Source organism: Gossypium arboreum, chromosome 9, assembly GCF_025698485.1.
Source record: "Gossypium arboreum isolate Shixiya-1 chromosome 9, ASM2569848v2, whole genome shotgun sequence".
Classification (NCBI taxonomy): Eukaryota; Viridiplantae; Streptophyta; class Magnoliopsida; order Malvales; family Malvaceae; genus Gossypium; species Gossypium arboreum.
In genome coordinates this window covers 80,617,719-80,682,822 of record NC_069078.1, presented here as the reverse complement: position 1 = coordinate 80,682,822, position 65,104 = coordinate 80,617,719, and the positions used below count along the sequence as shown (strand labels likewise).

The 65,104-nt window shown below is 33.4% G+C and overlaps 8 protein-coding genes, 2 long non-coding RNA genes and 2 other non-coding genes across 13 annotated transcripts; 8 read left to right on the top strand and 4 right to left on the bottom strand.

Moving 5' to 3' along the window:
- Nucleotides 1–8,586: 8,586 nt before the first annotated feature.
- Nucleotides 8,587–9,565, top strand: LOC128280878 (uncharacterized). The gene is made up of 2 exons (XR_008271074.1): nucleotides 8,587–8,708; nucleotides 9,399–9,565. It is a non-coding gene; the product is annotated as an uncharacterized LOC128280878 (long non-coding RNA).
- Nucleotides 9,566–17,094: 7,529 nt separating this feature from the next.
- On the top strand, nucleotides 17,095–20,298 carry LOC108456908 (O-fucosyltransferase 19-like). The gene is made up of 8 exons (XM_017755645.2): nucleotides 17,095–17,904; nucleotides 18,120–18,192; nucleotides 18,267–18,337; nucleotides 18,455–18,543; nucleotides 18,623–18,755; nucleotides 18,851–19,083; nucleotides 19,166–19,642; nucleotides 19,721–20,298. Exons 1-8 carry the CDS (start codon nucleotides 17,383–17,385, stop codon nucleotides 19,980–19,982), a joined length of 1,860 nt encoding a protein of 619 aa, XP_017611134.1. The 5' UTR covers nucleotides 17,095–17,382; the 3' UTR covers nucleotides 19,983–20,298.
- A 629-nt stretch (nucleotides 20,299–20,927) lies between these two features.
- On the bottom strand, nucleotides 20,928–23,004 carry LOC108456909 (fructokinase-like 1, chloroplastic). The gene is made up of 2 exons (XM_017755646.2): nucleotides 22,141–23,004; nucleotides 20,928–21,889 (listed from the first exon to the last, which is right to left on the bottom strand). Exons 1-2 carry the CDS (start codon nucleotides 22,888–22,890, stop codon nucleotides 21,197–21,199), a joined length of 1,443 nt encoding a protein of 480 aa, XP_017611135.2. The 5' UTR covers nucleotides 22,891–23,004; the 3' UTR covers nucleotides 20,928–21,196.
- A 127-nt stretch (nucleotides 23,005–23,131) lies between these two features.
- On the top strand, nucleotides 23,132–26,127 carry LOC128280877 (uncharacterized). Its single transcript, XR_008271073.1, has 2 exons — nucleotides 23,132–23,186; nucleotides 25,333–26,127. It is a non-coding gene; the product is annotated as an uncharacterized LOC128280877 (long non-coding RNA).
- On the top strand, nucleotides 25,110–25,197 carry LOC128281335 (small nucleolar RNA snoR26). Its single transcript, XR_008271547.1, has one exon. It is a non-coding gene; the product is annotated as a small nucleolar RNA snoR26 (small nucleolar RNA).
- LOC128281336 (small nucleolar RNA snoR27) lies at nucleotides 25,396–25,489 on the top strand. Its single transcript, XR_008271548.1, has one exon. It is a non-coding gene; the product is annotated as a small nucleolar RNA snoR27 (small nucleolar RNA).
- A 733-nt stretch (nucleotides 26,128–26,860) lies between the features above and the next one.
- On the top strand, nucleotides 26,861–28,594 carry LOC108457378 (tubulin beta-2 chain). Its single transcript, XM_017756402.2, has 3 exons — nucleotides 26,861–27,358; nucleotides 27,440–27,709; nucleotides 27,797–28,594. The coding sequence occupies exons 1-3, from the start codon at nucleotides 26,965–26,967 to the stop codon at nucleotides 28,468–28,470; spliced, it is 1,338 nt and encodes a 445-aa protein (XP_017611891.1). The 5' UTR covers nucleotides 26,861–26,964; the 3' UTR covers nucleotides 28,471–28,594.
- An 834-nt stretch (nucleotides 28,595–29,428) lies between these two features.
- Nucleotides 29,429–31,031, bottom strand: LOC108454429 (L-type lectin-domain containing receptor kinase VIII.2-like). The gene has a single exon (XM_017752889.2). It carries the CDS (start codon nucleotides 30,753–30,755, stop codon nucleotides 29,682–29,684), a length of 1,074 nt encoding a protein of 357 aa, XP_017608378.1. The 5' UTR covers nucleotides 30,756–31,031; the 3' UTR covers nucleotides 29,429–29,681.
- Nucleotides 31,032–38,682: 7,651 nt separating this feature from the next.
- LOC108454675 (transcription factor MYB1) lies at nucleotides 38,683–41,163 on the top strand. The gene is made up of 2 exons (XM_017753208.2): nucleotides 38,683–39,143; nucleotides 39,956–41,163. Exons 1-2 carry the CDS (start codon nucleotides 38,816–38,818, stop codon nucleotides 40,822–40,824), a joined length of 1,197 nt encoding a protein of 398 aa, XP_017608697.1. The 5' UTR covers nucleotides 38,683–38,815; the 3' UTR covers nucleotides 40,825–41,163.
- Nucleotides 41,164–48,570: 7,407 nt separating this feature from the next.
- Nucleotides 48,571–51,602, top strand: LOC108455880 (uncharacterized). Of its 2 annotated transcripts, none has more exons than XM_053019311.1 (2): nucleotides 48,571–49,698; nucleotides 50,633–50,996. In XM_053019311.1, the coding sequence occupies exons 1-2, from the start codon at nucleotides 49,262–49,264 to the stop codon at nucleotides 50,748–50,750; spliced, it is 555 nt and encodes a 184-aa protein (XP_052875271.1). In that variant the 5' UTR covers nucleotides 48,571–49,261; the 3' UTR covers nucleotides 50,751–50,996. The 2 variants fall into 2 exon arrangements, with proteins under 2 accessions (XP_052875271.1, XP_017609939.1); XM_017754450.2 differs by lacking the exon at nucleotides 50,633–50,996 and adding an exon at nucleotides 51,002–51,602 and having other exon boundaries at nucleotides 48,577–49,698.
- A 103-nt stretch (nucleotides 51,603–51,705) lies between these two features.
- Nucleotides 51,706–55,425, bottom strand: LOC108454915 (serine/threonine-protein kinase BSK6). The gene is made up of 10 exons (XM_017753543.2): nucleotides 54,638–55,425; nucleotides 54,326–54,546; nucleotides 54,091–54,226; nucleotides 53,888–54,021; nucleotides 53,692–53,797; nucleotides 53,514–53,599; nucleotides 53,009–53,197; nucleotides 52,679–52,843; nucleotides 52,386–52,499; nucleotides 51,706–52,110 (listed from the first exon to the last, which is right to left on the bottom strand). The coding sequence occupies exons 1-10, from the start codon at nucleotides 54,717–54,719 to the stop codon at nucleotides 51,868–51,870; spliced, it is 1,476 nt and encodes a 491-aa protein (XP_017609032.1). The 5' UTR covers nucleotides 54,720–55,425; the 3' UTR covers nucleotides 51,706–51,867.
- Nucleotides 55,426–59,744: 4,319 nt separating this feature from the next.
- LOC108454202 (phosphatidylinositol:ceramide inositolphosphotransferase 1) lies at nucleotides 59,745–63,325 on the bottom strand. Its single transcript, XM_017752581.2, has 12 exons — nucleotides 62,737–63,325; nucleotides 62,563–62,652; nucleotides 62,004–62,090; nucleotides 61,826–61,894; nucleotides 61,542–61,622; nucleotides 61,247–61,318; nucleotides 61,092–61,152; nucleotides 60,891–60,993; nucleotides 60,558–60,653; nucleotides 60,423–60,469; nucleotides 60,210–60,337; nucleotides 59,745–60,115 (listed from the first exon to the last, which is right to left on the bottom strand). The coding sequence occupies exons 1-12, from the start codon at nucleotides 62,767–62,769 to the stop codon at nucleotides 60,038–60,040; spliced, it is 945 nt and encodes a 314-aa protein (XP_017608070.1). The 5' UTR covers nucleotides 62,770–63,325; the 3' UTR covers nucleotides 59,745–60,037.
- Between the last annotated feature and the right edge of the window lie 1,779 nt (nucleotides 63,326–65,104).

Genomic DNA, 65,104 nt, shown 5'->3' with positions numbered 1-65,104 from the left:
AATAAACTTTAATTTCATATTTTATTCATCCTCTAATTCGATTTATACAATTTTTGGTGATTTTTCAAAGTTAAACTACTGCTGCTGCCCAAAACAGTTTTAGTGCAAAATGTTGATTTTCATTTTACCCCAAATTTCACAATTCATACAATTCAGTCCTTGCTCAATTAACCCCTCAATGTAACGGCCTAATTTTCAGTGGTGTCAGAAATGGTGATTTGAGATCACTAAATTCGACAAATAAGATTGAACAAGATAGTAATTTAATATTTATGAGTCAAGTAAGAATTTAGAAGAATTTGTGAAATGGTGAAATTAGTGAATTAAAAGAATTTATTAGGTCAAACGGGTCAAAAATGAGGTATCGAGACCTCAAAGTTGAAAATCAAGCTATAAATATTTTTATAAATATTTATGGAGTGTCATTGAGTTAGTATTAAAGTTTCGTTAGAAAATTTTAACGCTTGGATGGCTAATTAATTGAAAAGGATTAAATTGAAAATAGCACAAAATTTGTTAAATTGTGAGTAAATAGCTTAAGTATTTAAAAGATGGATTTAAAGAGCAATTAGACCCAAAGGTTAATGGCTGGACGGTTTGGGTATGAAATAAGCAAGAAAACAATGTGAACAAGGGCAAAATTGGAAATAGATAAAAGTTAATAGTTAAATAATGATGTAATTGAAAAATCTAGACATTTTCTTCATAATTTCTCAGCCAAAACGCCATAGAAGGTCTGGAGAAAGCTGGTTTTCATATTTTTACATCATGTGAGTCTAATTCTTGCTTTTTCTTGATAATTTTATGTTTTTATGACTTTTACAATTAGGTCCACTTGTAGAATTCATTAGTTTTTGATTTTATGGGTGAAATTGGAAGTTACCCTGGATGGATAAGGGAATTTTATGATGAATTATTATGAAATTTAAGTTCTAATTTCATATTAAGGTGGTTTTATTAAGTGATTTTGATAGGAAATGATATTTAGGACCTAATTGTGAAAAAGTTGTGAATTGAAGGTTTCTGTTGAAATTAAGAATATAAAAGGTTTTGAAATAGTTTATAATGATAAAATAAAGTGTTAATTGAGAAAAATTAGTTCAATTTATGGGTGAATTGAGTAGGGACTAAATTGTGAAAACTGTAAATTTTGGGGTAAAAGTGCAATTTCGAAATTTGAACAGCATAAATTGTGAAGTGAAATAGAAATCAAATAAATGCTAATGAGTAGAAATATTTTATATTATAGATCAAGAATCCAAAGAAGAACGAGGAAAAGAAAAAGTTGCGGAATAGTCTCAAAATTTCAATATCTTCTACAAATTAGCCGGGTAAGTTCATATGGTTGAAATTAGATGTTTATTTGTGAATGATTGAAGTATATAATGTGTTATTATATACGAATTTGTTGTGGGATTGTGTAGATTTTGTTAATGAAAGAATAAATGTGGAAATGCAAATTAGGAAAAACGCAGGATTGAGTACGCTCAGATCGTGACGTGTGATGAATTGATTGGATAAGACCATGGTTGTTCCATGGCAAAGTGTGAAATGTAGGTATGGTATCATCCATACTGAGTTGTGAAATGTAGGTATGGTATTATCCATCTTGAGTGTGAAATGTAGGTATGGTATTATCAAATCCATACCGAGTTAAGAAATGTAGGTATGGCATTTCCCATACCGAGTTAAAAAATGTAGGTATGGTATTTCAATGAGGAAAACCATACTGAGTTGTGAATCGTGGCATTGAGCAACGACGTACTCAATTTCGTAAGTCGTTTCCTAATTTGATTATAAGAAATAAAGAGAAGTGATGCAAATGAAAGAGATTGAGTAGTTATTCTTGTTGAGCTCAACTATGTGAATTATTATAACAATGGTTGTGAATCGCAGGAAACTTTAGTAAATGTTTTGGTATTGTTTGGAAATATTATGTTTGGTAAGCATTACTTTTAACCTATGAACTTACTAAGCTTCAATAAGCTTACTTGTGTGTGTTTAATATTTTATGTAGATTGACTTGAAGTGAAGTGGGTAGATCGGATCAACACAACAAAGCACACTATCCAGATCAATTCGGTAGCTTTTGTTTTATGTTTGAAGATTTATATGGCATGTATAGAGTTTGAATGAATTGAAGTAAAGATGTTATAAACTAGTTAACAATATTTGTACTAAAATAGTTTTCGTAAGTAGCAGTAGTTTGAATTTGAAAAATCACTAAAAATAGTAGAAATGGAATTAAATAATGAATAAATTATGGAATCGAATCTCGATGAGTCTATTTTCATATGGAAGAAGCAAAACAGGCATATGAGCTATATTTTATGAGATGTTTAAATTTTTGTGAAACAGGGCCAGAGCAATTTCTGGATCCCTGTTCTGACTTTGGAAATTCACCATAAATTTTACAAAGATAATTAGAAGTCATACTTTATATGTACAGATTCCTTATTGAGTCTAGTTTTATTAGAGACAAACGGCATAGTCATTGAAGCTCTGTACAGAGAGATATCTGATTCGTAATACACAAAGGTCAGAGTAGTCAAACCCTGAAACAGGGAGATTTAAATAATAAACTGTACTAATTGGCTTGACCAAAATTCTAGAAAAAATTGGTAAGTAGATATATGAGTATAAATTCAGAGAAAATTTACGGATTTGGATTTCGAGTTTTATAACTCGAGATATGAATTATTTAGCAACTATGACACAGTTGGACAGCTTGTCTGGAAAGTGTGATATAAATTGTTTGAATTTGTTTAAGTGCTCAAATAAGTTTAGTAATGCCTCGTGCTCGACTCCCATGACGGTCTCGGTAAAGGGGCGTTACATTTATTGGTATCGAGCCTGGTTTAGTCGATTCTCGGAACGAATTTGATGTGTAAAGTGTTTAAAATACATGCCATATAAATCGTGATAGTGTGATGTGAATGATCCGATCTAATTACTAATTTTGTTATAGATTGTAAAGATGTCGATAGACCCGATGGTGCTAGTCGGAAGAGGAAGTTAATAGTAGAATTCAGACTTCGAAAGGGAACAAGTGGTAATGTCCCGATTTCTTTGATGAGAGAGGAAGAACTTAAAAATATGATTTACTGGATTAATGAATCGGTGGTATCATGAAACAATACAAGGAAGAAGTCAGCACAACAACCTCCTCCTCCCCTCTGTACCACCGATTTACACCCCGGTTGTCCTCCTTTAATAGATGAATCTAGCAAAAGAACACCAATTGAAAAACTCGAAAGTTTGGAGTGAAGAATTTCGAGGAGATCGGACGATGATCCGGTTAAAGCGAGTATTGGTTAAAGAGTTTGAGAGAGTTTTTAAACAGATGATGTGTTCTCCTGAGGACTATTTGGGATGTGCGATTTCGCTATTGAAAGAAGAAGCGATAATTGGTGGGAAACCATTGAGGCAATGGTACTGCAGATAAACTTACAGGAATTCTTCCAAAACGAATTTAAGAAGAAGTATGTGGGAAAGAGATATTTAGATAAGAAGAAGAGAGAATTTCTTGATCTTCGACAAGGAATAAAACAAAGGCTGAATATGAAAGAGAATTTGTGTATCTCAAGAGATATGCTCGAGATGTTGTACCGATAGAGGAAGAAATGTGCATTAGATTTGAAGAAGGGCTTAATGATGAAATCGAATGATGATTGGAGGTACAGAGATTCGGAATTTGTGATTTGTCGATCGAGCTCAAAAGATGGAAGAAGTGTATAATGAAAGATGCAAAGAGAAAGAAGAGGTAAAGAGGTATACAAAAGAAGTTTCTCTAGACCAACTTCGACTTTTTCGCCAAAAGTTCGAAATGATTCGTCGTCGACTGTTATAATCCCGAACGATCGAATAACGAAGAAACGACTCAACAAGATGTCGGAGTAACTAAGAAACCAGCAGCTAGTGTTAGTAGTGTGCAAAATATTCCGAGACTTAGATGTAAAAATTGTGGTAGATTTCATATTGGTGAGTGTTGGGGAAGAGCCGAGCTTGCTATAAATGTGGTGGAACCGATCATTTTATTCGGACTGTCCTCAATTATTAAAAGAAGATAGAGAACAAGGGAGAAGCAAGCAAATACTCCTCGAAAGGTAAACATTCGTGTCAAAGTAGTGCTACTGGACTGTTCATTCGAACGAGATATCTGCAGACGATCGAGACAAGAGTACCTGACGTACATATGCTATCCGCAAGGGAAGAAGCTTCGCTCCGGATGTGATAGCTGGTAATTTCTATCTTTTGATGATTCTGTATGCTTTAATTGATCCCGGATCTACACATTCATATATTTGCACCGCATTAGTGTCGAAAAGAAAATGACCGCTGAGTCCATCGACCTTGAATTGCAAGTCACTAATCCACTAGGGCAAAGTGTATTGGTTAATTTAATATGTCGGAATTGTCCTTTGAAAATACAAGGTCGTGAATTCTCTGGCGATTTAATGTTGTTACCTTTCCAGAATTTGATGTTATTCTTGGAATGGATTGGTTGATTGAACACGATGCCATAGTGAATTGTAGAGAAAACGGATTGATTTAAAATGTCGATGTGGGAAATAGTTTCATTGAGTTTGGGGATAAAAGAATGATGTCGATTATTTCACCTTTTTTTCGAAAATTGATTCGAAAGGTAATAAAGCATTTCTAGCTTATATTCTTGATACTCGGGTTCGAATTGAAGATGGAACAATTGTCGATTGTTAATGAGTTTCTTGATGTGTTTCGAGGAATTACCGGTTTACCCCAGATCGTGAGGTTGAATTCACAATTGATGTAATTCGCATGCAGCCCAATATCAATAACACCGTATAGAATGGCACCAAATGAGTTAAAAGAGTTGAAGACAGTTGCAAGAGTTATTGGATAAAGGGTTTATCGGATCGAGTACATCACCTTGGGGCGCACTTGTCTTATTTGTGAAAAAGAAAGATGGTTCGCTGCGATTGTGTATTGATTACGTGCGTTGAATAAGGTAACAATTAAAATAAATATCCATTACCTCGTATCGATGATTTGTTTGATCAACTGAAAGGTCTGCAGTTGTTCTCAAAAATAGACCTTAGATCCGGGTATTATCATTTGAAGGTTAAAGAGTGTGATGTGCCAAAGATTTTTCGAACTCGGTATGGTCACTACGAATTTTTGGTAATGCCTTTTGGTTTAACGAATGCCCCCGCTGCATTTATGGATTTAATGAATCAATTTTTCAGTCTTATTTGGATAGATTTGTGGTGGTATTTATTGATGACATATTGGTCTATTCAAAGAGAATCCAACATGCACAAAGACTTGAGAATTGTACTACGACTTTGAGAGAAAAACAGTTATATGCTAAATTTAGTAAATGTGAGTTTTGGCTTCATGAGGTTGGATTTCGGGTCATATTATATCAGTGAAGGAATTCGTGTGGATCCAAGTAAAGTTTTAAGTGGTGAATTGGAAAACACCAAGAATGTAATCGAAGTGCTAAGTTTTTCGGGATTAGCAGGATACTATTGCCGTTTTGTAAAGAATTTTTCCATGATTGCTTCACCAATGACTCGTTTATTACGTAAGAATGTTGAGTTTATGTGGTCTCGATGAATGTCGTGAGCTTTGATCGATTAAAGAAAATGTTAATGAAGCTCGGTCTTAACTCAACCGAATCGTATACCGTATGTTGTGTACAATGATGCATCTTTAAGTGGTTTGGGTTGTGTGTTAATGCAATCGGAAAGGTAGTGGCTTATGCTTCACGGCAATTAAAACCACATGAAAAGAATTACCCTACACATGATCTTGAGTTAATGCAATTGTTTTTGCCTTAAAAATTTGGAGACACTATTTATATGGTGAGAAGTGTTATATGTATACGGATCACAAAAGTTTGAAATACTTAATGACTCGAAGGAACCGAACTTAAGACGAGACGGTGGTTAGAGTTCTTTGAAAGACTATGATTTGGTTATTGACTATCATCCGTGGAAAGCTAATGTAGTTCTTGATGCAATCGAGTCGAAAGTCATCCTTGTTTGCACTTCTGCAATGAATGCTCATTTGGCTCTTAATGAAGAAGGTGTTGTATTAGTAGAATTGAAGGTAAAACCAATGTTTCTTCAACAAATTCGAAGCTGCAGAATGAAGATCCAAAATTGGTCTTTGAAACGACAAATGGTTCGGGATAATTTAGATTCAGAGTTCAAGATTGATGATGAAGGTATATTGCGCTATCATAATAGGATTTGTGTTCCCAATAATTTGATTTAAAGAATGATATTCTTTCGAAGCACATAATAGTATGTATTCTATTCATCCGGTAGTACAAAATGTATGGTGATCCGAAAAAGACATATTGGTGGCTCGGTATGAAAAGAGAAATTTCGAATTTATTGCAAAATGTTTGATTTGCCGACAAGTTAAAGCGAGCATCAAGTGCCAACGGGTTTATTACAACCCATTATGATTCCCGAATGGAAGTGGGAGCATATTTCAATGGATTTTGTGTCGGGATTGCTGTGACTCAGAAAGAAAGATTCGATATGGGTGATTGTTGATAGATTGACAAAGTCAGCACACTTTATTCCAGTCAGAATAGATTTTTCACTTAATAAGTTAGCAGAATTGTATGTGTCAGAGATTGTGAGACTACATGGAGTTCCAATATCTATCATTTCAGACCGGGATCCGAGGTTTACTTCAAGATTTTGGAATAAATTGCAAGAAGCCTTAGGCACCAGATTGAATTTTAGTACAGCATTTCATCCTCAAACAGATGGACAGTCAGAGCGAGTGATTCAAATTTTAGAAGATATGTTAAGATGTTGTATACTCGAGTTTGGTGACAGTTGGGAAAGGTATTTACCGTTGGCTGAGTTTGCTTACAACAATAGCTATCAGTCTAGTATAAAAATGACACCATTTGAGGCTCTTTATGGTAGAAAATGCAAGACTCCATTGTGTTGGTCTGAATTGAGTGAATCAAAAATAGTTGGGGTTGATTTGATTCGAGAAACCGAAGAGAAAGTCCGGATTATTCGAGATAGTCTAAAAGCTGCTTCAGATCGTCAGAAGTCATATGCGGATTTAAAACGAAGAGACATAGAATATGCCAGTGGGTGATCGAGTATTTTAAAAGTTTCACCATGGAAAAGGGTGTTACGATTTGGTAAAAAGGGAAAATTAAGTCCGAGATTCATAGGGCCATATGAAATTGTGGAAAGGGTTGGTCCTGTGGCTTATCGTTTAGCTTTACCTCCTAACTTGAGAAGATTCATAATGTGTTTCATGTGTCTATGCTAAGGCAAGTATAGGTCGATCCTTCACACGTAATTCCCATACGAAATTGAGCTTCAACCAGATATGACTTATTCAGAAGAACCAGTGAAGATTTTGGCTCGTGAAGTTAAGGAATTGCGGAACAAAAGAGTACCATTGGTTAAAGTATTATGGCATCGACATGGTATGGAGGAGGCAACCTGGGAAACAGAGGAGTCAATAAGATCACAAGATCCTAATCTATTTTCAGTAACAAATTTCGAGGACTAAATTTTTAAAGGGGAGAGTTATAACTACTAATTTTCAAGTGGTGTCGGAAATGGTGATTTGAGATCACTAAATTCGACAAATAAGATTGAACAAGATAGTAATTTAATATTTATGAGTCAAGTAAGAATTTAGAAGAATTTGTGAAATGGTGAAATTAGTGAATTAAAAGAATTTATTAGGTCAAACGGGTCAAAAATGAGGTATCGAGACCTCAAAGTTGAAAATCAAGCTATAAATATTTTTATAAATATTTATGGAGTGTCATTGAGTTAGTATTAAAGTTTCGTTAGAAAATTTTAACGTTTGGATGGCTAATTAATTGAAAAGGATTAAATTGAAAATAGCACAAAATTTGTTAAATTGTGAGTAAATAGCTTAAGTATTTAAAAGATGGATTTAAAGAGCAATTAGACCCAAAAGTTAATGGCTGGACGGTTTGGGTATGAAATAAGCAAGAAAACAATGTGAACAAGGGCAAAATTGGAAATAGATAAAAGTTAATAGTTAAATAATGATGTAATTGAAAAATCTAGACATTTTCTTCATAATTTCTCAGCCAAAACGCCATAGAAGGTCTGGAGAAAGCTGGTTTTCATATTTTTACATCATGTGAGTCTAATTCTTGCTTTTTCTTGATAATTTTATGTTTTTATGACTTTTACAATTAGGTCCACTTGTAGAATTCATTAGTTTTTGATTTTATGGGTGAAATTGGAAGTTACCCTGGATGGATAAGGAATTTTATGATGAATTATTATGAAATTTAAGTTCTAATTTCATATTAAGGTGGTTTTATTAAGTGATTTTGATAGGAAATGATATTTAGGACCTAATTGTGAAAAAGTTGTGAATTGAAGGTTGCTGTTGAAATTAAGAATATAAAAGGTTTTGAAATAGTTTATAATGATAAAATAAAGTGTTAATTGAGAAAAATTAGTTCAATTTATGGGTGAATTGAGTAGGGACTAAATTGTGAAAACTGTAAATTTTGGGGTAAAAGTGCAATTTCGAAATTTGAACAGCATAAATTGTGAAGTGAAATAGAAATCAAATAAATGCTAATGAGTAGAAATATTTTATATTATAGATCAAGAATCCAAAGAAGAACGAGGAAAAGAAAAAGTTGCGGAATAGTCCCAAAATTTCAATATCTTCTACAAATTAGCCGGGTAAGTTCATATGGTTGAAATTAGATGTTTATTTGTGAATGATTGAAGTATATAATGTGTTATTATATACGAATTTGTTGTGGGATTGTGTAGATTTTGTTAATGAAAGAATAAATGTGGAAATGCAAATTAGGAAAACGCAGGATTGAGAAAACGTTCAGATCGTGACGTGTGATGAATTGATTGGATAAGACCATGGTTGTTCCATGGCAAAGTGTGAAATGTAGGTATGGTATCATCCATACTGAGTTGTGAAATGTAGGTATGGTATTATCCATCTTGAAATGTGAAATGTAGGTATGGTATTATCAAATCCATCTTGAGTTAAGAAATGTAGGTATGGCATTTCCCATACCGAGTTAAAAAATGTAGGTATGGTATTTCAATGAGGAAAACCATACTGAGTTGTGAATCGTGGCATTGAGCAACGACGTACTCAATTTCGTAAGTCGCTTCCTAATTTGATTATAAGAAATAAAAGAGAAGTGATGCAAATGAAAGAGATTGAGTAGTTGTTACTGTTGAGCTCAACTATGTGAATTATTATAACAATGGTTGTGAATCGCAGGAAACTTTAGTAAATGTTTTGGTATTGTTTGGAAATATTATGTTTGGTAAGCATTACTTTTAACCTATGAACTTACTAAGCTTCAATAAGCTTACTTGTGCGTGTTTAATATTTTTATGTAGATTGACTTGAAGTGAAGTGGGTAGATCGGATCAACACAACAAAGCACACTATCCAGATCAATTCCGGTAGCTTTTGTTTTATGTTTGAAGATTTATATGGCATGTATAGAGTTTGAATGAATTGAAGTAAAGATGTTATAAACTAGTTAACAATATTTGTACTAAAATAGTTTTCGTAAGTAGCAGTAGTTTGACTTTGAAAAATCACTAAAAATAGTAGAAATGGAATTAAATAATGAATAAATTATGGAATCGAATCTCGATGAGTCTATTTTCATATGGAAGAAGCAAAACAGGCATATGAGCTATATTTTATGAGATGTTTAAATTTTTGTGAAACAGGGCCAGAGCAATTTCTGGATCCCTGTTCTGACTTTGGAAATTCACCATAAATTTTACAAAGATAATTAGAAGTCATACTTTATATGTACAGATTCCTTATTGAGTCTAGTTTTATTAGAGACAAACAGCATAGTCATTGAAGCTCTGTACAGAGAGATATCTGATTCGTAATACACAAAGGTCAGAGTAGTCAAACCCTGAAACAGGGAGATTTAAATAATAAACTGTACTAATTGGCTTGACCAAAATTCTAGAAAAAATTGGTAAGTAGATATATGAGTATAAATTCAGAGAAAATTTACGGATTTGGATTTCGAGTTTTATAACTCGAGATATGAATTATTTAGCAACTATGACACAGTTGGACAGCTTGTCTGGAAAGTGTGATATAAATTGTTTGAATTTGTTTAAGTGCTCAAATAAGTTTAGTAATGCCTCGTGCTCGACTCCGGCGACGGTCTCGGGTAAAGGGGGCGTTACACTCAATTAAGATAATTTTTCAATTAATACTTTTTCTAGACATTATAAGTTATTTCATAACTATTGAAATTCATAATTTTCACATAAAACTCTAACTTCAAACTCTTTTACAATTAGGTCCCAAACATTCACTTTCTATTCAATTCTTTCAATAAAATCAGTCTATAAACAATTTAAAGCTCTAATTCCATGCCAAATCATCATATACTTCCAGCACTCATCCATAACAACTTCAAAAATTAGACATGGAATCAAAAACTAATGAAATAGTAAGTTGGACCCAATTGTAAAAGTCCAAAAACATAAAAATTTCAAGGAGAAAGCAAGAATTAAACTTACATGAAGCTGGAGTATGAAAACCAACTTGGACCCTCCTCCTTGGATATTTTTCAGCTGATGAATATGAAGAGAAATGAAGAGAATTCTAGATATTCCAATTTAGTCCCATTTTTATTTAGCCAATTTTGGCAATTTTCCAATTTTGCCCTTATTTCACCCATTTCTGATTTTTCTCAGCTATTGCCGTCCAAAATATCCCCTTTGGGCTTATTTGCACTTTAGGTCCTTTCTTATTTGACAATTGAGCTATTTAATCCTTTTAGCAACTTTTACACCCATTTCAATTTAGTCCTTTTTATTTAATTAACCACTCAAACGTCAAAATTTTCTGACTAAATTTTATTACTACCTCACCAACACTCCATAAATATTTCTAAAAATATTTATGGCTCGATTTATGAAGTCGAGGTCCCGATACCTCATTCTCGACCCAATTTACCTAATTAATTCTGTTAAATCACCAAATTCACTAATTCAAAAATGTTTTTTTATTCACATTTGACTCATAGGTATTAATTTATTAAATTTTCAACTCACCCATCGGATTTAGTGATCTCAAATCTTTATTACCAATACCACTGAAAATTAGGCTGTTATAGGGGTGATGTTGAGGAAGGCCAGTTCACTCATTCTTGGATCGAGAGCGGGAAAAAGTAGAGGGACCCACGATGAATGCTCAATGTATTAGGATTGTGTTTTTATAGATAAGAGTCCCCCTACAATTTTGACACCTATTGGTATTTATTGGTAAGTGAGAGTTCCTACCTAATTATGTTATTTATTGAGCCCTAAGTGGCTTAATGGAGGGTCCAAGAGTGTCCAACTAGGTCCAAATTGAGGTAGAGATATAACAATAGTCCCTTCCAATCGAGAGATAGGATATAAAATGACATTGCCTCAAGAACATCCGCAAGTTACTCCCACAGGTGGTAGCTGTTGCAAATAAAGTAATGGGGTGGAGGGTGCAATTTGTTGGTCGGATTACCTAAGAATATATGATACCTTGCGAGGCTATTGAAATTCATTTATACCCTTAATAATGTTGTGGCAGATGATGTTTCTATTCGTGGTTGGTTCATATAAATTTTGCTTTATGATTTAACGAGTGATATGTCTATTGCCTCGATAATCTAAAAATGTATAACGTATACTCGAGTGGTGCAATTATCAATTAAAGGATCCAAATTTATACAATGGAGACGTGTAGTATGTATATCGCGAATGCGATTATTGGAAATGTAAAATAAAATAAGTTCAAGCCATTCGTTGGCAATATAAAATATAAGAGATGCAACTCATTCATTGGTAATATGAAATGTATGAAATGCATACTATCTGTTTGATGATATAAAATGTAAGATATGAGTTTTTGACGAGTAATATTGGTTAAATGCTTACAAAAAGAGGTACCATAATGTTGAATGAAAATAATTGTTGACCTGAAGAAATAAAGTATGTGTACTTGTAGTTATAGAATTTATTCGTTAACCTAACTCTGATTTTAATGAAAAAAAATACGTCTCACCTTTACTAAGAGCCCAAAGGGTTCACAAAATGACCAAAATATAGGTCGATCGCACTACCGTAGGCTCTTGTAGCTTGGAATTACTTAGAGAGTAAAAAATGTCCTACTCCTAGATGCATAGGGGGAGGCTTACGAAAGGTATTAAAATGACTCTGCTTCTAGACGCATAGGAGGAGGCTTACAGAAGGTGGTAATAAAGGCATTGCTTCTAGACGCATGGGAAGAGGCTTACGGAAGGTGGTAATTAAGGCCCTACTCCTAGAAGCATGTGGGGAGACTTATAGAAGGTATTTAAATGACCCTACTCCTAGACACATGGGGGAGGCTCACGAAAAGTAATAAAAACCTTGCTCTCAGACACATGGAAGGGGGCTTACGGAAAGTGATAATAAATGACCTACTCCCATATGCATAGGGCGAGACTTACGGAAGGTGGTAATAGTTGCCCTACTTATGGAAAGTCGTAAAGTGACACTGCTCCTGATAACATGTTAATTTGCAAGATATTTTGTGTTTAATTTGATTTATTTCTGAATTAAACCCTGCGAAATTAGTGCTTTCATGTTTTAATCTTGTGAGGGACACAATTGAGACATTAAGAGACAAATACAAGCAGAAAAGGACCAAATTGAAACACAAACAATGAAATAAGGCCGAATAAAAAATGTGGAGAAAGCCAATAACTCATCAGAATTTTTAACTTTGTAAAAGCCAAAAATAGAAAAAAATTCTTATTTTATTTTTATGTTAAATTAGTTAAGGCTAAAAATAGTAAATTCTATGTATATAAATAGAACTTTAATGCACTTAGGAAAGGCACCCCTTAATTCTATATTTCGACTTCGATTTGGAATTGAATAGAATTATTTTCCTTTTTCTTTCAATTTGGCATGAGAATTCTGTTACTTTCATTTCAATTTCTTTGTTCTTTCAAAATTCGTCCAATTGCCTTCCAAGTCCTTTCATTCCCTAATTTCCTCCATTATCATCAAACCACCTTTCATAACCTGAAAAGCATGATTAAATCCATGCTTCACTAAATTCCAACTTAGCTTTTAGGCTGGTGTTCTTTCCGGTCGGGAACTGTGAGATATGTATTCATACTTAAATTCCTTCCAATAGGTATTTATTTTTTTCTTAAGTATCGGGATAGACAAATCATCCCTTAAAGTTAAACTCGATTTCAAGTCAAATTGCATGTTGGGTTGGATTCGTGTTTGCTGACAGTTGGAGAAACGAGTCGGTCGTGCTGTATTTGAATCTCCGAGAACAAATCAAGGAAAAAGTGATCGAGTTTAAATGACCCACGCGGTTGAGGCCATTGATTCGAGTTGGGTTCTTCAAAGCACAAGGCTGCCGGAATCTTAAATCAGGAACACATGTATCTCAGTTAGATAATCGATAAGGGTTGGTTTGCAGGTCGTACCGGGACCAGTTATGAGAGGAAGAATTGGTGGTTAGGACATTCTTAACTGCTATAACCAGCTTATCGTTTGGAGGAGAATATCAATTTTCAAGGATCGATTCTTAAGCTGGGATCTACCGAGTCTAGTGCTAAGGCTTATTATTTTTTATTACAAAATCCGAATTTAATTTCGAATTTAATTTCTAATTTATTTAATTATTTATTTATGCTGTTCCAATTATTTAATTTCTAAACATTTTCAAAACCCCTAGATTTATTTCTTAATTTTTTTGTAGGAGTTGTGGGCACGACCTTTGCCACGACCTTTGATATGACAAACATTCTGTTCACAAGATAATCGCAGGAGTTGATTATAACATCCAATTCCTGTGGACTCGACCCTACTACCACTCTTTACTACTATTTAGAGTTATTTTGTAGGAATTATTTTTAATGGTTTCGACGCCTATCAGCTCTAGACGCACGGGGGAAACTTACAGAAAGTAGTAAAGTGACCTTGCTCCAGACGCATGGGAAGAGGCTTACATAAGGTAATAAGATGGCTCTACTCCTAAACGCATTGGTGGAGACTTATGAAAAAGATCGTGGTGTTGCTTCCGCATGTGGCGAAAGACTTATGATAAATCCTGTTCCTAGACGCATGGGGGAAGACTTACGGCAATAAATCATTGGTCGACCACACTATCGGGACTCTCACAACCCGAAATTATGTAGAGAGTAGGTCATGTTGCGTCCAATCACAACCATCAACCAAGTCTACTCAACTTGGATTTATATGATGGAAATTGTGTCGAATCATAGCTAATAGCCAGAGCCGCTCCACTTGGACTTTTGTGATGAATGTCATGTTGAATCACAAGCATTTGTCAAGTTTGCCTGAAATTACACTATGAAAGTAGGATTTTAGATATAACATGTAGATTATAGATGCGGCATAAATGTAAACAATAGATGCGGCTATCCGCAGGAGTCCCTCGCAGGTTCCCTCCTTAACAATATACATTATATGAACATACATATATGCAAGGAAGTATAACCACTTGTGGGAACCCTTCGCAGGTTCTCTTTCTCAAACTCATATAGATATGAATATATAAGCAAGTATAAATAAGCATATCATGTGTTTACTGTCCATGGGGTGTAACCGCTTGTGAGTATGAAAACAAAGATATTAGGTGGCAACTATCCACGGGTGTTAGAATAGAGATATCAAGTATTTGTATTTCTTGGACTGTTGGCCAGATTTGTACGAGTAACAACAAACTTCCTAATTAAATTATCTCATTTTACACTTTACATTAGATCATTAAAAACAAATTTGCAGATAGCGAAATAAGCAAAAATTAAATCAAATAACATCACTTAGTAAAATGTCAAAACCAACAAGAAGTTACAAAATAACCTATGGTAATTTGAATCGGCGAAGTTGAAAAAGGCGTAGACTGAAGGCTGAAACAGCAGCAAACTTGCAGTAAATTTGGATGATTGTAACATTGTTTTGATTAACGAGGTGGAGCTGCTTTGATTCACTATCAAGCAACAAAAATTTTAAACTAGTGGGACAAGCCTAGATGGGATAAGTTCAAGGATGTTGGGTATGTATCTTATTCAATAAGGTAAGGCAAGAAACAAGAAGATATAATTTATAGCAAAAAAACATGAATTAGTGTAATAAGTCTTCTTTACAATGTTTCTTTTTCGATTGTAAAAGCAAATGTTACCCAAAAAAAAGGTTCTTTAAAATATTAAGAAATAAACTTGAAATATATACTCTGACCAAAATGGAAAACCCCATCAATATATACTATATTTTATCAACAGTTCTTTACACAAAAAATTGCGACATTCTATTTCTCAAATATGTACAATGTTAGGCTTAATGTTCCTTTCAGTCATTGAATCAAACAAGTTTAGTGCTTTATTCATACTTCCATCCCAAGATTCCATGAGCAATTTATAGTTCTTGGAACCTGCCAGTAAATGTTGCTAAACAGCTGCCTTGTACCCCTCATTTTCCACGCCTGGCAATCTCACTGAATGGAGAGCTAAAAGAATCTGGGGAAGGGTCCCTGTTACATGTTTCTGCTTCTAAACAACATGGAGAACTAAGCGTTTCTATCAATTCAACTCTTTAACTCAGATGAAATGCGTTTAGTGACTTAAATGTTAATGATGTGAGAACATGAACTGTCTATGTATGAATGAGTTAGCGACCTAGCTAAACTGTGTCTTCTCTTCTTTGTATTGAACGCAAGTATATGAAGTTGACATGTTGATCGAGAAATTAATAAAAAAAAAAAAGTTCAAATTTGATCTAAATTAAAAATATTAAATTTGAGTTTAATTTGACCTGTCTGTATTAAAAAAAATTTAAATTATTTTTTATATAAAAATAAAATTTAAAAATATAATACATCAAATTAACAACAATAACATAATAGTAGCAACACAATAGTAGCAATATAATAGTGTAATGACAATAAAACATGAAGTTCAGGCTGATTTGGCCGAGCTGAGTCAAGCCTGATATAAAAAATCTTATCTGATGTATTGCCTGTTTAGAAAATGAGTCTTATTTTTTTGTTCAAGCCCATTTTTAGGCTTATATTTTTGCCCCAACTTTTTTATTCTTCGGGTGAGTCTTCAATAACTCATGGTCAGGTCTAATATCTAATAAGTATTTTTTAATTTATATTATATGCAATATTTCTATTAAAATTAAAATTTTTATATAAAATTTTTATTCTTATTACATAAAAATAAAATTAATTATTACACTCGAAATTTAAACTTAAAAAACTCAAATATGAAAAAACTGAAAATTAAAAAATCCAAACAAAAACAATCTAAATCTAAAAACAAACCCATCCAAGCGCCCAGCACCTCTAACTGTTACAGTTATATGGATTTGGTTAAAAAGGGGGAAAGCTTATTTAGGAAATAAAATATGAAAGTAAATAAGATAGTGTTTAGGATACAACTCCCAAATAGCAATATTAAATCTAAATTTTATCAATATTAAATTTAATCTTTTTAATTCTAGGTACTTTGTTTTCATTTACATATTGATGTTAAATTTGTGGCAAATTCCATAGTATTTTTAACAATGAAATTAATATTATTCTAAAAAAGTTTAAAACTTAAATTTATTTATTATTTTATTATATTCGAGTTGTATTATATGAATATAAATTAAATAAAATTTACATTTGCAAGCTATTCAAATTTGATAAGACAAACAAATTTAAAACATAAAAATTTTAAAAGTAAAATGGATAATAGATTCTTATATTCAAATTTGATTCTGTAAAACTAAAATTAATTTGGAGAATAAATATTTATTATTCAAATTCATTACCTAAAAATATATATATATATATATATAAATTCAATAATAAATATGTAAAGTTTAGAATCTCATTTATTTCTAATTTTTAAAACAATAATTCAATTTATATAGATATAAAAGAAATTCACAAGCAAATTTAGAAATCAGAAAATGTTTTATTTATTATTATTTTAATTTTATAAACAGTAAAAATAAATAAATATGATCATAAATCAACACTACCCTATTTACGATTTTCTTTTTCAAAGGACGATAAAATATTTGGCATGATTGCACACTGAAAAAAAAAAAAAACATCCGATTCTCTCAGTGAAGAAATAAAATAAGATGGTATAGATTATAAACAGAAAGGCAGGCAGTGGGAAAATAATATATTTAAAAAGCAAAATCTTTTCACACCTCTGTTTCTGCCATACATTGCGGAACAATCCTTTCTCTCCTTTTCTTTTCCGTCTAGTTGTTTCTTCTTCTTCTTCTTCTTCTTCTTCTTCCTTTGCTTTTTCCATAAACTTCCGGCGACGCCATGTCGTCGGGAGTTGCCAGCGACTGTGCAAACGGGAAACCAGTATTAGGTTGTCCCTCCACTACAAGACGACGGGTCTCAGATCTTCCAATAACACCGGAGTCCGACAGCAATAACTTATCTTCGTCTTCGGACCACCACGCCCTCGCCTATAACGATGAAGAGGCCGACAACCCCAACGGCTTGCAATCCATGATAAGGAATCTGCTGCTTCGCAGGAAGTTATTATCATTATTCTCTTGGGTCTCTGATACGTGTCATTGGGCGTTTGTTATGGCTCACAGTTTAAGATCCGGCAGGAATGCTGGCCGTAACATCCTCTCAGCTCTGCTGTTGGTGGCGGTTGTTTTGTTTTTTCTCAAAGCCTCGCGTCTCAGTAATCACGCCAAATGGGGAAGAGATAACGGCTTGTTGATCTTGCAAACGTTCACAGAGGATCGGACCTTGGCCCAACACATTATTGCCGAGACCAATGTCGAATCCCAAGCTGAACACTCCATGCCTAAAGGCGTTATTGAAAGGGTCCGTATTTCTTTTTGAGTCAATATTGAACAGCTGATTTCCACTTTCTTTGGTTTACTTCATCTTGACCCTTTGTTTACTTGGTGTTATGTTCTGCGATGGCGTTCAATTGTGCATTTACATTAATATTATATGTGATGTCTCTTTGACTTCCTTTCTATGGATATCTATAGCTCGCAGTAAAATTCTTACCCTTTTTTTCTTTTCTTTTGCAGACCCCAGAAATTTGGAGGAAACCAGACAGTGAAAAGTATCATCAATGTGTATCCCGACCTAAGAATCGGATAAGTATGTCATGTTCCTCCCTCAACTTGTAAGGATTTCATATGTATTTTTTATTAATACCCATGAGTTCGCTTCAGGGACGGGATCAAAGACTAATGGCTATATTATCGTTCATGCCAATGGTGGACTAAATCAAATGAGAACGGGAGTAAGTTTAACTCTTGACAACTTTGTTTTTCCTAGATTTAACAATGCCTTTGGTTTTTATTTTTAGCTTTTTAATAATTGCATTAGCTAATAATATTTTGGCTCTATTGATTTACAGATTTGTGATATGGTTGCTGTTGCCAGGATAATGAATGCCACTTTGGTTCTTCCTTCTCTTGATCATGATTCATTTTGGAAAGATCCAAGGTTGTAATTGTTTGATATCAGTTTTTTTTCTTCGTGAGATTCAGAAATGTTAAATTTTTTCATAGTAAATTTTGCACAGTGATTTCAAGGATATTTTTGACTGGAAGCACTTCATCAATGTGCTGAAAGATGACATTGAGATTGTTGAGCATCTACCCCTTAGTTACATAACAATGAAGCCCTTTGTAATGGCTCCTGTTTCCTGGTCACAGGTATGGAAAAAAACTTGAAATTTGTTAAATGCATGATGAATTCTTCATTTGATTTTCTGTTAGTGGAATGGTGTCTTAGATGGCTTCATTTGCAGGCTAGTTACTACAGAAGGGAGGTGCTTCCGTTACTAAAGCGACATAAGGTGATCAAGTTCACTCACACTGATTCGAGGCTCGCTGATAATGGCCTTGCAACCTCCATTCAAAGGCTAAGGTGCCGTGCCAATTATGAGGCTCTCCGCTATACGATAGAGATAGAGGATCTTGGGCAGACTTTAGTTGACAGACTAAGGAAAAATAATGAGCCATACATTGCTTTACATTTAAGGTATTGTCATTACTGCCATCTAGTAGTATTTCTCCTTATGAAGAGTCAAAGCCAAACAGTCAAACTCGAATCTTAATTGCAGGTATGAGAAAGATATGCTTGCTTTCACGGGCTGCATCCATAACCTTACTGCTGAAGAAGGTGATGAACTCACGGTAATGAGATACAATGTCAAACACTGGAAGGAGAAAGAGATAGATAGTGAAGAACGGCGAAGCCAAGGGGGATGTCCAATGACCCCTAGGGAAGCAGCCATGTTTCTCAAGGCAATGGGTTACCCTTCCACCACGCCTGTCTATATTGTTGCCGGAGAAATTTATGGCAGCAACAGCATGGCAACACTACGTGCCGATTATCCAAATATCTTTTCTCATTCTACTTTGGCAACTGAGGAAGAGTTGGAATTGGTCAAGTCATACCAGAATCGCCTAGCTGCATTGGATTATATTGTGGCATTTGAAAGCGATGTCTTTGTTTATACATATGATGGGAATATGGCTAAAGCAACGCAGGGTCACCGAAGGTTTGAAGGATTTCGAAAGACAATCAACCCCAACAGGTCTGTTCATATTAAGATGTTGGATACATGCACAATTTCTTTTTTGAAGCTGACATAACAATAATATATTTCTTTCAGACAAAATTTTGTCAAACTCATCGATCAGCTAGATGCGGGTGTAATATCTTGGGAAGAGTTTTCTTTGGAAGTAAAGAGTTTACATTTCGACAGGCTTGGAGCGCCGTACCTAAGACAGCCGGGGGAGTCACCACGACTGGAGGAGAATTTTTATGCAAATCCTCTTCCTGGATGCATCTGCAAAAGATCCCAGGAAAAGCAAACTAGCAGCCTGAAGCTTGAGCGGACCTTGAGTTCAGTTCAAAGACGGTATTTAAGGTAGTCAATCGTGTCAGTTGAATTATACACTGCATTTTAAATTCTTTGATTCTGGTGGTTTCCCCTGGTAAAGAGACTTGCAGCAATCACCTACTAGGCTGTGAAATCTTGTGGTTTCCGATTTCTCACTTGAATTATACAGTAGCTATTTGAGTTTTTGTTAGAGGACCGAAACCAGCAACTTAGGTAAGCAGAGAAGATGATGTATAATTCTGGGGCAAATCAGGCTAGTTCTACAGGCACACGACCATATATGTCACACTGGAATCATGATATTGATTTATTCGTTATTCTTTCAATAATTGATTGTAGAAACATAACATTTGCCAAATTAGTCTCTTACATAACGGAGACTAGTTCTCGATTTTCCCTAGCTGATATTCCATTTTCATACAAAAATAATGCTACAATGCAATGAAGCAGTCTGTCAGATGAATTCAGAAGTAGCAGTTGCCTTTCCATATTGATTATGCCGCAATATCAGGTTTAAAGAAATGAAAAAGGGAATTGAAATCCGGCAAAAAGCTGATATACAATAATTTTTAGCTCATATTATCCAGTAGTATTATTGGAGTGAGAAAAGGCTGAAGAACCAACGTTCAAATGTTGAAGCATCTTTTTCATTATAGCTGTAATTCATTGCATGTTGAATGGCAGAAAGCTTGAATTGACGTTTTCGTTGGCCTGCATGATTCTGTTTTTATTATAACCAGCAGTTTGTGCTTTTGTCACCTTCATAGATGTTCTAACATTGCAGAAAGTTATAAGATAATCAGAAAACAACAGAGAAGATGAAGCAAATTGCCTAAACATTAACGGCAAAAGGCCAAAAGAAAATGTGGTTGTTCATCAATAGCAAGACACCTAGACAAAAGTTGATTGAATATAATATTACCAAAGTAATTTGGCTTGGGCAGCCTCCACTGTCTGATGCCTAGGGCAGACACTATTTTCAATGGCTTAAACAATTAGGGATCATAAATGGAAAACTTCTGATTACAGAAAATATAATTCAACACAAGAACATATTGAGCATCCATCCCTTACCAATACTACTCCACAAGTAACAAAGGCTTTGCCTATGGACAAGTCACTCAAGATGGAATGAAAATATTTCATGCAGCCTTTTCCTCTTTTCATAAATAGTCATTGGTTACAAAGCCTCATAGTCTAATAGAAAAAGGGTAAAAACCTGATATCATGTTTTCTGGTTCTCAACTACCACATTGAAGGTACATAAACCTGTTCTTTCAGATTTTGTGTAGCACTCTCGGTAGGAAAACCTCTCACAGCACCAATTGTCCATTGTGATATAATTCCTGCTGCAACTGCGAAGCGGAGCTGTCTCTCTAAGACATCTTGATTTTCAAACATCTCAGGGTAAGTGGTCAGTTTCCTCATAATACCAGCTACAACAGCATCACCAGAACCAGTTCGATCACAAGTGAACGGTGTTATTAGCACATCTTCAGTTCCAACAACCACACCATCAAACAAAGGCGTGTAATAATGTATTCTGAGCGTTCCATCAGTCACGAACAGAAATTTAAGTCCATCATGCCACAATGGAGAGATTTCCTCGCGTGTATAATGATAGTAATCTCGCCGTTTCTTGGTTTGATCAAAACTTTCGGCGTAATATTGAGGCCTGTAATTTCTTTTCCTTTCATAATACTCTTCATCCAGTAGAAACTCCAGCTCCTGCCTTGATACCTCAATTATGTCTGCTTTGTTCCAGGCTTTCTTGATCACCTCCCTTGTTTTGTCACGTGATCTCCACAAAGGTAATGGTAAGTTCAAATCGAAAAATATGAGCCCCCCAAACTTCTTGGACCATGCAATTGCTTTAAAAAGTGTAGATCGCATGGAAGGAGAAGTTAAAACCTCTGAATTGAAGTGGAAAATCCTAGCCTGCATTAATGTTGGATATTCAATCAAGAAATTCAATGCAATCATATGTTTCACTTCAATCATCTAAGACCAAACTGGTTTCTACATTAAGAGAATAAAAGATTCAAATATCAAGTGCCCACTATTCAATCAGCAGCCTAATCAATTTCACTTCATCATAAAATGTTCCAAAAACAAAATTTGGAACTTTTCCTATAATATTAATGTGGGATTTCATTGCATAAAGATCAACAAAAAGTTGAAAAAGTTACCTCTTTGAGAACAGCAAGATTCAATTCAGAGCTAAGAAGAGAGTCCTCAGCAGATTCCTTAACAGTCTCCATCCTCAACTTCCCATTCTCATCAAACTTAACCTTCATATAAGTACACCCAGTCTTTACATTCTCATCAAACTTAACAGCTCTAGTTTGCACTCTCTCTTTATTCATCATCAAAACAAGCTCATCGCCAAACTCATCTTCCCCAACTTTCCCCATGAATGCAGCTCTCCCTCCAAGCCTAACGTGGGATATCGCCACGTTGGAAGGTGGCCCACCTGGAGCCCTCCCGAACTCCGGTGGGTCCCATTGAAGCATTTTCCAGGTGGAGTATTTGTCCGGGTGCATCTGCTCTTCGTTCACTCGAACTGTGGGTACAAACTCCTTCTGTGCAGCGCCGAAGCAGCAGATCAAAGGAGGTTCATCGTACGGAAAATCCATGCCATCGTCGAAATCCGATAGCTCCTCTTCTTCTCCCTCACTTTCCGATTCAACTGAGCCATTTTCAGTCTGGGTTTTTCTCTTGCGCCCTGTTCTCTTCGCTGTTGGAGTTTCTGGGGAAGATGAAGTTGGCTTCTTTTTCCTGCCTCGACGAGTTGGTTTTGGAGTTTCAACGGCTCCGTTGGTTTCAACTGAGGCTCTTGGTAAAGATACAACCTTCGCAGAACTTAGAAACTGAATTCTTGGGTTCTGGGAGTTTAAAAATGGTGAGAAAGAGTGAGGAAGTTGAAGAAGTGACGCCATTCTTCCGATTCAAATCTTGTAGGGTTTATCCATTGGGGTTTTTCGTTCCTTGTCCTTCGTCTGATAAACTTTATCGGGTCATGTTTTATGGGCCTTAATTTTCGGGTCATGTAAGAAACAACAGGACATATCCAAGGGCTAGCAGCTCGATGGATACGTAAGCAAGGACGATCCTATCCGTTAGATCAAAGTTTTCCTTTCCCTGAATCTGACATGGCCCAACAAGCTGAAATTGTCTGTCGTTTTGCAACTTTCTTGTTGGTTCGGTCTCCTCGTTTCCATTCTTCTTGTCATAGGTGAGAAAATTCCCATCTTTTAGAAACTTTTTTTTTTTATTCTGTGTTCTCCAATATGATTGCTCTGTTTCAAGCTATTTTCGGGAGATAAGTTGAGATCTTTTATGTCCCACGCCTCCAGGGTTTACTTCACTTGAACCTCGAAATGATAAACTTGATACGAACTAAAATCTTTTCTTCTGATGCTGTTTCTTGCATTTATAATGGTATAATTTCTGTTGCTTGTTCGTTAGTTTAATGGAAGTTAATCAAAGGTTGAATCTTTGCACAAATTATTACATTGGGTCACATTTCAAAGCAGCAATGCTTCTGTAAATATATGTTGATTTGATTCTTTTGATCTTTTCACCTGTTTGCTTTACATTTCATAGATTTTCAAGATTTGAGTATGTGCTTTGCTTAGGCAAATATGATAAGCAGGAGCTAAAACATTTAGTTAGTTCAGCTGATTGCAAGATGATTGAAAAAGTATAAAATGTGTTCCCTGCCGTTTCACATCTTATAATTTCAAAGCACTGCCATAATATTTAGGGAAACTTACCTCCAGTAATACTGGTTAAAGCTAGATAAAGATAGGGATTTACAAAGAAACAAGTGGGAAAAAAGGGCCTAGAGGAACACGTCAAGTGCTTACGCAGTTCGGAAACCTAAGTTGCCTAGAGATGAATCCAATATAAAATGGAAGGGTGTAGTATATATGCATTTTGAGTTCGCTAAAACTGCTTGTAACAAGTAAAGCACAAAAACTAAAGGATTGCGGCAAGTGTTTACGCAGTATGGAAACCTAAGTTGCCCAGAGAAAAATCCACTATAAAACCACAAGACAATCAATGATTTAAGCTCGACCCATCACTCAACTTTTGCGGCCTCACTTGTGTACATTTAGAATGAATTCACTCACTCAACTCACCTTACCAATTGAAGGTAGCTCTAGAAAACCAAAAGCACTCAAAGGTATATGATAAATGCACTTCTGTAGTTCCTAATACTGGAAATGGTTTCTATTTCTCATAAATTTCAATCAAGTGAAGCTTTGATAAATAGGGTTTGTAGCTTCGACGTATCATCAATTACCAGATGATTTATCTAGAAAAATTAACCCAATCCAAAAGCCTATCCAATGTCACACTCGATCCTGATTGATTGAAATGTAGTTGAACTGGGACTCTTCTAAGTTCTAAAGCATGCTGCATCAAGCTTCCTTTACGGAAAAACATATGGATAAATACAAAAGTCAGAAACTTCCAAGTGACTCTCAGGTTGTCGACTACTTGTTGTTCATCATGTTGCAACAAGTAGACACAATAATTGGAGTAACAACTGCAAGCACCTTCTAGTATTTTACAGGGAATGCAAGATATTATTATACCCCTATCCAATCCAATAAGAAGTTTTTAGTTCTCACTATTGTATATGAGGCCCAGTGTTTGTACCGAATTTGAGAACTGAAACCTTATTTTGTGCTGTTCTTTGCAATGCGTTAGCAATACTGAATGAAGGTAGGTTCCTTACTAAACGAGGGTTAATGTGGCAGATCATTGGGTTAATACATGGATGTCATTTTGCCTGTTTGACAGTTTGTGCTAATAGGATGGGGTGCAACACTTGAGGCATTTGACATCCACCGATAAAAGGTAACTATTATTAAAAATTTCCTCAGGAAAGAGTCTACCATGTTAATGTGAAGGTCCTTTTTTTTTATTCACAGTTACTCAACTTTGCCTAACTTTGTCGCGGTTGTAGTCTTCTATCTACACTACTTTATTAACAAAAAGTGAACCAGACAGAAATATGTGTGTATGGCCAAACATGATGCCAGAAATCAGGTAGGCAAATCAAGCTGATGTAATGATAGGGTAATGGTTGCATGTTGTGAATGACTGGTATGTTTTTCTTTGTTTTTTGGCACTTAGATTTTAAAACAGGGCATCAATAAGGAGATACTAAAAAAATTATCCTTGCACTTTGATTGTCGCACAAGAAATAAAATGGGCATGTTCTCTCTGAGATCATTTTTTCTTTTCTCCGAAATCTTTCTTTGGATTAAAGATGCTACTTTCATAGTCTTACCAATCTGATAATACTTTCTTTGAAAGGAAATGATGGTAACACTAATAACTTCAAATTTCTTCTTTTGTTATGGTAGTCGGCTAAAATCGAAACCCTTGCGAGTGTTGATCTATGTTACAACGGTTAGTGAGATGATTGCATTGGATCCATGATGCTACTTTACAAAACTGGCATCATCTATCCGAACTTCCTGTTCAAGGGATTTAAGATGATGTTCCATTCTGAGATCCAGACCTTTTGTAACATGTTCACTGTATATATATATGTCTCTTTCAGGTTAAGTTCAATAGCATTAGAGCTATGTTTATTAGTCCAATTACAGTAAGGCTTAACATGTTCACTCTTAATGGAAAAATTAGTGTTTTTGTCAGTTGACATTCACTTTTTATATGAACAATGCCTGCTTTTTCCTGTAGATTTACAACAAAACTTGATTTGTTTGATTATTCACGGGTGCATTAATCACTTGGACATGATTTGTATTTTGCATTTGATTAAAGATTAGATATAAAAGTGTATATTTAACCAATATCTTGTTTAAATGGAATCTATCTTTTGCATTGTTTATATCTTTGTTTTAGGATCAGTTTGAGGCTTTGCAGGTACTATCGAACTAAGAAATTGTAGCAACCATGTGCAGTTGCATGCAGCATGCTGAGAAGCCCTTTTTCGATCTTACTAACTGCTGGGGAACTGGATGTTGACTTTGGAATGATTATTGGTCTGTTGAGTACTACATTTAGATCCTTCACCATGTGCACTGAAATTTTATAACATTCAAAAACAAATATGACCTGGAACGTGGTGACTGTACCATTGTTTTTCTCTTTTTTTCTCCTCTAAAAGAATAAAGATGAAGCTTTATTAGAAATTGCCTCAGTTGGCTAATGCTGGTTTCCATGTGTTTGTTGCACGTAGATTTAGCTGGCTGTCATGTGAATAGTTAGTTCTACAACATGGGACTATAACTTGTACTAAACTGCATTTAGGAGAATAATTGATGCATTGATCTCATGCACCATCAATTAATAATGTCAAAACAATATAAGAATAGAAGTGTGGTCATATGGTTCAACTCATAAACATGACCATTGATTCAGAAAATTCGAAACGAAGATATTTAACAAACTTGAAATTCGATATTTTATTTTTGCAATTTCTTCCTTGTGTTTTAGGAATAACTCTCGAAATTTATTATTATATTTATTTTTTAAAATGTTTTATATATCATTAATTTTGTAAAAAATTATATTAAATTATTTATCATTATATTAATTTATATTTCATGTATCGTTATGTTAAATTATTTAAATATTATGTAACTTAACTAATTTTTATATTCTACCATCATATTAAAAAATATTTTAATTTTCAACAGCAATTTTAACAAATCACATTTTTTCCCATAATTTACAAAAGTACTTTTGTAAAACTAGCCCTAATCATCCTTAAACATAAAGGCTGACCGTTGAAAAGAGAAGCAAAAGAAAATTAAAATACAAAAGCAAGTATAGATAGATCCCGCTTGGTCATTCAAAATTCAAAAATAACCCCACAAATTTGTTTACCGTTAACACCTTCACTTTTTTCTATAAAAGCTCCGTCCCTCCGCCCCCACCTTCCTCCTTTCTAACCTGCCCCGCTCTCTTTCTTCATTTCTTTCTTTTCAATCTCTGTTTCTAACAGCGTGTTTTATTCAATCCCGAAAATGCGTGAAATCCTTCACATCCAGGGAGGCCAATGCGGTAACCAAATTGGGGCTAAGTTCTGGGAAGTGGTCTGTGCTGAACACGGCATTGACTCCACCGGGAAATACCATGGGGACTCTGATCTTCAACTCGAGAGGATCAATGTTTATTACAACGAAGCTAGTTGTGGGAGGTATGTTCCCAGGGCTGTCCTCATGGATCTTGAACCTGGTACCATGGATAGTGTCAGGTCTGGTCCTTATGGTCAGATTTTCAGACCAGACAACTTTGTCTTCGGTCAATCCGGTGCTGGAAACAACTGGGCTAAAGGCCATTACACCGAAGGTGCTGAACTCATTGATTCCGTTCTTGATGTTGTCCGAAAAGAAGCCGAGAACTGTGACTGCTTGCAGGGTAAGCTTTCTTCTTTTCTTTTCTTCTTGTTTTCTTTCCATGTATGTGTTCTTAGGATTCTATTGGTATGTATGTTTGCAGGGTTTCAGGTTTGCCACTCGCTTGGTGGAGGCACAGGATCAGGAATGGGAACTCTTTTGATTTCAAAGATCAGAGAGGAGTACCCGGACCGGATGATGCTTACTTTCTCTGTTTTCCCATCTCCAAAGGTCTCTGATACAGTGGTTGAACCTTACAATGCTACTTTATCAGTACACCAGCTTGTCGAAAATGCGGATGAGTGTATGGTTCTAGACAATGAAGCTCTCTACGACATCTGCTTCCGTACTCTCAAGCTCACCACTCCTAGCTGTAAGAACATGCTCTTCCTTTCTGGGTTTCATTTAATCTTTAATGTGGATTGAACTAATGATCTGTTTGGTCTTCTTGTTGGTGCAGTTGGAGATCTGAACCATTTGATATCTGCTACAATGTCTGGAGTAACATGTTGTTTGAGGTTTCCTGGTCAGCTGAATTCCGATCTTAGGAAGCTCGCTGTGAATCTCATTCCCTTCCCCAGGCTTCACTTCTTCATGGTCGGTTTTGCGCCTCTTACCTCTCGTGGATCGCAGCAATACCGAGCCTTAACTGTGCCTGAGCTCACCCAACAAATGTGGGATGCCAAGAACATGATGTGCGCTGCCGATCCACGCCATGGAAGGTACCTTACAGCATCGGCTATGTTCAGGGGCAAAATGAGCACCAAGGAAGTCGATGAGCAGATGCTCAATGTCCAGAACAAGAATTCATCCTACTTTGTGGAATGGATCCCAAACAATGTCAAATCAACAGTGTGCGATATCCCTCCGAATGGGTTGAAAATGGCATCAACATTCATTGGAAACTCAACTTCGATACAGGAGATGTTCAGGCGTGTGAGTGAACAGTTCACAGCCATGTTTAGGAGAAAGGCTTTCTTGCATTGGTACACGGGCGAAGGTATGGACGAGATGGAGTTCACAGAAGCAGAAAGCAACATGAATGATCTGGTGTCGGAGTATCAGCAGTACCAGGATGCAACTGCAGACGATGAAGAAGAGTATGAGGAGGAAGAGGAGGAGTATCAAGACTAATTCGGTTCTATATAGATATTAGCTTTTTCAATGTAGAACAATGCTAAAAGAAATACCAATTACCGATTGGATATCTGTATGCAATATGATGTCAAGTGCCAATATTACAGCTCTCTTCTTTCAATATTCCAACTTCAAGTGCGAATGACATATGCATGCATATATAAGCCAATCTAATCTAAACTATGTACTTGGCAAACAATCTCTCAAATTACCTGATCCCTTGGAGCCTTTCATGTTATCAAACAGAAACATAGGTGGTCTGTCATATTAGAACAAAAATGCTATAAATCGTTCACTATTCTGCAAATTTCACCAAGGCTTTATTCAGTAGTGTGTATGTGAAGAGAAGGCAAAAGTTGAACCCTTCATTGCTTATAAAATAGAAAAAATTTGAGGAAAGAAAATGAACTTTTTTATAAAATAGAAATGACTTGTTTTTATGCATTATGGTGAAAATTTATCCTCTCTCTCATTTACTTTCCTCCAAATGAACATCTAAAATTTTGTATTTCTTTTCATTTTTTCACTCATTTCTTCCATCAAGAGCATTTATGCCAACAAAGACATTATTATTAAATGTGAAATCAATGCATCAATCATCTAACAATACGAAATAAAGCACATATTTAAGTCAGCCTACCTAAACCACGAGATAGGCATGTGGCATATACTTCCAGAGACAATAATTCAGCTCACGCTCATAGATTTGTTTACACAACTTGCTCTGGAATTTATGCATTTATAATTAAGGTTACAACAAGCAACTTTGCAATCTATATTTTAAGATAAATCTCAACAAAGAGCTTAATATTTTTTCACAATTGATCACCAGCTACAAGCACCACAAAAGCTGCAACTACAATTACCAAAAAGAAAAAAAAACATCTTTGACAACTTTGTCTACTACTGTTTTGACTTTCTTGTATTCAAAATCCACAAGGTGCACACCACACTCTTTGTCTAATTCATGCATGTTTCCTCAATTCAGATCACAGTTACAGATTTCTTACACAACTTTGCTAAAAAATCATGCATTTACAATTAAGGCTACGACAAGCAACATAAGTAAATCTCAATGCTTTCATCATTAAACACTAATTAACAAACAGTTACATTTTTCACAATTGGTCATCAGCTACAAGCGCACACAAAACCTGCAACTACAATTACAGAAAAAAAAAAGATGATCAATTTACAACATAAAACATCTATTTCGTGTCATCTTTGACAACTTCGTCTACTACTATTTTGACTTTCTTGTATTCAAATTCCACAGGGTGCACACTACACTCTTCAGGCGCTACCGGACGCCTAGCACCAAGTGTGGTCCATAGATGTAGCAGGCAAGAAGCTGTCAGCACTCCACAAGTGCAACCGAAGATGAACATGGCAAGCACTTTCCATAAACAATTGCTACTCTTGTGTGCCGTTGTTGAAGGCTCGGGGTTCTTTGAAATAGCCTCAGGATCAAGTGGTTGAGAATGCATCCAATTTGGAACCTGCCTTAGCTTAAAGCTCCACAAGTGAATAAAGCATGTCTGAGAAGAGTTCCCATTTGAAGAGCTTAAGCCCACAAACACTTCCTCATCCTTCCACAGGGTGGCCAAGTCGATTGAGTGTGAAAGCAATGGTTCATTAGGCCTGGTACTACTAGATTCACTCAACCTAATCTCCAGTCTCTTTGAAGTTGCCTCATAATCAATCCAAGAATGCAACTTTTCCCCATTGTTTAATACCAAATTGACAGATGATAAATTTCTCACTTTAACTGATACAAGACTACCCACATCAATCCCCACATGGTTTTCATTCAAATCACCATACTTGCCATCTTTGGAGGTATCAAATTCTACATCAACAATACCCTTTTTACCTTTCTCCTTCAACCCAAAGGAAATCCCAAACGAACTATTGCCCAATACACTAACATTAAAAATACTAGGAACCATAACAAAAGCCAAACCATCACCCTTCTCATGTGACATTGAGAAAGAAAAGTAGGTTGAAAAAGAAGCAAAGTTCCTAACTTTACCTTCAACAAGCTTGATAGGTTTCTTATACATGACCCTTCCAGCACTCCATTTCACAGAGTTAGTGAGTTGAATCACAGAGCCATGATCAGCAACATGTGCATCCCCATATAAAGCAATCTTAGACTTAAAGTTGGGATCTTCACCGAAAGTTTTGAAGGAAAAGGAGGAACTTTGTTCTGCAGCAACGAATTTTAAATGGAAAAGGATAAGGGCAGTGAAGAAGTACATGGGAATGGTGAATGAGGCCATTGCTGAAATGGGTTAGAGGTTTAGAGCTAACTCTGAAACTTCGTTTTGGTTGGACTGCTAGAAATTGCCGGTTGATGATTCCCTTCACAAATTAGGGTTATGGGTGAAGAAGCAGCAGAGAAAAGAAACTAGAGGTTGGTTTGGAGGTTGTGAAAATTAAATACAAACTTTACTCGTTTCTGCAACTCCTTTTCATTTTCTCCCTCTGTCAGTGGTTGCTGACTGAGGGAATATTATTATAATCAACATTTTTCAGTTTTGCACTTGCTACTTTTTTTTCTAACTTCTCAAATTTTACTTCATTTTTATTTTTATTTTCACAATTTACAATTTTTTCTAAAAACCCAGATTTCATTTTTTGTTAGTTCCAACTTCCAAATCATTTTGGTCGTAAATTAAAAAATTTGGAAACAAATGTGGATAAATTTGGAATTTATTGGAATGAAGAGTTACCAATGCGTTAAAGCGCAACAACAAAAAAGGAGGTTAAAAAGGAAAGATAAATGTTTTGTCACAGCATAGACAATGTCTGTGAAAAGTAAGTGTCACAATTCTCAGGTCTTTATCAATTCTAAGCAAAATCCCTCCACTTTCAATTTCCCTTTTTGTTTTAAATTGATTTTTTTTTGTTTATTTTAGGTAAATTATAAAGATAGTTATTTAATTATCAAAATTTTTATTTTAGTTATTTAAAATAAAATTTTTATAATTTAAACATTTACATTATATAATTTGATCATTTTGATCATTTACGTTAAAATCATAAGCGGAAAGTTAATATGACAGTTAACGCTCAATTTTTACATATTATAATATAAAATACATAAATATTTTTTAAAATATAATAATAAATTTTAAAAATAAATAAACATAAAAAATATTGTTGTATAAAATAAATATTTAAAAATATAATATTAAATTTAAATTTTATATTAATATTAATATTAATATTAAATAAAATAAAAATCCCCCGCCCCACCACCGGACCTCCTCCCACCCCCACCAGTGATTTCCATGGAAAAATCCCGGAATCGACTGTTGTTCAAATTCAAGAACTTACAATCCATTTAGAGAAGACAAATCAGAGACTTCTCCAGAAAAAAAAAGCATTGCACCCCAAATCCAAGTAGTATAGGCCATAACATTTTTTCAGGTCCTCGGAAATCTTGCCATGAAAAGAATTGTTCTCAACATCAATCTTCTCCAATGCCTGCAACTCGCAGATTGAATCAAAAGGAAGATACCCAACAATTTGTTGTTAGGGAAGATTGATTCCGTTGACGAATCCAGTGGAATTGTAAACAACTCCGCTGCCTCTCTGCTCTGCTTCACCACCCGCTATGGTATGGGAAAATCGAAAAAAGCTTAAAACCCAAATTCGACTCCCAACCCATATGTTTAGCGGCTATTGACAAACCAAGACAAGTGTGTTAAAATTTATTATTATATTTTTGAAAATATCTGTGTTTTTTTTTTTAGAATTAGAATATTATTTATAAATTTTGATGATTAATTTTTAAATTATGATTAAATTAATATAATATGTAAAAATTAAGAGTTAAAATTATTATTGTACTATCACATTAACTTATTATTTGTGATTTTAATAGAAATCATCAAAATTACTAAACTATGTAACGTGCTTAAATTATAAATTTTTATTTTAAATATATAAAAATAAAAAATTTATAATTAAATGAATATTAATACAATTTAGCTTTTATTTTAACAAGAGGAAAAGAATGAGATTCTCTGTTGTTGGAAGAGAGGGACCATTTTCTAACGTGCGAAGGGTCAGGCTTCGATAAACCCACCAACCAACATTAAAAAAGAAACAAACTTTTTATCTTTCTTTTTTGGTTTGAAATTTCGGTAATTACACTTAAATTAAACCATTAAATGGAAAATAGGTATTTTATTCATAAAATCTTATTGATGGAATTCATTGTTAATGATTAAGAAGGAAAGTAAGGTTGAATTTTAGTATCCATTTGAAACATAGAATTGGAAAGAAGGTTGAACAATGTGTTTGGAAATTGACCCTTGCTGTCTCTCTCTCTCTCAGCAGCATTTAATAGGAGACTGGGTAAAAGGGTTGGCAGTCACTTGTTGCATTAAAGAGCCATTCATTAATGACTTCACTCAAGCCCTAGGATGATATGATTCGTGAGAAAGAATCTGCGGATTTTTGGTGGGTAAAGGGACCTTTGCATTCATTAATCGTACTTCCTTTTAAAACTACTCGCCTGTACTCTCCTGCCTCATCCATTTCAGCAACTCTTATATATATATATAAGTTTATATTTAATGTGCCGTTAGTAAATTATTTTTTATTAAAAATTTTATGAATAAATTAAACGAATTGCACAATGCAACAAAGTTTAGAAGCATTGTGATAGGGTTGTGCATGGGATTTGAAAACATGGAAGGGGAGGGGACCATTGGCTTTTGAGGTCTTAAATGAATCTTGTGACCACTGCTTCTTTATTCGCTGTTATTTAAAACCCTATCGGTTTTGTTGGTTTTCAATTAACTCTTTACGGATTAAAATTAAATTATAAATTATTAAGAATTTAAAATATAATTTTATCGTTTATGAATTTATAGTTAAAAATTTTATATAATTTCTTTAAAGAGTTAAAATAAAATTTTGTCATAAATTTATAATTGAATAATTTGTAACGAGACTAAATTACATTTTTCATTTTTGAAAATCAAGACACTTGCCTACATCCTTGTATTCTACCATCTTTACATATGTTTATGGGGTGTAATTAGATTAACAAAATATACATTAGTAAATACATTTATTTCCTATAATAAGAGAAATTGTTTGGGTAAAATATATTAGTAGTCTTTTAATTATTAATAAAATTTTTGATCACTCAATTATTAGTAAAAAAATTTGGTCAACTCACTAAAAAAGTTACAAAATGATCATTCAACAGTTTAATTTTGTTTTATTTTTCTAATCACCAATTGACTAAAGATAGCAACTTTTAAAATGAGCATAATAGTAACTTTAACCCTTAATAACTATAAATTATGTTGATTCTAAAAATAATAATCCTCAACATTTATACATGATGTAATTCGGTCTCTCTTTTTCTTTCAGTTTTGTTTTTCTTTGTGATATTGAGGGTTAATTTTAAAAGAATGAGAAAATATATTATTATTTTGAATTTTGGGTGTTTCTGTTTTTTTTATATTTTCAATTAAATTTAGTTGTTAAATTTATTTTTAGATTTTTAAGTGAAAGTGTCAAGAAAAAACATAACTACAACAAGACCAAATTACATAATGTGTAAATGTTGAGTGTTAAATTTTTTAGAATCAAGACTAAATGGACATAATATACAAATATTGAGAGTTAAAGTTACTATTATGTCAATTTTAAAAGCTACCATCGTTAGCTAGTTGGTGATGAAAAAAGATAAAATTGTTTTCATAGCTTAGTGTTAAAAAAAAAATTATCAATAATTGAATAATCATTTTGTAACTTTTTATAATTAAATAACTAAAAATAAATTTACTAATAATTAGATAACCACTAATACAATTTACCCATATAATTTTCATCCAAGCTAAATGTATGTAACAACCAAATAAGTAAATAACCTCTGCAATGTTGAACCATAGAGATAGAGACAGACAATGAAGGGGAAGGGAGATAGCTACTCCTATTCATGGGTAAAAGAAAATTGACAAGATTATCATATGGGCATCAAATGGAAGCAAAGATGAAAATGAACCACCACCAGGACCATTTAGTGTTTAGTTAGATGATGATTCGGCTCTTTTTCAGTGACTTGTCAATTCCATATTTAAATTATTTTCTACCCAAAATTTTAAACTTTGGTTTATACCTAGATTTCAACCGACAGTCAACCGCCGAAGCCCATTGATGTCACACACTTAGCTACCTACATCCATTAATATTTTCTTTCTTTTCCTAATTAAAGAGCACATTTAGCTATAGTATTGTATTTATGTATGTACATTTTCTGTAAAAATAAATTTTTTCATATATAAACTAACTTTATTGCATATATATCTGACCGCAACGTATATTCTATCTTTAATATAATAAATTTTGATTGTTTTGAATTGAATGGTATGAATTATACTATGTTTGGTTATTAATGTAATAATATAAAAAATTATTTATTATATATATTTTACAATAGATAAAATAAAAAATAATTTGTATGAATTTAAATTTGAAATTAGAAGGATGGATAATAATTTTGTAAAAAAAAAAAAGTACTCTTAAAAATAAGTAAAGGGTTTTATTCTCTTTGTCACAAATAAATCATGTGAATGTAGTTTATAACTAATCCACGACTAAAACATATAAAATTAATAATAATTGTACCAAACATAACATAAATAATATCAACAAAATAAACTAAATTACTTAAATACTTTAAACGTAATAAAAATATAGATAGTAATTGTTTATTAGCATAAACAACTATTAAAAAATATATTATTATTCTTACCGGCTTTCACTTTCTTTTTTTCTCTTTCTCTTTTATCACAACACTTTATATAATATATACCGTGGTTAATGATTTTTTTGAGTGAAATACAATTTTAAAACTTTCTAACTATAAATTTATTTTTTATAAAAATTAAATATTCTTTATTTTTATTTTATATTTGTAGATGTTTTGATTCTTAAGAGAGAAGAATTAGGTTAATTGATTAGTTTGGTTGTTGTTTTTTTAAACCGATTTTAACAAGAAAAATTTGATTTGACCAATTCTAATTGAAAAAATCGATCAAATGGAACAAACTTTGGTTCAGTCGATACGATTAGTTTTTTGAGTTAACTGGCCCAATTTTTTTCTTTTCCTTTTTTGTTTCCTTATAATGAACAAACAAGCTAAATGGCGGGGAAGCTCTTGCAAGTAAGAGCTATTAGAGTTGTGTGATCCGAATCTCATTTGATTTGACTTAAAAAGTTCGATATGTAACTCATTTATTAAATAAATAAAACAAAGAGGTAAAATTGGGGATATGTGGGGATGAAGGTCCAAGGGCCAAACACCTTTACCCGTACAAACATTGCCACACAAGTTGAATCCGTATAGGACTATACTTATTCTATTAGACAATCTATGATAATAAAAAAACTTGTTTAACCCTTCGAAATTGTACATAGATAAAAACCTCTAATATTATTGTTTTTAATATTAGTAAATTTTTTCATCTTTGCTCGTGATTTTTCTCGATAAAAGTTTTCCACTTAAAATTTATGTATTTTATTTTATTTTTATTATTTTATGATAATTCCTACTACTATTATTCACATATAGTATAACAAGAACGGTTATGCAACATTATCCTCAACCCACAATAAAAAACTAGAGAGAACAAATAATAGCTGGTACAATATAACATTTTTTTTAAACCACAAGCAAAAAATAGAGAAAGATGTACCCCCGAGCTGAACAACAGTGAAGCTCCTACAGAATGACTATGAACGGTAATGGTTTTTAGGGTTTTCTTTTTGCTAGAAATGTCAGGGATGTTTTGGAGAAGGGAATGAATGCTGAGAGCTTTTTTTTTTTTGGTTGAGTTTTTTTAAAGTTTTTCGTTTTATTTTTATTTTTATTTTTATTTGAGTTTAATTGATTTAGGTTTAATTAGATTTTATGAGTCATTAGGATAGGTTTATATGGTTATATATCTATTATAAATTATAAATATATTTTAAATAATTTAATAATATTAAAAAATAAGTTAGTTTTTTTTTGTCAAATTGATTTCGAAATTCAAAAATCAATAATTAATTGAATTAACCAATTAAACCGAGGTTAAAATTGGCCAACTCGTTCCACTCGACAAAATCAAAATAAAAAAATTAAATGAGTTGATTTTTTCGATTAAAACTGAAAATTGCTCTCCGCTACTGATACCAGTAAAGTATTATGTGAATGTTTTAATTATATATAAGTTCACTCACAAATTGGTATCTAAACTATACTCTCTTTTTTTTTTTCATATTGGTATCCAACATTTTCTTATCACAAGTGATACTTAAACTACATTTTTTCTCTAAGTTAAAACCTTCGTTAGTGCTTGACCATTCTAAAAAACATTGGTACAATTTTTATAAAAATTAATTGTGTTTTTATGTGCATACAATATTTATACCAATTTTTATATTTTAAACGTGATTAGCAAAGGTATATTCTATTCAAAAATATAATAATTTTTCTATTTTTAAAAAATTATAATATTTTTACAATTTCTAATACTTTTATATTTTTATCATTTTAAAAAAATTAAAATATTTTTTTAGATTACATATTCTTATAATTTATTTCTATTTTTGTATTTTTTATATTTTAAAAGATTTTTAAAGATTTTTCTTTAATGACGATGTCGACGTATGACATGTGACAATTTAGGATTAATTGACTATCTTGACCGATTTTTTAATACCCAAATGATTGAATTGGGAATGTCTGATAATATTAAGGAGTGAAGTTGGCCGATAAAACCTTTTTAAGGATCAAAGTTGGAAAGATAATATACTATAAGCACTAAATCATGGTTTCTTCACTAAGTGTAAGCATTTTGGGCTTCATGCTTTGATCAAGGTTTTCAAAATCGAACCATTGTTCGAACTGGTCAGGTAACCACTTTTTGGTTTGATCAATTCATCCAATTTGATTAAATAAATTATTAAATATTCAAAACAATTAAATATATATATTTAAAAAGTAGAGAAAATGATTGAATCGGTTCAACTAAGTTTTTAGCCAGTTCAACCTATCTGTATAGGCTTATGAATCAATTGGTTCAATTCCAATCTCTTGATCGGTACCTTGTCAGTCCTCAGTTCGACTAGCTGATTCTGTTTGAAAAAACATTGGTTTTGATTGATGAAAGAACTTTTTTTTATCCTAACAAGTGAATTAGGAGGTGAAGTTCGAAAATATAATTAGTTGTTGACATCTCGATCTTCAGAGGGCAAATTTCGAGCATTATTGATATTGTGAGACATTATAAATGAAGAAAAAATAAAGAGATAAATCATGCAAAAGAAAATAATAATAAAAAATCATCTTTTAAAAGGTTATATGATCTGGCAGTCTATTATTCAATTAAAACTTTTTTAATAGATATAACAGTTTGGTGTAAAATGATTGATGGAAGGATAATTTAGGTACCACTTATGGCAAAAAGAAAAAAATGTAGGTATCAATTTGAGAAAAAAAAAGTATAATTTAGATACTAATTTATGAGTTAAAAGTATAATTTAGATACTAATTTATGAGTTAAGTTTTTTAAATAAATTTAAAGTTTAACTATGTATAAGTACCAACTTGAAAAAAATAAAAAAAAATAGTATATTGTGTGGTTATATCAAAATAAAATTGACAAATTAATCTAAGGTTATTCGAGAAATGGGCATGGAAGGTGTGGTTAACCATGATGAGAAGCAAGCTCACTGACCCATGATCAACCCATTTGAACCTTGGCCCATTGCCCTTTACCTTCTCCGTTTTCCCGCCAATATAATAAAACCCTGCTGTGCTGTGCTTGTCCAGCCCAGGGTCAACTTTATTATTACTATGTTTTATGAATGAACTGTCCGAATTATCAGACTGAAATTACAAAACGCCCCTCCCTTTTATCCTCCTCTTTTTTTTTTTTGTCCCTCAAGCCATTAACAAGGAATTAAAAGCATGTTTTCTGTCAAAAAAAAAAAAAAGGAATTAAAAGCATGTTGCTATAACGAAGAGGAAGTTCAAGTAATGAAAAATTTGGGAACAATTTTTTTTTTTTAATTCTTAGAGATTTCTAAATTCAAGTGCAATTGAGAAAAAGGAAACCCTGATTTTGAATTTGATAGTGAATCGAAGGTAGGACAAATTCGTCAAGATAAAACAATTTGGAGGATAAAACTGTCAAATAAGAAGGATGCCAACAACATTTTGCTCGATAAAATCTGTTTCTAAGTTGTCACTTCATTTTTCACGTAACAAAGACTCTTTGCCGTTAAGTCTGGTACTCGAGGGGACCGTCATCACTCTCACCACTAAATGGAAACAGAAGTGGAAGCCGTTGATAACGGCAACGGCACCACTGTTGCTGAAATCAACGTCCCATCACCACCACCCCTAGATGGCGGCGAAGGGGGCGATTGTGGAAGCCGCGACGATTCGGCGGCGGGAGGGCGAGCTCGTAAACAGCGAGTGAAGGGGCCCTGGTCCCCTGAGGAAGATGCGATTCTGAGTGAACTTGTGAGCAAGTTTGGGGCGAGGAATTGGAGCTTGATTGCGCGTGGAATCGCCGGTCGTTCTGGGAAGTCGTGTCGGCTTCGTTGGTGTAATCAGCTTGACCCGGCCGTTAAGCGCAAGCCATTTACTGGTACCAAGTCTACACCTTTGTTTTGTTTTTTTTCGATCTGTCGATCTGGTTATCTATTTTTCTTAATTTTTAGTACCTGCTCGGATGTTTTTGCATGTTAGATTTGTGTAACAGTTTCAAGTTTAGACTTTAGACTGCTTTGCTTTTGGATGTTCAAGTTATGCCATCTAATGATTAGCAAAATTTAGTGTCTTTTTTCTTAAAATGTGTTTAGAACCCACAATCTCCTAAGAACTATGCTTCAAGTAACCAATCATATCAATTCCCAAAATTTCTCAATGCTGTACTTTTGGGAGATTTTAGGGAAATGTTTGAGAGAAACAAAGATGTTTTTTTTTTTTTTTTCCTTTTACTAAGGGTTGGACTTAGGGCTGGTGTCAATTGAAGACCTATACACAAGTCCTTTGCCACCCTACCTTTGGTTCAATCGAGAAACAGAGATGATAATGTTCAAATTGAAACAAAGTAGCTAGCCTTTTGATGTCAAATCTTGAATCACACGTGTCTTATTGAAATTGGGCAGAAGTTTAGTTGTTCGGAAATGGCAGTAATTTTGGTGAGCATTAGAGAAACTGCTTGTAACTTGGGGAAGTGTCATTACATATAAGTGTCAATGAAAATTCTACTCATACTCACATGGCAGCAGTCAGTATTAGTTTGCAACTTTCACTTTATAAGTTTTTTTTTACCTTTAAACATAACTTTTCATTTCTTTAGTTAGCTTGTGCATTTCGGTTTATAAACATTTAATTTTAACAAGAATGTATCTACTTCTTTCTGATAAATGGAACTGATCATCATGTCTGTGGCAGATGAGGAGGATCGGATGATTATTTCAGCACATGCAGTACATGGGAACAAATGGGCTGTGATTGCAAGGCTTCTACCTGGAAGAACAGATAATGCTATAAAAAATCATTGGAATTCCACATTGCGGCGCCGGTACATGGATCTTGGTAGAATAAACACGGAATCTGCAAATATGATGGAAGATGGTGGCTGCTTGGACAAAACCAAGGCATCATCTGAAGAAACTCTGTCTTGTGCGGAGGACAGTTCTTTCAGATCCCTGGAATGGAAAGACGCAAGCTCCTCGGAAAAGTTAGATAATCAATCAAAGGGCAAAGCACTAACAGGGACTCAATCTGACCATGAATTAATTGAACCACCAACTCTTTTCCGTCCTGTGGCCCGTATCCGTGCTTTTAATGTTTATAATAACATGGATGCACCTGAATTTGTTTCACCACGTTCAAGGCCAGTTCCGGTGCTAGGCCCTTCCATTCAAACATCAAAGCCAGATGTTGGGACATGCAAATTGCTTGAAAGAGTTTACACTGATCGTTTAGTACCTCTGCATTGTGGTCATGGCTGTTGTGGAACTCAAAATGGTCAAAATAAGTCTTTGCTGGGGCCAGAATTTGTGGAATTTTCAGAACCTCCATCTTTTCCAAATTACGAGTTGGCTGCAATAGCCACTGATATAAGCAACCTTGCATGGCTGAAAAGTGGATTGGAAAATAACAGCGTCAGGGCAATGGATGATGCAACTGCTGGTACATCTCATAGATCTCAAGTGCACATGGGACATTTTGAGGAGAGCCAAATGAGTGATCGTTTACGTATTGAAGAGAGAAACAGCAAGTTTATGGGCACTATGACCAACCTGCTGTCAACATAGAATATGAGGCAACTCTACTTCTAAGTCGAGAGAAGGTGGTCAAAAAAATTATGAAAGATGGTAGTCTTGGCCTTCAAATTAGCTAGAGAGTGATGCTGGAATGGGATCCTGATTTCCTGTGTTCAAGGTAATCGCCATATGGTACTGAATTATAAGAAGGGCTCAATTGTTTCATGTTCACTGCTATGCTTGACCTAGATGCTTAAATGGACATAGTGGCTGATAAGTTTGATGCAGGGGAGCTTGTTTACGTATTCGTTTTACAAACAATGCCTATTAACATCCTTGTACCAGCATGAATTGATGATGAAGCTTGGAAAATATTGATTTACAATCTAATTACTACTATTCATCGTTTTTGCTCCTATGTAGTTGTTTTCTGTTGACATTTCCCTTAACTTTCTTAGCATCTTAAATATCTTTCCAAGTATCCATGTTGGCCTTATAATCCTGTTCTACCATTCCCTTCTTGAAAAACTAAAGCCTCGTTTATCAGCTTTTTTGGGCCTGCTTTTAGATCTTGTATAGTTTGTTTTGAGAGCCTCAAAACAATCTTAATATGTTATATGTATATATCTTTCACCCATCTCATTTTCTAATCTTGTTAGAACAATAAATGGTGACATCTCTGCCTACTAATGAGGACTATTTTTGATACTTAAGCCTGCCCAAATAAATAACTCATTGGCTGATAAGTATGTGGCAGAGGCATGGCTTATCCTAGAATGAGTCATAGTGGCAAAAGCCCCTAATTGTGATTCATATTGAACTAGGACTCTATGGCATTTAGGTTGCAGAAAGTTGATGAGAACATGGGACATAACAAGTAGTCACCTAGGTGAATTGATGGTATTTAGTGCTTGAATGACCTTGGGTACCAAAGTTTAACATGGGGTGTAGGACAAAGCTACTTTGATGTTTTAGTCATGTTAGATTGAAACAGGTAATCAGGGCCAGTTATGTTTATTGTCTTTGGTAGAAAATGAGATTGAATGGCTTTTAAAGGTGGTGAGGGAGCTGATATAGAAGTGGAAGACATCTGGTTCACTAATAACGAGTGCCCATCGCTAGTGAAAGAAACATGTTGATGTACCCTTTCAGGTTTCAGTGATTCAGAAACCCTTAAACTAGAAAAAATAAGGGCAAAAAAGGGAATGCCCTTTTAATCTTTCCAGGATTCAAACCCTGAAAAAGACACATGCTAGGGGGCTGCTTGAAAGAGAAACATGTGGTATTGCATTTGCAGAGCTGCTTTCTGATTGAAACCAAATGTGAATTATCAGAATGTGGTGCCTAACTCTAAATACCTATCAAGTCCATTTTAGTGCTTATTCTGATGGTTTTTGAATAGAAAGGTTCAACTTTATGCACTTAAGGGATCCTTTTTCTTTATTTGGTGTTTGTTTAACCAAAATGAGTTGAATATTTGCCTGTTTTTATAATGGACCCCATCAAACTTGATGGATTATGCCTACTCTGCTGTGTTTCAACAAAACCACCATGGAATACCTTTAAGGAAATAATAGATTAACAATGATTCATCATCAAACCAAAACCAATACATATGTTCATACATAAGCTCTAAAATATTTCAAGATGATTGAGGTACAACTTTGAGTTATTATAATATATTATTGATTTAAAGACCAAAAAATAAAAGGGAGAGAATTCTTGGTCAATTTGTTAGATGCTTGTCTTCTACTTTAACAGCTCAAAAAGAAACTATTCCCCGGACAAAAAGAAGCAAATATAAAAAAGAAAACATAAGGAAAAACAAAGATGGCAGATTGAACAACAACAGGGTTACCAGCCCCACCACCTCCCTCTCCCCCCCCCCCCAACCCTGTTTTTTCACTTGCTCCACTTTGGTTTCTATGTGGAAATTGCAGAATTGGGATGGCAGATTCAACTTTTGACACTTGAAAGCAATCCAAAACGGTTTTTACTTGACTCTTGTTACTTTTGGGGGGTTGTTGAGTGCAAATAATTTTCAGTTGCAGCACAAATACATTGAAAAATGAAAAAAAAAAAAATAGTCCTTTCAACCTCTACTTAGATTGCAATATTTGTACTGACCCATTTTGCCTTTATTTGCAAATAAACATGTGCCTTTGGATCCAAAGTAGGCACTACCCAAATTTTCAACAATGGAATCCAACATCGAATAGACTTTTTATTTTTTATCAATTCAAAACCGTACATTATTGGTTAAAATTTTAATTTTTCAATTCATTCCATTCATCCTATTAATTTAATCTAATTCTGACAATATCCCCAAATCTCAATTCCAGAATTCCCACAATTACATTAGCAATTGGTAGATAAATGAGGCATTATTCTCATTCAACTACAAAGTACTGATATATATATTTTCTTATATTGAAATACAGGTTAAATTATTAAAATGATACTTATTCTTGATTTATATTTAAAAATATAAAAATAAGCTGTCGTTTTCTTAATACGGCGTCGGCTAGTCTCTACTCCTATCTTTATCATATTCTTATTGTCATTACATTCTCAAGTTACTTTATTGCAAAACTCTTCCATTTGGAATTTTCTTTTTCTTTCTTTTCTTTTCTTTTTTTTTTCTAATTTTTTTGGCTTTCTTTTTCTTTTATTTATTCCTCATTTTCTTTTGCGTATATATATACTTACCTACATCCTAAATTTCATACACTAGCTTTTGTGTTATTCACGCAAACGCAGATCATAGTATAAATTTAAATGAGTAAAATTTAGTCCTGATACTTTTATTATATTAAATTTTAAAATTTAATCCGTATACTTTAATTTGATGTAATTAATTATTTTAAAGTATTAACGTTTTAAACTTTCTACAAGCTCAATTTTCTCCTATTCAAAATTTAGGAAATATTTAATAAACTAAAATTTTAAGTGTTGAAAACTTAGGTTCTAAATATTTAATACTAAAGTTTATAAGTGCTAAATTTATTTTAAAAATTGTTTAGTAAATTAGAAAATATAATATATAAGTACAAAATATAATTTTATTGTTTGATAAAATAAACACTTATTTTAAAAATATTATTTATTTTTAATTTTTATCTTATTAATCTAAATTTTTTATTTTGGATAATTTTGGATAAAAGATAAATATGATAAATTGAAATATTTCAATATTTAAAAAAGTTAATGCATTTCAATTTTTTAATAAAATAAAATCAATTTAATATTATCTACATTAAGTGATAAGTAGCCACATACCTACTTATTTTATTCAACACTTTTTGTTGAAAATTTTATGCTTAAGTAAAAATTATAATAATTATCAAACATATTAAAAATATTAAATGTTAAAATTTTTATTTTCAATGATTTATCGAACATACCCTTAATTTGAAAATATTTAATTTAGAATATTATGTATTATAAATATTACAAATAATACATAAATTTATTCTTACCCTTAATTTGAAAATATTTAATTTAGAATATTATGTATTATAAATATTACAAATAATACATAAATTTATTCTTAGTTCAATTAATAAAAATGATATTTTAATATTATTATTAATGTTGCATATGTAAAATTTTAATAATTTACTTTAATTTATCATTTTAGTTCAACATTAAACTTCATAGTTTGAACTTTGATTCCTTAAAATTTAAATATAAATATAAATTAAATTTAAAGAATAAATATATTAAAATTGCCTCAGCATCAATTCAACTAACCTTTTACTCCTATCCTATTTCCATTTCAACATGACTCAGTATTTTGTACTTTAATATTTATTCTTTTGAGATGTTTCTGAGAAATTTAATAAATAATACTAAATTTTGTTTTTTAAGTGCTGCTTGAAAGTGTTAAGATGGTGATGCATCTATTTATAGTGTTAATTTTAATTTTAATTGATATATAATAATATGATAATGATAATTTATCACTAAATTACTAATTTTTATTTGTTTAATTGTAATTTTCTTGGGTCAAATGGGTTATGATGTGCGTTACTACTGTTCAATACTCTGTGGCTTTTAATGGCGATGAGATGGGTCCAATTCTTCCTTATCGGGGTCTCCGTTAAGTTGATTTGCTTTCTCTCTCTTTGTTCATTTTATGCGTGGAAGGGTTTAGTTTCTTGTTTAGGCAAGCGGAACTTCACGGGGAGCTGCATGGTGTTTCGGTTTCTTCTTGTAGCCTAGTCGTTTCCCATCTCCTATTATAGTTCCTTACTTTTCCAGGCCGAGGAGTTGGAAATTCGTGTTGTGAAGCGTTTGCAAGTCATTGACCACATCTCGACTTGCATGCACCAAGGTAAGGAGAATCGACACAAAAATAATCAGAAATATAGCAATTATCTGCGAGTGTGATAGCCCAATTGTAATATTTTTGTGTTACAACAGAACATTAAGTATTTATGGGGTTGAACTCAAGAGAGTTTTAGTGAAAAGGTGATTAACAATAAAAATGCATACAAACAAAAAGTCTAGCTAACGAAAAATCATTATCAAGGATTAACTATGCTATCTAATACCTAAAAGAACTAAATTGCAAAATAATCAAAAGTGCACAAAAAATAATTCAAAGAGTTAAAGTGATCGGTTGACTTCCATGTTGCTAATTAAATCTTGGATTAGGAATCTAAAAGGTTTAAACTTTTAATTGGTTCAATTTTACATTTCGGTTACCATTTTATCTAATTAAACGATTTAGTCTGATTTATCTCTTAATCTCACTAAACTAAATCGGGACAATCAAATTGGTTCCCAATAGGTTCTCCTCTTAGTTTCACCTATTTAATTGTTCACCTAAAAGCGTAAATTCTAGGTTTTGAAGTTTATTCAATTTAGTCTAGTTTTTACGATTTAGTCCCTGACCCAAAAACTAAGCATGTAACATTTCCATCAACCAACAACATGAATTTTAGCTACTATCCATCATCAACACAACAACATCAGTCAAATACATGTCAAATGATTCACGAAAGAAGTATAAAAAGGAATGTTAGAGAAATCTTAGGGACTCTTGATGAGTTCTTTGGAGAAGATGACAACAGTAATAATGAAGAAGAAAACACATCTAAAGCAGAGATTTTTACACTTTTGAAGGTTAACAAAGTCGAAATATATTAAAGGGTTCAAAGAGAAATCAAAATACAAAGTAAAGTTTGTGTATTTCAGTGCAAAGAAAAGAAAAACTACTTAGCTTAAGAAAGTAAAGAACTAAAACCTAAAAATGGTGAAGAGAATAACTACTTAGCTAAAAAGATATAAAGATGAAGGTTCATCTTTTAAGGTTGACAACCAAAAGTATCTTTTGTATAACAGAAATTTCAACCCTAAAATTTACAAAATTGCCTTTGGAGTGTATGGGTTGATTTGGATTTGTGTTGGATATAAAACTACCTCTGTAATATTTTTCAACCCATCAAGCAACGATGACATGACACCCATAACAGTGGCACACTCTTAGCTCTAGGGGTTCTCGATATCGCAACATGGACTGGTTGATGTTATGACATCCTTATCAGTGGCCATGACTTCTCCACTTTAACAAATAGTAGTGGTATCGCGGTCTTGGAAGCTTGGTGTCGCGGCTGTGGGTTTAATGTCGCGAGACCCTTGAAAATTTGCTCCAAGTTGATTTCTTGTTGAATTCTTGCACCCTTGAGGTAATGGAGGCTCAGTGTTGTGACATCCTAGCATTAGAGTTGCAACACCCACATCAGAAGTAGTTCTCCTCAAAGTTTGGTCATGTCATCTTCCTACACCAACTCAAATGCACCATTAGATTCCCAACTGCACCATTTTGCCAACTTGGACCTTAAAAGGACTAAAACTAAATAAAAAACGATTTTTAAAACTAAAAATCAACGAAAAGTATAGAAAAGACTTGTAAATTGCTTGAGAACAAACTCATTAAATGTTTTAGAGAGCCCTACTTGACATATTAAATTTCGATAGATCAGCTACGTATGAATTTGCTTCTACTTAAGCTATTAATTTGTAAAAGTCAGTTGTTATGTTTAGCTTGAACATTTTGTCAAGTGTTAGGCAAATGGTGCATTCAATTTTAGGACTTTTTACGTTTCTTGATCATAGTTGTTATTTAGGCCTTTCATTTCTTATTGGGTGAAACAAGAAGTAGGTATTCTCATTTCTTTGGGATTGGCTTGTAAGTGTCTTTTCGATTGGAAGAACTGACTCCTCTCATGGGATGGTAAAGAGATTCTATTGAAAATGGTCACCCAAGCTCTACCATTCTACTACATAAGTGTCTTTTTGCTTCCACTTAGCATTTGTAATGGCCTTCAAAAGTTGATTAATTCTTATTGATGGAGCTCGAACTCAGGTAATTCTACTCATTTATATTAGACTTCTCAAGCGTGATAGTACACTCGTCGTATGGAAGATGAAATGTGTGCATCTCGGGCTTCCATCTTTCCACCAACACACTTATAAGTGTGGGTTCCAATTTACACCCCTACCTATACGAGACACGTGCAAAAATCTCACATCTTTCAAGTATGATTCAATTAAAAACGATAGAGGAGCGGGTAGATTATGAATATACGTCTCCAAAATTTGTTCTTTCGACTATATATAAAAACCATACAAAATATTAAACTTCAGTATGACAACAAAATATTTAAATTAGATTAGATTAAATATAATGAAAACAATTATTACCATTTGCAATTGATCGATCAAAATGTGTTTGTCATCCAAATGAATTAGAGATTTTGTCATTACTAATTTCAAGAAATACAAAATTAATTTAAAAACCTTAATACAATTTTAACAAAAAAAAGAGAGTTGAGAAAAGAATAAAAATTGAGTGAGAATTAAGAGAAATTTAAAAGAGATTTGGGGGAGAATTGAGAATGTGAGAGAGAGTTGAGTTGAGATTGAATTAAAAAAGAAAAAGAATTAGGGGTTTATATAGAGAAAAAGAAGAGACGTTGGAGGGGGGTTAAATGGCCATTGAAATAGTCGTTGGGGGTGGGGGAGCTGTTGGGTTTTTGAACGTTGGGGTGAGGGGTACCTGTTATGAAAAATGCTTCCAGTTCGCCGATCCATTAAAAATGCATCCATTTGGACGTGTTTTCATTTTTTCTTCCTAATCCGATAAAATTTAAAAAAATCGGCCAAATCCAATAATTTTCCAAAAGAAATCAGTATTTTTCTGTATTTAACCCCAGAATTTTAGCATAAATATAAGTAATCATATAAGTTTTTAAACGGATAATAAAAGAATTTAAAAAATTAAGGGTGTCGGAGGCTGAGCACAACAATTTCGATTAACTAAAAATATAGTGATCAAAACCTCGAATTTTAACTTAATAAAAGGACTAAGACAAGAATTTGACCATATAAGCGTGAGGCCGTGAGTCAGTGGTGGTCCACGTCCAGTCAAACCGCTTCCTTGGAACATATTTATCAGATGTTTCGCATGTTTATCAGACTCCATGCGGGCTTACTCCACTCTACCCTTCCATACATCAAATCATCATCAGTGTTCCCTTTGCTTGAGAAGATGAGCGATCAAAGTTTAGTCAAATCGATGCACAGAATTTAGAGATGGAAATGGAGTTGAAGTAATTACTTTTATTAGCTTTGTAAAGATGTAAAAGCCAAGTGATGAATATGTTACAATTTCGTTTCTATATTAAGTTTTAAAACAGGCCATTCATTGAAAACCCAATTATTAAATGCCAAAAATATCTATTTAAGAAATATCCACAAAACAACCTAAAAAAACCCAACATAAATATGTGAGAATGGAAACAGAGAAAGAGAGAGACACCAATAAATATTAAAATAAGAAAGACTGAAATTGGCAATTTTCCGACATGTAAATTTGTTTGTTAACCTCGAAATTCTATTGTAATGAAAAGGACTGCGCTACTCATAAGGAGTACGCCTACCTCAATTCTTAACCGCCTGATTATCGTCAAGATTCACACATCACTATATTGATACCATCGGACGTATCGAATCTGCTTAGGACAGAGATCCCTCAAGTACCAACACCAAATCTTCCAACAACTTTGTTTCTCCGTCTTTGTTTTTTTTTTTGGCTTTGAACAGAAGACCCCTTCTCCTCTTTAAGCTTCTCTTTCACTCTCTCTTTCTGTCTTTGTATTTTTTTTCTATGCATTTTTCTTAAGTGAGAAGCCATGGCTCTGTAAAAGCTTGCCATGTTTTCAACTTTTGGTTCTCTGTGTCAGTCCTTTTTTGCTTCCATTTTATTGTAACTTTTCTGGTTTAATGAAAGGGTAATGGAGGTAAAGGGTAATCTAATCCAATTGTAACTTGTTTAAATTTTAACATTTTATACGAACTCTGTTCAAAGCCCTTTCAAAAGCTTGAACTTTGAGACTGTTGAGTATAGAAACACTTGATGATCTTCAAAGCTTGAAACTTTAAGCCTGCTAATGCTCTTCAGCTTCTGGGTCTTTCCAAAATGTCATCATTTGAGATGTCCCATATCGATTTAGAGCAAGGAACTCACCGCCGGAACGAGAGCGAAGTCAGCGCCGGCGAAGCTAGCGTGTGCTTCTCCGACGCCGACGAGGGCTCTTGCTACTCTCAGTTTTATTCCACCACGGGTGGTTCTTACGATGAGTACAGCTTCGGTTGCGAGATTGGTGGCGATTCGGATTCCAGGAGGGTGTCTTCGGCCTCGGATTGCTCGGTGGAGGTGCGGGCTCCAAGTGGAGCTAATGAACTCAAGCTGCATTTGGCCAAAGTTGAGAAAGATTGTAGAATTTGCCATTTGGGTTTAGAGAGCAACAGCCATGAATCTGGTGCCCCTATTGAATTGGGTTGTTCTTGCAAGGATGACCTTGCTGCTGCTCATAAACACTGTGCTGAAGCATGGTTTAAGATCAGAGGAAATAAGTAAGTTAAAACAATTCCAATTTCCAACCCTTTTTTTCTTTTTCTGGTTCAATCTTCTTAACATTGCTAACTTTTTAGTAAAAAACCATCTTTTTTTTCATGGATCATAATTGAGATTTCTATGTATTGTTCTTTTGATGATTGCTTGGACTTGGGAATTGAGAGTTACTCTTTCTTGATAGTTAAAAAGGTCGATTATCTTAGATGTTAGTTTTACAATCCTAGTTAAAAAATAAGGTGTAAGGTGAAAATATGCATGTGAAAAGGTGAAATTTGCTTAATGTGAAAGAAAGTGGGATGGATATTAGATTTATAAAGTAGGTTGAAAATAAAGCTAAAGACTAAGACGATTCTTTTGTCAGTCTAATTACACCGACGATTCTGTGCTGTTATGTGCTTTTTTTGAGGTTTAGGAATCTCTCTCTATTTTTTTTTCTTCTTTTTGTTACTTTATGTTCTCTTTCCATGTAGGAAAGTGGGGATTTGACCTTTTATTGATGCATTATCTAATTTTTGGTTGATGATTATTGTTTGGTGGTGCATCACTTTGTGAATTTTTAATTCGCAATTGCAAATTCTAGATTTCTTGCTTGACATGATTAGGGATTAGTGATATTTTAGGTGCCAAACCGCTGGTGCAAGGAATTCCTTGATTCTAAAGTTTTAGCACATCTTGCATTGCCATGTTCTGCACTTCATGCCTGCCTACATTGGCGAAACAATTGTTGACACGGTGACTACCACGTTTGCAGTGAACTGAGCAGTGTTTGCTAGCTACTGTACCATCGAATTTCCAATTATGTGGTTAATTGGTCCCTCCATCATTGACCTTTGTGATTGATTAGATTGGATTTAGAACTGTCTAACAAATGATCTGTTGTGCTCCTAATACAACTCTTCTATTGATCAACTAAGTTTACTGGTTTTGGATAAGAATTCAAGGTATCCGTCTTATATGTTGCGAACGAAAGGTCATAGGCAACAAAGTGTTTTCTGATGTGATCACATACCAAAAGAGACAGGCATTTGGAATTGAAGAATGTCAACTATGATATCCGAGTTAACGTTCAGCTGTTAGAACAATGAATGAACTTGTTATCTTTATACGGGAGCATGATTCTTTATATACAATGACATCATAATAATTTATGTGATACATAGATTCTTGTATTTAAAGCATTTAAGTGATAAGTAAAGTGTAATGATCGTATATCAAATCATTGTATCTGTAACTGATAATGCATTGCTTTTCTTTTGTGGATTATTGTATTATGTACTCAGTCAATCTGCTTAAATCATTTAGGACCTGTGAAATTTGTCATTCTATTGCACGCAACGTAGTTGGAGTGAACGAGGTCGAGTCGACAGAGCAACCAAACGAGACAAACAGTTCCACTGCAACCACTGCAGTCTCGGGAGCAGCATCCTATACAGAGTCTCGAAGCTTCTGGCATGGTCATCGCTTCCTCAACTTTCTCCTTGCTTGCATGGTATTTGCATTTGTCATATCTTGGCTCTTCCACTTCAATGTACCGTCATCCTAAAACTTCTTTCCGCGCACAGTCGTCGAACAAAATCGAAAGAAGGAAAAAAAAAATAAAATAAAGGAATTAAAACTTGTTGCTGTGATGATGAGCAATGGAATTAGCCTAGAGTCTCGTGATGGTTAATACGAATTATATACATCTCTCTTCTTCATACGTGTAGAAAGCTTGTTATATTATGCACATTCATCATAGTTACTAAAGCTGTGATATCTTGGTTTAGTAGACGACCACCATATCTGGTTTTAGAAGAGCTCTTGATGGTTCTGCTCTGGTTGTGTGGGGTGTTGTTATATGGGATTTCGCATTTAAACACGGTTGTGATTCCAAGAAAATATCCAGTGGGAAATTTTAACCAAATTTTCCTTTCCATGTGATCAGTGAGATAGTTGTTTTCTTAATGTTTGAAGTGATTGTCTTATAGAATCTAACCTAAGCTAGCCATTTTGAGTTGCAGGAGCTATTGTCCTTTCAATAGGAGACTGAACAAACGTTAAATATAAAAAACCAACCATAAAAACATTGAAGAATTCTGCAATGCGGCGAAAACCCAGAATAAATACAATAGCCAGAAGAAAAAAAAAAAGAGAAATTAAATAAAACAAATTGAAAACCTATACAATTTTCAGTTTTTACTCCTTTTGGCTTCCAAGTTGGTGCCATCTTTGAGGGTTTCTTGAGCATCACCTTCCATCCCTAGGCTAAACAGGCAAGTCGCTTGTAAATACAAAGCAGTGGGCCACTGTGGCGACACCACCTGGGCTTGCATCGCATCTCCAAGGGCCTCTTGGGGCCTATCATTCATCAAGTAGGACAAGCAGCGTCTGGCATAGACTGTTGGTGACACTATGGTCCCGCCATCGATGAACTACATAAGAATGGTCAACATCTTCAGTCTATTTATCATACTGTTCTAACCATCAAAAAGTATCTTTCCTCTATGGCATATTAATGCACTAGTTGTTAGTGCTAAGAGAAAAAAAGCTGAGAAAATCGAAAACTAACGAACAGTAGTATGATCTTGTTTCCTTGCGTTTGAAACATGGTGTATATTATTTCAAATAGGCAGTATTGAACTCAGTATGTTGTTATAGAGCAACAATCACAAGCAGTATAGATTTGTAAGATTTGTGAGAAACTCACCCGCGTGTAGCAATCAATTGCAGTTGCAAAATCCTTAGCTCGGAAAGCGGTATCACCATGTTTCTTGGAGTTCAAGGTTTCCTGCATTTGGCTGGTCCACATTTGAAAAGAAAGCTGAAAGGAACCAGAGAATTCGCATACAAATTACATGATAGGTGAAGTAACATTAAACATGTAAAAATAAAACTAGACTCAAGATAACTAAAGAAGTCGGGTAATGGTCCTTTGCCCCTTGAGCTACAAGGTATTTTGCACCTCATAAAAGTAGAATATCGAGGACAGAGTTAGCAAACCTCATTAGCAATTCCCTCATCGTCTTTGTATCCCATCTTCTCCAATATTTCATGTATAGCGGTCAGATCTATCCTCATGCAAGCCTCTCCAAAAGGTGTCAATGACAATGGCTGTTTTGAAGAAGCAGTTCCATGTGGAATACCCATCAACACATGTGATGGTACCTAGCAAAATTCCATATAATTAATGAGAAATTTAATGGTGTTTACAAAACATAAATCCTTAATAATGAAGGACATCGAGTTGGGGAGATACCAAACTGCACAGAATTAATGGTTGGAGATTATGATCTTGCAGTATTTAATTCAATCAGCAATTATTGTATGTACCTCTGCTTCCTTCTGAACAGACATGAGAGATATGACGAGGGATTTGGCATTTGGCCTCTCACGAGCTTCATACTGCAAACAGCGAGAAGCTAACCGCACTAACTCCATTCCGTCTTCGTTTGAGAAATGGCCCTCCAAAGCAGAATCCATCAACATGAGAAAATTCTTACCGCGGATCAAATCAAGTGCCTATAACGAAGCAAACAAACTAAAATACCATGGACAATTCAACCAAGATACACTAAAAGCAAACAGCATCCAAATGTTGACATCACATCTTCATCTCCCGCATGCAGTTATTGCCGAACCTTTAACTCACTTAAGAAATTGAATCACAGAGCAGAAATAACAGTAAATTCTAATTATCCAACCAAAAACTGGTACATCCAGATTAACAATACGAATGAAACACTGATTTTTAAGATAACATCACCAAGCTTTCTCTTGCAGTAACATAAAGATCATAATTGCAGTAAAACATAATGCTATGACAAAGAGAATTTACATGGCTGGGAGGAATATGTTTGCCGCTCATAAGATCTAGCAGCAAGGTTCCAAAGCTATACACGACACTTTCCGGAGTCACTCGACCTGCCATAGAAGCACATCAAGACTTTGAGTTTAGATTCAAAGAAATAGATTTCTTAAATAAAGATTAAATGAGTGGTTTGAACATGATTAACCTGTTCTCAGGTATTCTGGTGGTGTAAAAGCTAAGTTTGTACTGTAACTCTTGCCATCTCTGCTGTTCTTCATGAGCCCAAAACAAGACAGGCTGGGATTACCATCCTTTTACCAAAGAAAAAAACCCAATTCAGAAATCATAATCAAAGGGTTATTTGATTTCACAAGCAAAATCTTGAAGAACTTAATAAGTACATTATCAAACAGAATCCTATAAGCATTGAGATCATGGTATAAAGCTCTTCCTTTACTGCTACAATACTCCAAAGCTTGTGCCAAGTAGAGTGCCACCCTCAACCTCATTGCCCATTTCATTGGCTGATTTTCCCCTGACAAAATTAACCCTGTAAGTAACTTTAATTAACTTTAATTCCAAGCTTCACTTTTGAGTAACTTACAGTGAAAAAGATGCTTAGCCAGCGTTTCATTGGGCATAAACTCGGCGACCAACAATCTCTCATCGCCTTCACAACAACAACCGATCAGATTTGCCAACCGCTCACTCCTTAAACTCCCAACAGCTTTGGCTTCCTCCTAAAAACATGAAAATTTCAAAGTAATCTTTACTCAGTTTAATGATCAAAAGTTAGTAAACAAAATGAAGCGATGAGCAGGGAAATGAATTAAACGGACGAGGAATTGGCGAGAATCGGGCCAGGCGAACTTGTTAAACCGTTTAACAGCAACCCAGCGGTCATTGTCGAGTTTCCCTTTGTAAACGACGTTAGGAGCTTTTTCACCGTGTTCCGACACTATGTTATCGGAAGAAAAGCCAGACGTAGCAACTTTGAGTTGCTCCAAGCTAAACTCACCGAAACTCGGCCATGCATTCTTCTCACCTTTGCCCCCATTCTCTGCATTTCATTAAACTTTTTACTCCAAAAAAAAAAACACTAAGCTTTTTTTTAACAAAGAACGAGAATCTGAAGATAAAAAATGCAGTACCGAGATCGGAGGATTCGAGGACAGAAGCTTTAAGGTGAGAATGAAACCAGCAGATAGAGAATTTAGAACAACGAGCTCCCATTTTTTTTTCTTTCAAGACAAACGATCAAAAGACGGAGAATCAACGGAAAGTCAAATAATCAGATTCCGTACATTTCTGCAACAATCCCGAACTCTGATCGTCGTGAATCCAAAGTTTCCCTTTTTTCCCCCTTTCTTTACTATAAAAATGGGAAATTTTACAGAAAAATAAAAATGTTCGCTTTTAAGTAATTATCAAACCGATTCTAAAAGGAAAGAAAAAGCTCTTTTTTAAATTTATTTTTTGTTTTTGAGTTTTTCAGCTTTTTCTACAATCTCATCATTTGAGTTCCCTTTTCCCTCTCATTCTGTTTTGAACTTTGTAGGTGGTTTTTCTGGAAAATATGTTATGATGAGGGGGTCATTTTGAAAATTCAGAAACACAGTGTTCTTCAAACGCGTAGAGGTAAAAGTTGGGACAAGATCAAAGGATGGTATAGTTTGGTCTGGTCTGGTCACTGACATGGGAAGCGGATTTATGTGAGTATGTGGGTTGCTTTTGTCTTTAGATCTTATCTAGCTTTGACAGAGACCAATTCACCATTTTTTTGGGTTAAAGTTTCCTGCTTTGGCTCAAAGTTGATGGGTTGATTTGCTAAAAAATTGAAGTGAGAAATGAACATATATTGTATATTCGACACGCTTTGTATGACTATGTATGTGAGCATGATCATCTGGAAAATGATTGTTGATATTATTAAAACAATTTCTTTAGGAAAATTTGAAATTATAGACTCCATTGATGATTGTAGGAAATGGTGGAAAAGCATGTGATCATTGACAATGAAGCGAAATTGTCGTGTAATTTGACTCGTCAACCTCCTGTTTTTTTCACTCTTTTTTTCTTTTCTCGGAATTTAAATAATGTGATTCCAAGAAGCCATAATCAAAGGAAAAAAGGTGGATGTCTTTTTGAAGGAGATTTTATTACCTTTTATAAATTATTATGATAATTACTAACGAGTTTGATTCTCAATCGGATTTGAGGATTGCTGGTAAAATCGGGACAAAATTAATTTGTATATTTTTATTAGATTTAAAATATAATTTTAATAAATTTTAAATGATAAAATTAAAATATTATTATTTTGGAGTTAAAATATAATTTTACTATGTACTAATTTAAAATTTTAGAAATTTTAAAGAGCTAAAAGTTAGGACTCCTACTAACCCCTGATGCTACATTTAAAGAGAATGTTGATTCGAGTGTATTTTTCTTCAATCTAAAGGTTGAGAAAGTGTTATAGGTAAAAGTAATATTGTATCAAATAATACCAATAGTATCAAAACTATGACCTCCATGTTGTTGTATCAATGGCTTGGATTATAGTTTTGTGATGGAAAAAACAATTACAACTTTTGTGCCCCATTCAAAGGCCTAATTTGATTGGTACTTAAATTTAGTTTATAACATATGTAATTGGTTAATCACTTAGAGAAAGAAAAATGTTGATACTTTTCAATGATGAATTGGATCATAGGTTGAATTATGAATTATATAGCTAGGAATTTACAAAACATAAATGAATTAAAAAATGTTGGAGTTAATATTCCAAAACATTTTTCGATATTTAAATCCGTATTTAAATAGAGAATTGATAAAAAAAAAATTTAAATGTATTTGATACAAAAATTTAGCATTGATAAAGAAGAATGTCAAAGAAGAAATTAGAAACATGCCATGATTGCAGCATCCTGCCCTTCTAGGGACGTTAGTTGCTCATTCTTCTCTGCTACTTCGGTTGAGTTAGGAAGGCTATGTGAAACCTTCTCTCTATTGGAGGAGGGAATTTACTGATGTCACGTCACGTATTCTTACGCTAGTATATCAAATAATGGGCATGTTGAGTCTAGACTCGTGACAAGTTATGTGCCTTAGTTGAGCCAAATTAAGTTGTTTGGATCACTAGTTAGGTTAAGACTGCCAAGGTTGTTTGATTTTAATTGGAATGGCCGGTCGGATTGAGAATTAGTTGAGATATCGATTTACAGAAATGTATTGAATTAGTTAACATATGAACGGTTGAATTAGATTTTTAATATTTTGTAGTGATTTATTTAATTGAACTGTATTGATTGGTCTAACAAATTGATAACTTGATCAATTTGACACTAGTCCGGTTCTGAAAATCTTACCTATAACCACGTGTAGGCTTTGTGCCCTTATTGAGTCGAAGTGCATTTAGGTTGTTGTTTAGACTTTAAATGGATCTAGTCTATTTAAATAGGATACAACACAAGATATATTTGATTAACGAATAATATTTGATATACTATTAGTGCATGAGTTTCCTACACCATTAGCAAATAATAACAAGGCACATCAGTATTGGATAAGACAAATAAACATATTTTAAAATAAATATTAATAACTTTATTTAATCATAATTAAATATTAGTTATCATTTTATATTTTCCTCGAGTTTAAAGTTTATAATTTAGAATTTAAGAATTTTTGAGTTTAGGATTTGGAGTTTTGAGTTTAGAATTTAGTGCTATTCATCCATCACTATTTTTATATCACTAGTGAGATATCATGTTATTTTTAGTGACGGTGTACTAAAAATTCACTCATCAATTAAAATTAAATATAACCCTTAAATTGTTCACTTTTATCAAATAATTTAACCAATAAAAAAATAATTTAGGCACAAGATTTCATATGAAACTGACAACATAAAGGTCCATGTCGCAATTTAACCATGCCCTCCTCACAAGATTAAAATATTCGAAATTTGTGTTGAATATTATTTAAATATGAATATGAACATATGGTTCAAAAAAGTTAAAAAAGAGTTAAATATTGAAAATATTGCTATTTTCAAGACTCGGACCGTAATCATAATAGCAGCGATGGATCACATATATTGCACCAACGGCCGAGGGATAAATATAAAAATAAAAGGATTAAGAGAGAGCATCCATGTCTGACATAATTAGAAGCACCCACTTAGGGTTCAAGAGGACCCAACGGGGAGAGCATGCAAAAGGAGACAATGGTGGTTATTCAGACATGCAATGCTATGCAACCAACAATGATGAGAATTGCAGCCTGCTGTTTTGCTTTTTCTCTAAATCAGACACGCCGTTGTTGCTTCTTCTCTTTATTGACCAACTTTTCCATAGCTTAAATCGCGCCCCTGCATGCTTCGCTTTCCTACTCACAAATCCCCCACACCACTTCCCCTTTGCTTATAATATCACCCAACAATTATGGGGCCTCTTTGCTGTCAACTTGTCCTCGGCTCTACCCCATACCCTTCAAACTCTACTATGGATAAGCAATGACTTCTGTATCATATATATATATATATATATATGAGCTCAAATGCTCGATTTGTGTATTCAGGCATAATAATTTATTTCATCTTACAACTTTATAAAAAATCGTTTTAGTATTTGAATTTGTATTTTATCAAATTACTTCAAAATAAATGAAAAAGTTAACATTTAGTAATTTTCTTGATGTAACATCTATATTGCGATCTACATGTATGTTACATTAACAATTAATTAAATTTTATTATTTTAAAACAATATTTTTATAATTTTAATAATTTTAAAAATACATAAATTACTTACATAACAATCTAAAGTTAACAAACCTTAACTTTTTGAGTAATAAAAAATTTCAACTTCTGAAATTAAAAACAAATCACATGAGCTGACTAACTAGTTTTTTTTTACTGTGTTAGTGATTTGAAAATAATCATAATATTAATAATAGTAAAAATACAAATTATACATAGATTAAATTCTCAATTTAAATATAATACAAGGAGGAAAATATGATTTAACCTAAATATACAGCTGGGAGCATGACATGGTTCTATCTTTACCCTAAAAAAGATAAAATATTATAGAAGTAACTACATTAGAAATTAGATTATATTTTTTTTACTAAAAACACAAATAAATGTTTATATATTAGACTAAAGAGTAAATTGATCATTTTATTATAAATTCTATCCATTTCTATAGTTAAAAGCTTATCCTTATACATCATCCTGATATACATGTGACACGTCACATATCATTGTCTAATTATTTTACCAGACACACTAATTTTTACAAAAAGTACTAACTAATTTATAAAAATTAATTTGACAATTTTTTGACTCTTAAAAAAAAATATTCATGATATTTTATGAAGAAAAAGGTTACAGCACTACAGTTGGATAATTGTTAAACTCCGTTAAGATTCGTCGGCTATAATGCGCTGCAGTTAGACGTTGCCGAAAGTATGATTGGATAAAAAAAGGGCAAAATCTTGCTATTAGTCCTTGCACTCTACATAAATTATGGATTTAATCTTTATATTTTAATTTGATTAATTTTAAACTTATGTTTTCTGCATTGATTTAGTCCCTGTATTTTTCAAATTTGAAATTTTAGTCTTAACCAAATGGTAGCAACTATATCTATTTGGTCAAATTCTACTATTAATCTCGTATTACACAATATTATAGATTTAGTTCATGTTCTGTGATTGAATTATTTCTTGTCTTTATATTTCTAAAATTAAAACTTTTAGTCTTAATGCAAATAAGAGCTGTTAAATCCATTAACTAATTTTTGTGTGTAGTATGTAGAAATAACAAATTGACATGACCATTACATGTAATAAGTTTGTCATATCAAAATTTAAAAATAGCATAATTTAATGAAGTTAATAAATGTTATTTGGTTAGAATAAAAATTTTAGAATTTGAAAAAGTAAAAAGATAAAGCTGCCTGGCTTGGTTGCGTGGAGGAAAAAGAAGCCTTCCCTGGCACATTATTGTACCTTCCAAACGTATAAAAAAGTGTACTAAAAAGAGGGTGCAAAACCTGTAGACAACTGGCGCTCGGGAACGTTCAGGCAATGCGCATTAGCTTACATTAGAATCAGATCCTGCCAACGCCACATCGGTCTTTTTAGTTTGTTGAAGTAATTATAGTTAAAGCCAGGCTGCCACAGCCATATGAACATTAAAGGGCCCAAGATCCTACCAAAAATCCTATCTTGAAATGGGAAACATAAAGATTTTCAAGTCAATTGAAAGCATTCTTATCTCAATGGCCTTCGGCATTGAGAGAGACCAACAAATAATATTTCACCAATTCGACATTTGTTTAGAGAGAATAGGGAAATTCCATGATACATGGTGATGCTGATGATGGTTTTAACAAACACACTTTAGGAGGACTGCACAATTTACAACTGCACTAAGGTTCAGTTTTCTTATGATTACAAATTCAAATTTACCAGCCTTGGAAGAAACATAAAGGATTCAAGCAGGCAGCCCCATTATAGTGACAGCATGTAATTTCCATCACCTATGCTCCGTTCATTGCAGTATCATGGATTCCATTGCCATCTTCCTGAATCTTGCCATTTACTTGAGTTCTCGGCCTCTAAACAAATGAAGAAGGAAACGTAAATACGAGAATCTAATTTGGATATCGTCATGAAGGTATCCAAAGAATTAACAAAATAAAATTACTATACCCAATCTGCAGGATCTACAGAATTCCCATTCAAGAGCTTGTGGTTCTCTTCTTTGGTTTTACTATCCTTGTCTTTGGTGCTCAATGGTAGCAACATTGGTGAGCTTCCACTGCTTCTGTCAGGCAATTCTGCAGTAATATCTTACTGTTAGAACATTATGCCAATTGAAATAAGATTAGACGAAAGTTCAATAAGATCACAGAATATTCAGACCTGGCAGTTTCTTGTCTATGAAGAATACCACTAAATTAACAGTGTACCTGCGGAAAAATTATACCATTGTCAAACTAAATTGAAAAGAAATAAAATATTGATCATAGAGAGAAATTTCAAAAGTGTACTCCATACCATGCAACAACTACATCAACCGTGTAATGTTTGCGGGATGCCACAATCAAGAGACTTTGAACAATAGCTACCAACCACGCAAAGTGCTTTATGAAGCTGCAATTAGACAACAATACCATCAGAAAACTATCGATTATTTACTCGTATGTATGTCAACATAGCAAGCTAGAGTTACCACATCTAAACATGGCTATTGCGAATAAAAAAGTCTATAAGAATACTATTCGATACAATAATTTTTAGGTGTTACCAACGATTATATTCATTTAATTCTTTTTCCTTTTGGGGGCTAATAGCTAAAATCAAGTAAAAAGAGTAAGCTATCTCTTTTACCTTCGAGTGCCATATTTTTGATAGGTGAGCACAAAGACCAAGGTGAAGATCATGTGTGATGAAAAAATCAAGTCACCACAACCATATATTACACCACGAGGAACTGCAAATTTGACAAGCAAATCAGCCAAAATATTTATTACAAAAACATGCCATTATCTTTAAAAGCAATAATTGAAATTTTCAACAAAACAGACATACAATTAATTAAGAGGACTTCCAACACACTCTCTGGTTTTGGCAATCTGGCAAGCTTAGAACCCTACAAAAAACAGAGTTGTTTAATATATGATCATAAAATTCAAAATATAGAAATAAAGGTAAGGACAAGCTCCCATATAATTTCAAGACTATACCTCTCGGCAATGATAATTTGGTCCAGGAAGCTGAGTAGAATAGAATGTGATGATTCGGAGAATCTGAGAAGCCTGCAGAAAATAAATAAACAAAGAAAAGAAACAATTCTAAGTAAAATACTGAGGAAATGCTCAATGTTTCAAAAGTTATCAAGATAAATTAGTAAAGGTAGTCTTCAGCAATGAGTTCAGTTTTATTAGACATATTACTGATGAAAACGGTAATACTAGAACAAGACTCTATGTTAGGTGCACATATAATCAGAACAAATAGAAACTAAGCATCAGTACTCACAACTAGAAATGCTAGCACCCTGCACCAAACAAGAACAGTGTAGATCTTTTTACTCTTGAAGATGAATGGATGGAAAGTCCACTGCAATATCCATTAATATGTTAGAAGTCAGAGAAATAAATATTGCTAACAGAACTGAAATAAGAGAACTGCAATATCAAGTACTAAAAAAGTGAAAGGACTACCCCAAGAGAAGTAAAATAGAAAAGGACAGTATCTAAAAAAGTGAAAGGACTACCCCAAGAGAAGTAAAATAGAAAAGGACAGTATCAAGATAACTTTACCAATAAAAATGATAAAAAGACAAAGGTGAACACAGTCTCACTGATGTAGGCTTTATCTTGCCCAAGCTCCTAAATTTACAAGATAATTAAATATAAGAATGCATTTCGCCAAACAATTGGCAGATAATAGAGATAATCAAAGAGCAAAAACGAAAACAAAAACAAAACTAGTTCTTACTGGAAGAATATAGAACCCAAGATCCTGAAGTGTTGGCCCTGGCCTATGAAGGTAATGAACTCCTCGGGCAGCTAGACCATGAATATACTGCAGAGATGAAAAATGCACATTTCAGACCCAGAACAGAAGACACAATCTAGTTATGAAATGACCATAAATTAAGCATACTTTTTTTTTGGAAAATAAAAACACTAAGCAATACAGAAAAGCTTAATCAGTAGACCATGAAAACCATTTAGGTGAAAATTTTCGTTGCTAAAGCAGCGTTATCTGTATGAACCACGTTAGAGATTTATCTTATGCTAAAAGCATAAGCTCCGTTTCTCCAAGTATATGAAACTACGATCATTACAGTTTACCAGATCCTACCATTTTTTAATCAAAACAAGCAACTCACTTTTTTAAAAAAGAAAAAAAGACAGTAAAATGTTTGGTTTTCCACTGCCCATCAATACTTAAAACGCTAAAAAAGTTCGCTAGTAGGATTTTTTTTTTTAAATTATTCAAACAAAATATATACTGAAAATAGAAAATGGGTTTAATTAGAACAAAATGAAACCTGAAAGATGAGACCAGCAAGAAGGTATTTCCAGTTATCAAGAAGAAGGTTGATCTCTGTAGTTGTCTCTGAACAAATTCTCTTCCATAACTACAAAAAAGAAAATAAAAGAATACTCACAATTTAATAAAAATCCCTTATGCTTTTCATTTCTCGTAAACTAAGAGAAAAAACCTTTGAAGCTTCGCGACCAATGTAAAGCGTCATCTTTATTGCGGTGTAACAACAAGGTCCATAGCACTTCAAAACCCAGCAGTTAAGGCTAACATCATTAAAACTAAAAACAACTCGATCTTTTGAAAAGAAAAATCCCCTTTTACCCAAAACCTTAAACAAGTTAACCGCCGCCAAAAAAGAAAAAATTTAAGTGGGCGAAATTTATTTAAGCTTCTATTTCCTTCCACCAATAATTAACTGAAAATCGACGCCCCTCTTATCGATTCTTCAAGCGATCATCAAAGACAACGCGATCCCTCGATCGAGATCGACAAATAAGGAAGACAAAGAAAATGAACGAGGGAATAAAGTGTTGAATTAAGGCTTCTTCAGCTTCGATATAAATATGAAGGAAACTTTTCTTTGAAAAAAAAAAAAAAAGACTTTGAGAAACTCTTTCGCTGGATTTATCTCTGTGTATCTTCTTTTTGGGTTATGGATTCGCTTATTATTAATTTTTTTTCCTAGTAGAGAACGCGACGCGAGTTGAACACGGAGAAGGACATTACAATGAGACTTTTATTTTCAATTATTTTTAAATGTTTTCACCGCTATTAGCCTATTCCTACTATTATTGCGTGGTTTAATTCTGTCGCGGTCCTTGTACGCTTTCAACTTTTAAAATTGTATCATTTTTAGTTTTAAGAAGATTTACAAGTTAATTGTTGTTAAATTTGAATGTCTGATCGATTAAATTTTAATTTTTTAAATCAGAAAATTTAAGTTTAGAGGTTGAAAAAGTAGAGGACTGTAGGGATATTTAAACCTTATCACGAAAGTGAAAGAGACAGGAGAAACGGTAATTCCTTAATTACTTTTAACGTTAATTGAAGTTGAAAGAAAGGGCAGATCTCTAATTTAAAGTTTTGGAGAAAAAGAAAGGGCGTTCATAAATTTTGTTGCTTTTTCTTTTTTTAACTTTTATTACTTACTGGACTTTGGAAAGGCAGTAATTTTTTATTTTACACGTCTATCCATTGTGAGCTCCGTTTTCGGCCTGCAATTTCGGGTAAATCTGCAGTTAATAATATAACTGCTTTATTTACTAAAATGCCCTTTTATGGGTGAGTTAGTCACGAGCGTCTCGGCTTACGATAATTATGAAGCAGCCTCGTGGTCTTGGGTCTCTGTTTGACTCTTTGTATTTACTCGTCTTACGATTTTCAAATTTTGAAAAATCAAATTCAAAGTTGAGTTGCCTGATTTTTTCTTTAAAAAATACATAACTTATTAAAAAGCAATTAAAACATTTATATAAATTTGTTTTAATAAATCAAAATTGTAAAAATAATAAAACAAAAAGCAGAAACTCTGATTTCCATTTTTTTCAATTTCCAATTTTCCGGCTAAATATAAATCAACAATTTTAATCGATTTAATTCAACGGTTGAATTTGATTTTTCTAAAAAAAGAAAGAAAATGTAAGAGGGGATTATTTGAGGTTTAGAAGGTGATTAAGTTTAATGATTAAAGGGGACAAATCCACGTGGAGATGCCATGTTGAACCCACCATTTGATTGATAGATGGGTTCCATTTTCTTTTCTTTTTTGAAAAAGGATATTTTTTCGACCATTTGCCAACTGCCAAACTGTGAATGTGCAAACTGCAAATACTCAGATTTTGTTATTTTTGCCAGTATGTCTGTCTGTCTGTCATTATGTCATTTCTTGCTTACCATTACTCCCTTCTAATTTTCTTTTTTTTTATTGATAAAAATATTATTTTTCTTTCTTTATATATATGCTGAACAAATAGTCAATAGATTTGTATAGGCATCCAAGTGTTATATAATTAAGGGAGATATTAAGTTTGAATCTCAACGAATAATTATAATTTTGAATATGAATTGTAAAAATAGATATAGAGAATAAATAAGATTTATAATTTTTTAAAACCTTTGAATAAAATGTTTCAGTATATTTATTTGAATTTAAAAATAATATTAAAAGGGACAATAATGAACCGTAAAAATAGATAAGGAGAATACAAAAAAAATTCATAACTTCTCATTAACCCTTAAATAGAAAAATAATTGAGCTTCAACATATTTGAACTGATGCTCTTTCGCATTGACAATAAAAACAATATCAATCGAACTAAAACTCAATTAATGAAATTAACATAAAAACTAAATGTGGATTTTCTTAAAATTGTAAACTTGATATAAGTAAAATTATGATATCTTGAGTTTAAACCTCATTATTCACGTTTATATGCGTTCATTTGTTTATATATCAATATATATAAAAAAAACATAAATACCCTCAAAATATTTTTATTTTATTTTATAAAACTAAGGAATATTGGTGATTCTTAACTAAGTTA

Excerpts from the sequence above, each read along its gene's own strand:
- LOC108454915 (XM_017753543.2), bottom strand. The coding sequence starts at position 54,719 with ATGGGAGCTCGTTGTTCTAAATTCTCTATCTGCTGGTTTCATTCTCAC. Across the intron at positions 53,600-53,691 it reads ACCAGAATACCTGAGAACAG|GTCGAGTGACTCCGGAAAGT; the intron begins GTTAATCATGTT and ends CTTCTATGGCAG. Across the intron at positions 52,111-52,385 it reads CAATTGATTGCTACACGCGG|TTCATCGATGGCGGGACCAT; the intron begins GTGAGTTTCTCA and ends ATTCTTATGTAG.
- LOC108456908 (XM_017755645.2), top strand. The coding sequence starts at position 17,383 with ATGTCGTCGGGAGTTGCCAGCGACTGTGCAAACGGGAAACCAGTATTA. Across the intron at positions 17,905-18,119 it reads CTAAAGGCGTTATTGAAAGG|ACCCCAGAAATTTGGAGGAA; the intron begins GTCCGTATTTCT and ends TTTCTTTTGCAG. Across the intron at positions 18,338-18,454 it reads TAAATCAAATGAGAACGGGA|ATTTGTGATATGGTTGCTGT; the intron begins GTAAGTTTAACT and ends ATTGATTTACAG.
- LOC108454202 (XM_017752581.2), bottom strand. The coding sequence starts at position 62,769 with ATGACGCTTTACATTGGTCGCGAAGCTTCAAAG. Across the intron at positions 62,653-62,736 it reads TTGGTCGCGAAGCTTCAAAG|TTATGGAAGAGAATTTGTTC; the intron begins GTTTTTTCTCTT and ends TCTTTTTTGTAG. Across the intron at positions 60,994-61,091 it reads GGAAGTCCTCTTAATTAATT|TTCCTCGTGGTGTAATATAT; the intron begins GTATGTCTGTTT and ends TCAAATTTGCAG.
- LOC108454675 (XM_017753208.2), top strand. The coding sequence starts at position 38,816 with ATGGAAACAGAAGTGGAAGCCGTTGATAACGGCAACGGCACCACTGTT. Across the intron at positions 39,144-39,955 it reads TAAGCGCAAGCCATTTACTG|ATGAGGAGGATCGGATGATT; the intron begins GTACCAAGTCTA and ends TGTCTGTGGCAG.
- LOC108455880 (XM_017754450.2), top strand. The coding sequence starts at position 49,262 with ATGTCATCATTTGAGATGTCCCATATCGATTTAGAGCAAGGAACTCAC. Across the intron at positions 49,699-51,001 it reads TTTAAGATCAGAGGAAATAA|GACCTGTGAAATTTGTCATT; the intron begins GTAAGTTAAAAC and ends TAAATCATTTAG.
- LOC108457378 (XM_017756402.2), top strand. The coding sequence starts at position 26,965 with ATGCGTGAAATCCTTCACATCCAGGGAGGCCAATGCGGTAACCAAATT. Across the intron at positions 27,359-27,439 it reads GAACTGTGACTGCTTGCAGG|GGTTTCAGGTTTGCCACTCG; the intron begins GTAAGCTTTCTT and ends GTATGTTTGCAG. Across the intron at positions 27,710-27,796 it reads CAAGCTCACCACTCCTAGCT|TTGGAGATCTGAACCATTTG; the intron begins GTAAGAACATGC and ends TTGTTGGTGCAG.
- LOC108456909 (XM_017755646.2), bottom strand. The coding sequence starts at position 22,890 with ATGGCGTCACTTCTTCAACTTCCTCACTCTTTCTCACCATTTTTAAAC. Across the intron at positions 21,890-22,140 it reads ATCTTGCTGTTCTCAAAGAG|GCTAGGATTTTCCACTTCAA; the intron begins GTAACTTTTTCA and ends ACATTAATGCAG.
- LOC108454429 (XM_017752889.2), bottom strand. The coding sequence starts at position 30,755 with ATGGCCTCATTCACCATTCCCATGTACTTCTTCACTGCCCTTATCCTT.